At 44.1% G+C, this 69631-nt stretch overlaps 2 protein-coding genes across 4 annotated transcripts; both read left to right on the top strand.

The window, feature by feature from the left end:
• The first annotated feature begins 9175 nt into the window (after nt 1–9175).
• On the top strand, nt 9176–11906 carry LOC120045397 (guanine nucleotide-binding protein G(I)/G(S)/G(O) subunit gamma-2). Its single transcript, XM_038990272.1, has one exon. It carries the CDS (start codon nt 9233–9235, stop codon nt 9449–9451), a length of 219 nt encoding a protein of 72 aa, XP_038846200.1. The 5' UTR covers nt 9176–9232; the 3' UTR covers nt 9452–11906.
• Nucleotides 11907–16489: 4583 nt separating this feature from the next.
• b3galnt2 (beta-1,3-N-acetylgalactosaminyltransferase 2) lies at nt 16490–47421 on the top strand. 3 transcript variants are annotated; one of them, XR_005476767.1, is made up of 13 exons: nt 16490–16724; nt 28381–28516; nt 30547–30647; nt 37143–37342; nt 38480–38575; nt 38659–38769; nt 38978–39056; nt 40137–40320; nt 42104–42229; nt 43063–43222; nt 43318–43374; nt 46353–47065; nt 47116–47421. XR_005476767.1 is itself a non-coding variant. In XM_038990954.1 (12 exons), exons 1-12 carry the CDS (start codon nt 16622–16624, stop codon nt 46491–46493), a joined length of 1485 nt encoding a protein of 494 aa, XP_038846882.1. In that variant the 5' UTR covers nt 16490–16621; the 3' UTR covers nt 46494–47421. The 3 variants fall into 3 exon arrangements, 2 of the variants coding, with proteins under 2 accessions (XP_038846882.1, XP_038846881.1); XM_038990954.1 differs by having other exon boundaries at nt 42104–42220; nt 46353–47421; XM_038990953.1 differs by having other exon boundaries at nt 46353–47421.
• The last annotated feature ends 22210 nt before the right edge of the window (nt 47422–69631 follow it).

Genomic DNA, 69631 nt, shown 5'->3' with positions numbered 1-69631 from the left:
CCTCCTCTACCCTCTGTCCATTGGACTATAACCCTCCTCTATCCCTCCTGTCCAGTGGACTATAACCACTCCCTCTAACCTCCTGTCCAGTGGACTATATATCCCTCCTGTCCAGTGGACTATAACCCTCCTCTAACCTCCTGTCCAGTGGACTATACCTCCTGTCCCTGTGACTATAACCCTCCTGTCCAGTGGACTATAACCCTCCTGTCCAGTGCGTACTATAACCCTCCTGTCCAGTGGACTATGACCCTCCTCTAACCCTCCTGTCCGTGTACTAACCCTCCTTTCCAGTGGACTATAACCCCCTGTCCAGTGGACTATAACCCTCCCCTAACCTCCTGTCCAGTGGACTATAACCCTTCCTGTTCCAGTGGACTATAACCCTCCTCTAACCTTCCTGTCCGTGTGACTATAACCCTCCTGTCCAGTGACTATAACCCTCCGTCCAGTGGACTATAACCCTCCTCTACCCTCTTGTCCAGTGGACTATACCCTCCTCTTAACCCTCCTGTCCAGTGGACTATAACCCTCCTCTAACCTCTTGTCCAGTGGACTAACCCTCCTCTACCCTCCTGTCCAGTGGACTATACCCTCCTCTAACCTCCTGCCAGTGGACTATAACCCTCCTCTATCCTCCTGTCCAGTGGCACTATAACCCCTCCGTCCAAGTGGACTATAACCCTCCGGTCCAGTTGGACTATAACCCTCCTCTAACCTCCTGTCCAGTGGACTATACCCTCCTGTCCAGTGGACTATAACCCCTCCTGTCAACTCCTGTCATGGATACTATAACCCTCTGTCCAGTGGACTATACCCTCCTGTCCAGTGGACTATAACCCTCCTCTAACCTCCTGTCCAGTGGACTATAACCCTCCGTCCGTGGACTATACCCTCCTGTCCCAGTGGACTATAACCCTCCTCTAACCTCCTGTCCAGTGGACTATACACCCTCCTCTAACCTCCTGTCCGTGGACCTAAAACCCTCCTGCTAACCCTCCTTGTCCAGTGGACTAAAACCCTCCTCTAACCCTTACTGTCCAGTGGACTATAACCCTCCTGCTAACCTCCTGTCAGTGGGACTATAACCCTCCTCTAACCTCCTGTCAGTGGACTATAACCCTCCTCTAACCTCCTGTCCAGTGTACTATAACCCTCCTTTCCGGTGACTTTAACCTCCTGTCCAGTGGACTATAACCCTCCTCTAACCTCCTGTCCAGTGACTATAACCCTCCTCCTAACCTCCCTGTCCATTGGACTATAACCCTCTCCTGTCCAGTGGACTATAACCCTCCTCTAACTCCTGTCCGTGGACTATAACCCTCCTGTCGCAGTGGACTATAACCCTCCTGTCCAGTGGACTATACCCCTCCTCTACCCTCTGTCCGGGTGGACTATAACCCCTCTAACCTCCTGTCTGTGGACTATAACCCTCCTCTACACCTCTTGTCCGTGGACTATAACCCTTCTGTCCAGTGGACTATAACCCTCCTCTAACTTCCTGTCCGGTGGACTATAACCCTCTTTCCAGTGGACTATAACCCTCCTGTCCAGTGGACTATAACCTCCTCTACCCTCTTGTCCAGTGGACTATAACCCTCCTCTCTAACCCTCCTGTCGTGGACTATAACCTCCTCTCCCTCTTGTCCAGTGGACTATAACCCTCCTCTAGCCTCTTTCCAGTGGACTATAACCCTCCTCTAACCTCCTGTCCAGTGGACTATAACCTCCTCTATCTCCTGTCCAGTGGACTATAACCCTCTGTCCAGTGGACTATAACCCTCCTGTCCAGTGGACTATAACCCTCCTCTAACCTCCTGTCCAGTGGACTATAACCCTCCTGTCCAGTGGACTATAACCCTCCTGTCCAGTGGACTATGACCCTCCTCTAACCTCCTGTCCAGTGGACTATAACCCTCCTGTCCAGTGGACTATAACCCTCCTGTCCAGTGGACTATGACCCTCCTCTAACCCTCCTGTCCAGTGTACTATAACCCTCCTGTCCAGTGGACTATAACCCTCCTGTCCAGTGGACTATAACCCTCCTGTCCAGTGGACTATAACCCTCCTCTAACCTCCTGTCCAGTGGACTATAACCCTCCCCTAACCTCCTGTCCAGTGGACTATAACCCTTCTGTCCAGTGGACTATAACCCTCCTCTAACTTCCTGTCCGGTGGACTATAACCCTCCTGTCCAGTGGACTATAACCCTCCTGTCCAGTGGACTATAACCCTCCTCTACCCTCTTGTCCAGTGGACTATAACTCTCCTCAAACCCTCCTGTCCAGTGGACTATAACCCTCCTCTAACCTCTTGTCCAGTGGACTATAACCCTCCTCTATCCCTCCTGTCCAGTGGACTATAACCCTCCTCTAACCTCCTGTCCAGTGGACTATAACCCTCCTCTATCCTCCTGTCCAGTGGACTATAACCCTCCTGTCCAGTGGACTATAACCCTCCTGTCCAGTGGACTATAACCCTCCTCTAACCTCCTGTCCAGTGGACTATAACCCTCCTGTCCAGTGGACTATAACCCTCCTGTCCAGTGGACTATGACCCTCCTCTAACCCTCCTGTCCAGTGTACTATAACCCTCCTGTCCAGTGGACTATAACCCTCCCCTAACCTCCTGTCCAGTGGACTATAACCCTCCCCTAACCTCCTGTCCAGTGGACTATAACCCTTCTGTCCAGTGGACTATAACCCTCCTCTAACTTCCTGTCCGGTGGACTATAACCCTCCTGTCCAGTGGACTATAACCCTCCTGTCCAGTGGACTATAACCCTCCTCTACCCTCTTGTCCAGTGGACTAAAACCCTCCTCTAACCCTCCTGTCCAGTGGACTATAACCCTCCTCTAACCTCTTGTCCAGTGGACTATAACCCTCCTCTATCCCTCCTGTCCAGTGGACTATAACCCTCCTCTAACCTCCTGTCCAGTGGACTATAACCCTCCTCTAACCTCTTGTCCAGTGGACTATAACCCTCCTCTATCCCTCCTGTCCAGTGGACTATAACCCTCCTCTAACCTCCTGTCCAGTGGACTATAACCTTCCTGTCCAGTGGACTATAACCCTCCTGTCCAGTGGACTATAACCCTCCTCTAACCTCCTGTCCAGTGGACTATAACCCTCCTGTCCAGTGGACTATAACCCTCCTGTCCAGTGGACTATAACCCTCCTGTCCAGTGGACTATAACCCTCCTGTCCAGTGGACTATGACCCTCCTCTAACCCTCCTGTCCAGTGTACTATAACCCTCCTGTCCAGTGGACTATAACCCTCCTGTCCAGTGGACTATAACCCTCCCCTAACCTCCTGTCCAGTGGACTATAACCCTTCTGTCCAGTGGACTATAACCCTCCTCTAACTTCCTGTCCGGTGGACTATAACCCTCCTGTCCAGTGGACTATAACCCTCCTGTCCAGTGGACTATAACCCTCCTCTACCCTCTTGTCCAGTGGACTATAACCCTCCTCTAACCCTCCTGTCCAGTGGACTATAACCCTCCTCTAACCTCTTGTCCAGTGGACTATAACCCTCCTCTATCCCTCCTGTCCAGTGGACTATAACCCTCCTCTAACCTCCTGTCCAGTGGACTATAACCCTCCTCTATCCTCCTGTCCAGTGGACTATAACCCCCCTGTCCAGTGGACTATAACCCTCCTGTCCAGTGGACTATAACCCTCCTCTAACCTCCTGTCCAGTGGACTATAACCCTCCTGTCCAGTGGACTATAACCCTCCTGTAACCTCCTGTCCAGTGGACTATAACCCTCCTGTCCAGTGGACTATAACCCTCCTGTCCAGTGGACTATAACCCTCCTCTAACCTCCTGTCCAGTGGACTATAACCCTCCTGTCCAGTGGACTATAACCCTCCTGTCCAGTGGACTATAACCCTCCTCTAACCTCCTGTCCAGTGGACTATAACCCTCCTCTAACCTCCTGTCCAGTGGACTAAAACCCTCCTCTAACCCTCCTGTCCAGTGGACTAAAACCCTCCTCTAACCCTCCTGTCCAGTGGACTATAACCCTCCTCTAACCTCCTGTCCAGTGGACTATAACCCTCCTCTAACCTCCTGTCCAGTGGACTATAACCCTCCTCTAACCCTCCTGTCCAGTGGACTATAACCCTCCTCTAACCTCCTGCCCAGTGGACTATAACCCTCCTCTACCCTCCTGTCAAGTGGACTATAACCTTCCTGTCCAGTGGACTATAACCCTCCTGTCCAGTGGACTATAACCTTCCTGTCCAGTGGACTATAACCCTCCTGTCCAGTGGACTATAACCCTCCTCTACCCTCCTGTCCAGTGGACTATAACCCTCCTCTACCCTCCTGTCCAGTGGACTATAACCCTCCTCTACCCTCCTGTCCAGTGGACTACAACCCTCCTGTCCAGTGGATTATAACCCTCCTGTCCAGTGGATTATAACCCTCCTGTCCAGTGGACTATAATCCTCCTGTCCAATGGACTATAACCCTCCTCTAACCTCCTGTCCAGTGGACTATAACCCTCCTCTAACCTCCTGTCCAGTGGACAATAACCCTCCTGTCCAGTGGACTATAACCCTCCTGTCCAGTGGACTATAAACCTCCTCTAACCTCCTGTCCAGTGGACTATAACCCTCCTCCAACCTCCTGTCCAGTGGACTATAACCCTCCTGTCCAGTGGACTATAACCCTCCTGTCCAGTGGACTATGACCCTCCTCTAACCTCCTGTCCAGTGGACTATAACCCTCCTGTCCAGTGGACTATGACCCTCCTCTAACCCTCCTGTCCAGTGTACTATAACCCTCCTGTCCGGTGGACTTTAACCCTCCTGTCCAGTGGACTATAACCCTCCTCTAACCTCCTGTCCAGTGGACTATAACCCTCCCCTAACCTCCTGTCCAGTGGACTATAACCCTTCTGTCCAGTGGACTATAACCCTCCTCTAACTTCCTGTCCGGTGGACTATAACCCTCCTGTCCAGTGGACTATAACCCTCCTGTCCAGTGGACTATACCCCTCCTCTACCCTCTTGTCCAGTGGACTATAACCCTCCTCTAACCCTCCTGTCCAGTGGACTATAACCCTCCTCTAACCTCTTGTCCAGTGGACTATAACCCTCCTCTATCCCTCCTGTCCAGTGGACTATAACCCTCCTCTAACCTCCTGTCCAGTGGACTATAACCCTCCTCTATCCTCCTGTCCAGTGGACTATAACCCTCCTGTCCAGTGGACTATAACCCTCCTGTCCAGTGGACTATAACCCTCCTCTAACCTCCTGTCCAGTGGACTATAACCCTCCTGTCCAGTGGACTATAACCCTCCTGTCCAGTGGACTATGACCCTCCTCTAACCTCCTGTCCAGTGGACTATAACCCTCCTGTCCAGTGGACTATAACCCTCCTGTCCAGTGGACTATGACCCTCTAACCCTCCTGTCCAGTGTACTATAACCCTCCTGTCCAGTGGACTATAACCCTCCTGTCCAGTGGACTATAACCCTCCTGTCCAGTGGACTATAACCCTCCTATAACCTCCTGTCCAGTGGACTATAACCCTCCCCTAACCTCCTGTCCAGTGGACTATAACCCTTCTGTCCAGTGGACTATAACCCTCCTCTAACTTCCTGTCCGGTGGACTATAACCCTCCTGTCCAGTGGACAATAACCCTCCTGTCCAGTGTACTATAACCCTCCTCTACCCTCTTGTCCAGTGGACTATAACCCTCCTCTAACCCTCCTGTCCAGTGGACTATAACCCTCCTCTAACCTCTTGTCCAGTGGACTATAACCCTCCTCTATCCCTCCTATCCAGTGGACTATAACCCTCCTCTAACCTCCTGTCCAGTGGACTATAACCCTCCTCTATCCTCCTGTCCAGTGGACTATAACCCTCCTGTCCAGTGGACTATAACCCTCCTGTCCAGTGGACTATAACCCTCCTCTAACCTCCTGTCCAGTGGACTATAACCCTCCTGTCCAGTGGACTATAACCCTCCTGTCCAGTGGACTATAACCCTCATCTAACCCTGCTGTCCAGTGGACTATAACCCTCCTCCAACCTCCTGTCCAGTGGACTATAACCCTCCTGTCCAGTGGACTATAACCCTCCTGTCCAGTGGACTATAACCCTCCTCTAACCTCCTGTCCAGTGGACTATAACCCTCCTCTAACCTCCTGTCTAGTGGACTATAACCCTCCTGTCCAGTGGACTATAATCCTCCTGTCCAGTGGACTATAACCCTCCTCTAACCCTCCTGTCCAGTGGACTATAACCCTCCTCTAACCTCCTGTCCAGTGGACTATAACCCTCCCCTACCCTCCTGTCCAGTGGACTACAACCCTCCTGTCCAGTGGACTACAACCCTCCTGTCCAGTGGACTATAACCCTCCTCTAACCCTCCTGTCCAGTGGACTATAACCCTCCTCTAACCTCCTGTTCAGTGGACTATAACCCTCCTGTCCAGTGGACTATAACCCTCCTGTCCAGTGGACTATAATCCTCCTGTCCAGTGGACTATAACCCTCCTGTCCAGTGGACTATAACCCTCCTCTACCCTCCTGTCCAGTGGACTACAACCCTCCTGTCCAGTGGACTACAACCCTCCTGTCCAGTGGACTATAACCCTCCTGTCCAGTGGACTATAACCCTCATCTAACCCTGCTGTCCAGTGGACTATAACCCTCCTCCAACCTCCTGTCCAGTGGACTATAACCCTCCTGTCCAGTGGACTATAACCCTCCTGTCCAGTGGACTATAACCCTCCTCTAACCTCCTGTCCAGTGGACTATAACCCTCCTGTCCAGTGGACTATAACCCTCCTGTCCAGTGGACTATAACCCTCCTCTAACCTCCTGTCCAGTGGACTATAACCCTCCTGTCCAGTGGACTATAACCCTCCTGTCCAGTGGACTATAACCCTCATCTAACCTCCTGTCCAGTGGACTATAACCCTCCCCTAACTTCCTGTCCAGTGGACTATAACCCTCCCCTAACTTCCTGTCCAGTGGACTATAACCCTCCCCTAACTTCCTGTCCAGTGGACTATAACCCTCCCCTAACTTCCTGTCCAGTGGACTATAACCCTCCCCTAACTTCCTGTCCAGTGGCAGTGTGAGGTTCCAAGGCTGTGATTCAAAGCAAGTTGATGTTGTTTGTCATGAATCTTTCCCTGGAGGCAGAACTGAGTGAATTCCGCTAGATGGGCCAGCTGCAAAGTCAAAATTGGCTGTATTGTATGTTACTAAAACAAAAATGAGATTTTTGATCTTAATTTAAGGTTATGCATTAGTGTTAGCAGTGTGGTTAGGGTTAGCAGTGTGGTTAGGGTTAGCAGTGTGGTTAAGGTTAGGGTTAGCGGTGTGGTTAGGGTTAGCAGTGTGGTTAAGGTTAGCAGTGTGGTTAAGGTTAGGGTTAGCGGTGTGGTTAGGGTTAGCAGTGTGGTTAATGTTAGGGTTAGCAGTGTGGTTAATGTTAGGGTTAGCAGTGTGGTTAAGGTTAGGGTTAGCAGTGTGGTTAGGGTTAGGGTTAGCAGTGTGGTTAAGGTTAAGGTTAGCAGTGTGGTTAGGGTTAGGGTTAGCAGTGTGGTTAGGGTTAGCAGTGTGGTTAGGGTTAGGGTTAGTAGTGTGGTTAATGGTAGGGTTAGCAGTGTGGTTAGGGTTAGCAGTGTGGTTAAGGTTAGGGTTAGCAGTGTGGTTAGGGTTAGCAGTGTGGTTAGGGTTAGGAGTGTGGTTAGGGTTAGGGTTAGTAGTGTGGTTAATGGTAGGGTTAGCAGTGTGGTTAAGGTTAGGGTTAGCAGTGTGGTTAGGGTTAGCAGTGTGGTTAGGGTTAGCAGTGTGGTTAAGGTTAGCAGTGTGGTTAAGGTTAGGGTTAGCAGTGTGGTTAAGGTTAGGGTTAGCAGTGTGGTTAAGGTTAGCAGTGTGGTTAAGGTTAGGGTTAGCAGTGTGGTTAAGGTTAGGGTTAGCAGTGTGGTTAGGGTTAGGGTTAGCAGTGTGGTTAATGTTAGGCATTAGGGTTAGCAGTGTGGTTAATGTTAGGCATTAGGGTTAGCAGTGTGGTTAGGGTTAGCAGTGTGGTTAGGGTTAGCAGTGTGGTTAATGTTAGGGTTAGCAGTGTGGTTAATGTTAGGGTTAGCAGTGTGGTTAATGTTAGGGTTAGCAGTGTGGTTAGGGTTAGCGGTGTGGCTAGGGTTAGCAGTGTGGTTAATGTTAGGGTTAGCAGTGTGGTTAAGGTTAGGGTTAGCAGTGTGGTTAAGGTTAGGGTTAGCAGTGTGGTTAATGTTAGTGTTAGCAGTATGGTTAAGGTTAGACATTAGGGTTAGCAGTGTGGTTAGGGTTAGCAGTGTGGTTAATGTTAGGGTTAGCAGTGTGGTTAAGGTTAGGGTTAGCAGTGTGGTTAATGTTAGTGTTAGCAGTATGGTTAAGGTTAGACATTAGGGTTAGCAGTGTGGTTAGGGTTAGCAGTGTGGTTAATGTTATGGTTAGCAGTGTGGTTAATGTTATGGTTAGCAGTGTGGTTAAGGTTAGGGTTAGCAGTGTGGTTAAGGTTAGGGTTAGCAGTGTGGTTAAGGTTAGGGTTAGCAGTGTGGTTAAGGTTAGGCATTAGGGTTAGCAGTGTGGTTAAGGTTAGCAGTGTGGTTAAGGTTAGGGTTAAGGTTAGCAGTGTGGTTAAGGTTAGGGTTAAGGTTAGCAGTGTGGTTAATGTTAGGGTTAAGGTTAGCAGTGTGGTTAAGGTTAGAGTTAAGGTTAGCAGTGTGGTTAGGGTTAAGGTTAGCAGTGTGGTTAAGGTTAGAGTTAAGGTTAGCAGTGTGGTTAGGGTTAAGGTTAGCAGTGTGGTTACGGTTAGAGTTAAGGTTAGCAGTGTGGTTAGGGTTAAGGTTAGCAGTGTGGTTAAGGTTAGAGTTAAGGTTAGCAGTGTGGTTAGGGTTAAGGTTAGCAGTGTGGTTAAGGTTAGAGTTAAGGTTAGCAGTGTGGTTAGGGTTAAGGTTAGCAGTGTGGTTAATGTTAGGGTTAAGGTTAGCAGTGTGGTTAAGGTTAGAGTTAAGGTTAGCAGTGTGGTTAGGGTTATCAGTGTGGTTAAGGTTAGGGTTAAGGTTAGCAGTGTGGTTAAGGTCAGGGTTAAGGTTAGCAGTGTGGTTAAGGTTAGAGTTAAGGTTAGCAGTGTGGTTAGAGTTAAGGTTAGCAGTGTGGTTAAGGTTAGCAGTGTGGTTAAGGTTAGGGTTAAGGTTAGCAGTGTGGTTAGGGTTAATGTTAGGGTTATCACACCTGTTCATTGCTATATCTTTAGCTCTTCTTTTACCATGGCAGATTCCTAACCATAATCTTCCCCCTCCCCAGGTGTCCAAAGCGGCAGCGGACCTGATGGCGTATTGCGACGCCCACATACGTGAGGACCCCCTCATCGTGCCCGTGCCCGCCTCGGAGAACCCCTTCCGGGAGAAGAAGTTATTCTGCACTATCCTCTGATGCCCAGTAGGGGGCAGACCAGCCTTAGGCCGGGCCCTGGTTCAGGCGTGGAATAATGCCTGGCGTCTCCTCTTCTGTCTTCACCGTACCTGAAGCTAACAACACGCTGTGAACGTAACCAGGAAGTGACTGCCCTTTCAGCCTTGTAGTTTTTCAACTTTTAGATTTTTTTTTCTTTTTCTAATGGTCTTCAAGTGCAAAAAAAACATATGAAAATGTTCTTCATTAAAAAAAATCTTCATGAAAAGGCATCTGATAGAAGTAAATTCATCCACAAATATAATTAGACATATCACAAATGTTATGATATAATCTTGAAGCCCATTGAAAAGGTGGGGACAGTAAAGTGGAAGAGATCATCCCTTTCACAGTGAACTAACTTTACTACCGCTGGCATAACACCTTACTGGCTACTGTTGAATTGAAGTTGCCAGGTACACACTGTTGTCGTTGGTCAGCTCTGTCCCTAGAGGCTGAAGGGTTGGGTGGGTTAGATACCTTTTTAATCTGGCAACCCAGTGAGCTTGTTTGAGTGTAAAAGTCCCACTCCAGTTATTTGAGAACTTTTCCCTTTGGAAAAATGATATTCCAAGTAATAAATACATTAAAGTACAACAACCAAAATGTTTAAAAGGAAAATGTATTTTTATTTTTTATTTTATTTTTTACACACAATTGCGAAATTCAAGTAGATGGTCTAATGCTCCACTCTGTGATCAGCCTGCCCCCCTTTGCTTGAGGAAACAATAGAGCAGTAATTGAGGACAAAAGAGAGAGGCCCCCCTACTGTCATGAGGATACCTGAAGCACCTTTTGAGATGTACCCTTTGTTAAGTAAATCATGTGATAAATGAGGTTCTAGGGAGGCTGGAGTGGGTCTTTAACGTCTCCTGTATCTTTGATAGGTTGGTTATTAGTGTTTTGGTTTGCAAAATTCTGGTAGCTTTCCTCAAAATGTGCAAGTTTTTCCAGAAATCCTGGTTGGAAGATTCCTGGAATTACGAGGGGCAATACGCAGGAAATCAGTAATCCTCCGACAATGATTTCTAGAAAACCAGCGAATTTGGGGAAAGTTCCCAGAATTTTGCAACCTTATTGTTGCTTATTTGTTGATTGTTAGAGAACAGCCTTGATTAGTGCTTTATGATGAGATTTTTTTATTATCAAATGTTTTCTTTTCTTTTATTATGCTAGATGATTTTATTTACATGCCTCAGGAAACAAACAAACGGTGGTATTTTTTTATTTGATATAGTCGTTCATCTTAAATGTTCTTCGAGTGTATACCCATGATGTGTATAAAGCATGTTAGTTCCCACTCTCCATTTCTCCATACCAACATAGCGCCCCCCCGCCCCCCGCCTACCAATCTAACTACCGTTTACTGTAGTATTAAACATCCTGCCATTTGACAGGTTGATTAAAGTAAGACGGGTTTATAACCTTTGCCATATTATTATCTTTCTCTCAACACTCAATACACTGTTCAATTTTTACAATATACACTTTTCTGAATACATACTCAAAACTCTCAACAATCGTGTGCTTTGACATTTAGGAAGAGTGTGGATGTTGTGAATGTGTCTACGAGAACAGAAGTGCATATTTATTCTGTTTTCGGGCTACAGGAACCCTGTGCTCGAGTCCCATCTGTTGATATAGTGTACCACATATCCCTTTCATATACAGACAAATCCCCCTATTTTAAACATGCCAGCTTTTTTATACCAGCTCTTTTGTATATCTGAAAGGGGTAGTGGGTAAAAAACAAGGAGAAATAAAACCCACCTAAAGACCTAGTTGTGATTCCTGCATTTTCACAGACCCCGTAACCAACATGCAGGTATCAGGTCTCTGTGAATGCTTCTCTGCTTTTTTGGCAGGTAAATTCATAAACACTTCCATTGTTTAACACCTCCCTAACTTGAAATGCAAACAGCCCCCATGGTTTAACCACACTCCCCACCCCTCCGAATTTGCCAGCTACCCACTGATATGTATTAAAGGGGTATACCTGCAGGAAAGTGGTCAATAAGGGGCTGTTTGAAAGGGGCTCATATAAACATGACCTTTTCTTTGTTTTACAGGTAATATACCACGTCTTCTGTCTGAAATGGGTAAAATAGTTGTATCTCTATAGAGTGCACTATGGACAGCTGTCAACTCTGGGCCAACACATCTCGTACACACCTGAGCCCCTGTTCACTATGTATGGTTAGACTCAGGTGTAACATCCAACGAGCAGTGATTCTAACCAGACAACTAAAAATTAAGACACATTTTAAAGGCATTATACAGTTATTATACTACATACATATTTAATCTCACCCTTAATCCTCATCATGTAGGATCTTACTACTGGTGTCCCCCAGGGCTCTGTACTAGGTCCTCTAATATCTCACTACTGGTGTCCCCCAGGGCTCTGTACTAGGTCCTCTAATATCTCACTACTGGTGTCCCCCAGGGCTCTGTACTAGGTCCTCTAATATCTCACTACTGGTGTCCCCCAGGGCTCTGTACTAGGTCCTCTAATATCTCACTACTGGTGTCCCCCAGGGCTCTGTACTAGGTCCTCTAATATCTCACTACTGGTGTCCCCCAGGGCTCTGTACTAGGTCCTCTAATATCTCACTACTGGTGTCCCCCAGGGCTCTGTACTAGGTCCTCTAATATCTCACTACTGGTGTCCCCCAGGGCTCTCTACTAGGTCCTCTTTAGTGTCTCATTACTGGTGTCCCCCAGGGCTCTCTACTAGGTCCTCTTTAGTGTCTCATTACTGGTGTCCCCCAGGGCTCTCTACTAGGTCCTCTTTAGTGTCTCATTACTGGTGTCCCCCAGGGCTCTCTACTAGGTCATCTTTAGTGTCTCATTACTGGTGTCCCCCAGGGCTCTGTACTAGGTCCTCTTTAGTGTCTCATTACTGGTGTCCCCCAGGGCTCTGTACTAGGTCCGCTTTAGTGTCTCATTACTGGTGTCCCCCAGGGCTCTGTACTAGGTCCTCTTTAGTGTCTCATTACTGGTGTCCCCCAGGGCTCTGTACTAGGTCCTCTTTAGTGTCTCATTACTGGTGTCCCCCAGGGCTCTGTACTAGGTCCTCTTTAGTGTCTCATTACTGGTGTCCCCCAGGGCTCTGTACTAGGTCCTCTTTAGTGTCTCATTACTGGTGTCCCCCAGGGCTCTGTACTAGGTCCTCTTTAGTGTCTCATTACTGGTGTCCCCCAGGGCTCTGATGACAAACCAGTCTATCCTGCTTTAACTGCAGAACATAAACATTTTACCCAAAGCGTCTGATATATTGAACTTTAATATTTTGACATCACTTTTCTATGTTGTTTATTCCTTTGTTTTATTATAAACTGCTTCATTTGTTTCCTGAGCCTGTTTCTTTTCCCTATCTATATGTTGCCTGCTCTGTCCTGAGTGAGTGAATGAATGGTTGTGAATGGCAAGTCTTTATACCAAACAGCCAACCAACCCAAGGCCTGCATGTTTCTCTGTGCTCCATCCAGGTCTAGGATTGTTCAATTACGGTAACTTCACCAGGATTCCAGATTTCCTGCTGATTTCGGGAATCTTACAACTGGGATTTCGGGAAAACCTGGGAATTTTGGGAAGGTTACCGGAAATGTCTGACATTCTCTTATTTTGTCGACAGGGTGGAAGTATTTTAGAGGGTGCGTCCGAAATGGCACCCTATTCCCTATATTAGTGCACTACTTTAGACCAGGGCTCTGGTCAAAATAAGTGCACTATATAGGGAATAGAGTGCCATTTGGGACTTAGCCAGAGTGCGCAGTACAGTCAATCAGTGTGTAAGTCATCAGTGGATGTAGGAGGCCTATTCTCTACGCCACTGTCAACCCAAAGGCTTTTATTTTGTTTTCAAAAAGCACAATGTGTCAAAGCATTTCCTGTTCGTGGTGGTAGATACCTATTTAGCACATTTTTACAAAAAAAACAAATTAAAAAATATTCTTGTTATTATTAGTTATTAGTTGTATATTAGTTGTATTTATTATTATTATTATTATTATTGTTGTACTATATCTGTGGCACAGCACTGACAATTACAACATCATGGTGTGTAGTGCTACTGATTTGGAGATTGTATGATACTTAGGTTTAAACCGTTTATAAAATGTTTGATTGATACTCCTGAGTATTTTTTTAACAATAACTAATATAAGGGTCTGTTTACATGTTATATGATCCCTTTTTATGGTTCAGGTTTCATCTGCTTCAACACTTTACATTCTGTAAATAATCAAATTAAAACGTTTTTGTTTAGGCTTGCAAAATTCGAATAACTTTTTCAAAATTCTCACGTTTTCCCAGAAGTCCCGGTTGTAAAATTCACAAAAGTAGGAGGGAATAAGCAGCAAATACAGACTTTGCAAGGATTTCAGGAAAATCTGGGAATTTTTGGAAAGTTACCGGAATTTTGCAACTTTGTTGTTGTTGGTACTTTACAGTAGTAGCCTAGTGTTTCCTCATTAGGTATCATACATCTTTCCTAGCCTGCGTTACCAGTCTGTTTGTGCCATCCTGACACTCTTTGGTACCCAAGCTACACAATTCCTTGAACTGTCCTAGAACTGTCACTGAAACCAGATATTGGACTTAACTCAGACTTTAGTTGTGTTTGTGTGAACTCTTCAGGGTCTCTAATCCAACAGACCTCAGTTAAAAGGGTGGTGCCAAATCTGAACATGAAACATGGGCTACGTCCCAAATGGCACCCTATTCCCTACAATAGTGCACTACTTTAGACCAGAGCCCTATGTAGTGTCCTATGGGCCTTGGCCAAAATAGTGCACTATAAAGGGAGTAGGGTGCCATTTGGGACATAAACATGGATTTCATGTCTCAAACGTGAACTTTGCACGGATTTATTTCTGACTGAGGAATCTTATGATGAGAAATATTGCCTATTTTAATGTCTTTGTTCCAAATGGCACCTTATTCCCTATGGGCCCTGGTCAAAAGCAGAGGACTATAAAGGGAGTAGGGTGCCATTTAGGATCCAACAATGTATAGATTATGGGTGCTTTACTTAATGCACATATTGTTTAGAGGTTTGGTTGCTTTACTTAAGGTTGTGTAGACGCGCAGCTGTACAAATCAATGGAATTACTTATTTAAAAAAATAAAATGTATAAATTAATTGCAGGCTTTGTATTAACCCCCTAGCTGGATCAACATGAATTAAAGGAAATGGCAACCCAAGTGGTCTGTGGTCCCTTTTTCTATAATATATTTTATTATTTAAATTCATGCACAGTACCAGTCAAAAGTCTGGACACACCTACTCATTCAAGGGTTTTTCTTTATTTTTTACTATTTTATATATTGTAGAATAATAGTGAAGACATCAAAACTATGAAATAACACATATGGAATCATGAAATAATCAAAAAAAGTATTAAACAAATCAAAATATATTTTATAGTTGAGATTCTTCAAAGTAGCCACGCTTTGCCTTGATGACAGCTTTGCACACTTGTGGCATTCTCTCAACCAGCTTCATGAGGTAGTCACCTGGAATACATTTCAATTAACAGGTGTGCCTTGTTAAATGTTAATTTGTGGAATGTCTTTCCTTAATGTGTTTGAGCCAATCAGTTGTGTTGTGACAAGGTAGGGGTGGTATACAGAAGACAGCCCCATTTGGTAAAAGACCAAGTCCATATTATGGCAAGAACAGCTCAAATAAGCAAAGAGAAATGACAGTCCATCATTACTTTAAGACATGAAGGTCAGTCAATGCGGAAAACTTCAAGAACTTTGAACGTTACTTCAAGTGCAGTCCAAAAACCATTAAGCGCTATGATGAAACTGGCTCTCATGAGGACCGCCACAGGAAAGGAAGACCCAGAGTTACCTCTGCTGCAGAGGATAAGTTCATTAGAGTTACCAGCCTCAGAAATTGCAGAGTTCAAGTAACAGACGTATGTCAACATCAACTGTTCAGAGGAGACTGTGTGAATCAGGCCTTCATGGTCGAATTGCTGCAAAGAAACCAACACTAAAGGACACCAATAAGAAGAGACTTGCTTGGGCCAAGAAACACGAGCAATGAACATTAGACCTGTGGAAATCTGTCCTTTGGTCTAATGAGTCTAAATTTGAGATATTTGGTTCCAACCGCCGTGTCTTTGTGAGACGCAGAGTAGGTGAACGGATGATCTCCACATGTGTGGTTCGTAACATGAAGCATGGAGGAGGAGGTGTGATGGTGTGGGGGTGCTTTTCTGGTTACACTGTCTGTGATTTATTTAGAATTCAAGGCACACTTAAACAGCATGGCTACCACAGCATTTTGCAGCGATACGCCATCCCATCTGGTTTGGGCTTAGTGGGACTATCATTTGTTTTTCAACAGGACAATGACCCAAAACACACCTCCAGGCTGTGTAAGGGTTATTTGACCAAGGAGAGTGATGGAGTGCTGCATCAGATGACCTGGCCTCCACAATCACTCCTGACCTTAATCCAATTGAGATGGTTTGGGATGAGTTGGACCGCAGAGTGAAGGAAAAGCAGGCAACAAGTGATCAGTATATGTGGGAAGACTGTTGGAAAAGCATTCCAGGTGAAGCAGGTTGAGATAATGCAAAGGGTGGCTGCTTTGAAGAATCTAAAATATATTTTGATTTGTTTAACACTTGTTTTGGTTACTACATGATTCCATATGTGTTATTTCATAGTGTTGGTGTCTTCACTTATTCAACAATGTAGAAAATAGTAAAAATAAAGAAAAACCCTGAATGAGTAGGTGTGTCCAACATTTGACTGGTACTGTATATACATGTAACAATACTAGCATTGCTTAAAGATCAGTAATAGCCTACTACTACTGTATGTTGAAATCTCAATGATAAAATAGGACCGCTCCCAGTTGCACAAATATGTTGTTGTTTTAGCGACCTGTGGCGTAATGACTACAGTACTTCATATCCCAGAAAACATAGCGGTTCGATGTCTGCACTTCCATTGGTTGAATGACCATCGTCATCAGAACAGGAGCGAGGCAGACATGTGACATTTAGCACAGAAATGTACAAGAGGCACATACCGTTTCATGCTACACACAGATAACAACACACCACTACCGGACCCAGTTTATAGCCTACTCGTTAACCGTTGGAATCTCCACCAAGCGATCCGTCCATGCGAAGCCTAGCCTTGCTTCTAGTTCCGTGTGTTGTCGCGGTAGTGGTGCACTTCTGGTTGTGGACTAACAGAGCGACCATCTCGTTGGAGAAAGATTATGGTACAGTAATATTTTCATTCTGTCAACTTTTTGTCTAGCTGTGTTGAAACCGCTCATTGGATTATGCATTGTTTAGTTGGACTAGAAAAGTATACAAATATACTGAAAATGTTTATACTGTATTTTGTCTCTTGGATTTCGGGACCACGTCTTTATAACAATTAATTAGTGATGAGACCAGAATCACACTCACAAAATAAAAGGCTCCTGGAGTATCCTTTAGGGGTTCGTTACATTGAAACTGTGGGGGAACACCGATAAGTTTGGGGTTAACTACCCCCCCCCCCCCCACCCCGCGGGTAAACTCCCAGTAGAGCCTCAAGTCTAATGGGTATATCTTCTGCCGTGTTTGACGTTAATGTTCTCCGTATCCATAGCCAGAATGATTTTTGCAGTGCATGGTAATTGAACAGGTTTCCTGTTTTTATATTCGTCAGAGGTGTAGGGAAGGTGAAGTCTGTCAATTCTAAAAATAGTAATTCTACAGATGTTTAACAAAACATGCACACAACAGTATTCATACCTTGGTTTTTTGTGGTGAATGTGAAACAGTTTTGATCATGGTCTTTATACACATACCTTGACCATAATGTAGAGGCCTTATGGGATTTTAATTGAAGAGGTGAGGATGGTAAATGTGATCTGCAGACCAATAGACATACCTTAGTATGCCTCCTCGTCTGTATACCTACAGACACAAAAGTGAGTCGTTTAGTCATCTGCTCCCAATACAGCTAGCCTTCAACATATTCTTAACTCTTTGTTGATTGATATCCATTGAATTGTGTCCATTTTACTGTTTTTAGAAAGATTTGCACAAATATGAAAAGAGAGATGGTATCATCACAAAACAATATTGATTTAAATCATATAAGGGATACACCTTAAATTGAGGAGATCTTTACATTGCTAAGTGACTGCACCTGCTGTCAATCCAAATGTTTGTTGGGTTCCTGCAAGAACCCCCACCAGCTAAGGAGGTTCCTCGACGAATCTCTCTCCTATGGGGTTCTTGGAGGAACCTTTTTTGGTGGCAATTTTCAGAGCCAGGAACTTTGAGGTTCTTAGAAGGAACTTTGAGGTTCTTAGAAGGAACTTTGAGGTTCTTAGAAGGACCCTTGTTGAACCCTGAATTTTTAGAGTGCAATTCAACCATTTATATAGAATGTGATATCTAGAATGTAATATCTACAACACAGCAATACCCATGATACTCTGCGGCAGAACCCCAATAGTAGGGTGTTAGGGGACAAAATGAACCCGTGGTGCTTTGTATTCCATGTTATAGAGAAGCTTGTCATGAACACACAACGTTCATGTGGATAGAATTTTTCCATTGGTGAGATCTTATTTTCAAGTTGTTGGACAAGGTTGCAGACAGGTCAATGTTAATCCCTAGTCCAGGGGTAGGCAACCCTGTTGAGTGCCACAGATACTTCAGGATTTTGTTCCAACTAGGCACCACGTCAGGGGTGCGTTCAGTTCGCTTGAAAGTTTGCTACATTGCGGAACGGTTTGTACTGAACAACACATTTTCCCCAAACATTCTTGTTGGTTCTTGAACATATTTTGAGATACTGCACGTTTGCTCCGTTCGGTGGTTTGTGCAATGAGTGACGTTTTTAAAGGGCAGCGGTTCGTTTGGAATTCACTATCCAAACCTCTCCCCTGTTTTTATCTGGTCATTGAGTAAAGCACAGTTTCCATTCAATTAAACGTTCTATTACGTTGTGATGTACTGAACGCAGCCCTGACCAACTGAGCTAATTGATCAGTTCAGTGATTGCAGAAATTCAACACACCTGGTTAAATCAAAAACATGAAGTGGCTGCATCACTCCTGGTCCTGGACTGCCGCCGCCGCCAAGTCACTGCCGCCAAGTCACTGCCGCCAAGTCACTGCCGCCAAGTCACTGCCGCCAAGTCACTGCCGCCAAGTCACTGCCGCCAAGTCACTGCTCTTGCTTCTTAAATTCAACACGTTTTGTCCAATATCTCAAGATGGGGTGGTCATATTGTTATGACATTCTCAGGGCTGATGTAGAACACATATTCAAATAAAAGTAACAATGATACATTATGATGCGAATTGGGCACTTAATATGCAAATTAGGAATTATGGAATACAGTAATTTATGGTAGGTTGGTCATATTTTTTTAATTGTCATTTCTTTCCACAAATAAAACATTGTACAGCATAAAAACATTGAGCATGACATCCAGACATAGCACATACACACAGGCAAATATTATCTCACAAGCTACTATACAGAACTAAACGGGTTCACAAGCGACAGTCATCACCTCCCAGTCTTAGACACATGACAACTCAGAGTAGGACCCTTCTAGATTCTAAGGATTACTCTAGCTGCTGTAAAGACACCGACACCAAATTCCTCATTTGTTACATTAGATGACTCTGTTCTATCGGCCAGAGACATATTCTCAGTGAAACTGGAATTGTTAACCTCATCCATTCCTCCAGATATTTCAAAACATCCGTCCAGAAAAGTTGCACTAATGTACATTACCATATTGCGTGGAATAATGTCCCCGTGTGTTTTTGGCATTTCCAACACATCAGATGGTCAGCCCCATCTGATGAAGCGTTGTTGGGGTCCAATAAAACCTATTGAGTACGTTTCCCCCTGTCTTCCCTTATGTTCCTCCTTGAGCTGGATAAGATCTTCAACCAGGTACCATCCTCAATTTCACACGTAAGGTCAATTTGCCATGTTGTTCTGAGGTTTTTGCATTCTTTACCCTGCTGATGACTAAATATTGAGTATAAAATGGCTGCTTTATGTTTGGGTAATTCCAAATGCTCAGCTACTGGGTTATTTCCTGGATGTTGTTGATAGCCGGTTAACAAACATTCTCTCAATTGTACATTTTTTCCAAAATGTGCCTTGTCTCCCACATTTTTTAAAATTGAATCTGAGTATGACATTAAAACATCTTCATTGTACAGATAACCTTTAGAATGAATTCCTTTCATTAGCCAACAGACCTCTCCTCTGTAAGACTGTGACAGAGTATCAACAGACCTCTCCTGTAAGACTGTGACAGAGTATCAACAGACCTCTCTCCTGTAAGACTGTGACAGAATACCAACAGACCTCTCCTGTAAGACTGTGTGACAGAATACCAACAGACCTCTCCTGTAAGACTGTGTGACAGAATACCAACAGACCTCTCCTGTAAGACTGTGTGACAGAATACCAACAGACCTCTCCCCTGTAAGACTGTGACAGAGTACCAACAGACCTCTCCTGTAAGACTGTGACAGAGTACCAACAGACCTCTCTCCTGTAAGACTGTGACAGAGTACCAACAGACCTCTCTCCTGTAAGACTGTGACAGAGTACCAACAGACCTCTCTCCTGTAAGACTGTGACAGAGTATCAACAGACCTCTCCTGTAGACTGTGACAGAGTATCAACAGACCTCTCCTCTGTAGGACTGTGACAGAATACCAACAGACCTCTCTCCTGTAAGACTATGTGACAGAATACCAACAGACCTCTCTCCTGTAAGACTATGTGACAGAATACCAACAGACCTCTCCTCTGTAAGACTGTGTGACAGAGTATCAACAGGGGTGAAAGGATAACTTTGTTCCCGTTCTATTGTTATCCAAACCAGCATCCCTTTTACCCCAATGATTTAGCCATTTCAAATCATAAATGGTACAATGTAACATCTGGTGAAGCCTCCTACATCCCTTGGTGAGCACATCTTCATATTAATCCAGTTTTTTCTTTTTTTCTTTCCCACAAAGTATTTAGTTAATTTGTCATATTGTTTAAAATACCGATCTGGAAAATTCATAGGTAACAACATTGCAGAAATATTATTAAATTGAGGGACCGCAGCCATTTTAATCACGTTGATCTTTCCCCATAAAAGTAAAAAAATATATTTTTCTTTTTCTAAATTGGTCTTAATCTTGACTAGTGGTGGCACAAAAAATATCACCTCCAAATTCGAGCTCAACTTAATTACCAATTATTTCATCCCAGTATAAACCCATTTGAAATGAAATGGGGTAACGGTTCCAGAGTAACATTTGGCATTGCTTCCGAATTATTAAAATTAATTTTGTAGCCTGACAAACTACAATATGATTCAATACAAGTAAGTAATGGTGGTACAGACCTGAAGAGGATCAGAGAGCAGCAGTAGAATATTGTCTGCATACATAAGCAGCTTGTGTTCTGTTCTTCCTCTGGATCTGTGCTCATCATTGTTGCAAGAGGCACTAAAACTGGTAAATAGGAGAGGGAGCAACCCTGCCTTGTGCCTCTAGAAAGACAAAAAAAAGGAGACATATTTCCATTCGTAAGTTCTGTTGCTTTAGGATTGGAATAGAGGACCCCTATCCATTTTCAAAAGTCAGGTCCAAAAGCTCATTTTTCTAGAGTTCTTAAGAGAAGCCCACTCTACCCTATCAAATGCCTTCTCAGCGGCCTCCCGGGTGGCGCAGTTGTCTAAGGCACTGCATCGCAGTGCTAGCTGTGCCACCAGAGATTCTGGGTTCGAGCCCAGGCTCTGCCGCGACCGGGAGGCCCATGGGGCGGCGCACAATTGGCCCAGCATCGTCCGAGTTAGGGGAGGGTTTGGCCGGTAGGGATATCCTTGTCTCATCGCGCACTAGCGACTCCTGTGGCGGGCCGGCCGCAGTGCACGCTGACCAGGTCGCCAGGTGTACGGTGTTTCCTCCGACACATTGGTGCGGCTGGCTTCCGGGTTGGATGTGCATTGTGTCAAGAAGCAGTGGGGCTTGGTTGGGTTGTGTTTCGGAGGACGCATGGCTCTCGACCTTCGCCTTCCATCCGTACGGGAGTTGTAGCGAAGCGACAAGACTGTAACTACTACCAATTGGATACCACGAAATTGGGGAGGAAAGGGGTTAAAAAAAAGAAGCCTTCTCAGCATCTAAGGAGACCGCAGCGGTAGGAACTATATTTGAGTGGTTTAACCACATGAGATGTAAGAGCCTCCTCCATATTATCCTCTTCTTAATAATTCCTACTTGGTCACTATGTATGATATTAGGTAGTGCCTTCTCTAAGCGCATCGTAAGAGTCTTACAATCCACATTAAGGAGGCTGATGGCTCTAAAATCCCCAGGTTCTGGTATCTCCTGTTATGGAATCTGTTAACCTGTTAAGGTATCTCCTGTTTACGAATCAGCGGTATCAAAGCCTCATTAAAGGTGTCCGGAAGGGAGCCAGTTTCACTGTCAATACAGGTACAAGAATGTCAATATATTTTTTATAATATTCTACAGGAAGGCCGTCCAGACCTGGTGATTTTTTTTCCTGCTTTCATAGATAAAATGGCGGCTCTAACCTCCCCTTCTGTTATAGCCAGGTAGAGGACCTGGACTGTACTATCTGATAATCGAGATAATTATATACCAGACACAAAGTATCCATGTCTTTGGGGCTGAACAGGAGGATGTATATACATCTTTATGAAAACGTTGAAACACACTTTATCTCTTTGGATGAGGTCCCCGGAACGTCTTAATTGCTGGAATTATATTTGTTATTCTAAGTGTTCCTCATTCTTAGTTGTCTTGCTAGTAGCCTGCCTGTCTTCTCACCTCTCTCATAAAAACTGGTTCTAAGCCTAAACAGTGCATTTTCTGCCTTTTTTATGTTTTTTTGTTTTTTTTGTATTTAACCTTTATTTTACCAGGCAAGTCGGTTAAGAACAAACTCTTATTTACAATGACGGCCAAACCCGGACGAAGCTGGGCCAATTGTGCACCGACCTATGGGACTCACAATCACGGCCATATGTGATACAGCCTGAATTCGAACCAGGGACTGTGGTGACGCCTCTTGCTTTAAAGATGCAGTGCCTTAGACCGCTGCGCCACTCAGGAGCCAAAGTTAGACATTTCGTGCAACTGAACTTTTCATTTGCAGGCATTTTGAAATGTGCTCTCTGTGAAATGTCAATTCCCTTTCCAAGATGCGCTTCTAATCGGTTTAGTCTTTCAGCCCCTGATCTCTTCTTTTTGGACGCATGTGCAATTATTTTCCCTCTATTACATGTTTTAGAGGTTTCCCATACTGTGGAAATATTTTCAGTTGAGCCCATGTTGATCTCAAAAAAGGATCTAAGATCCTCTGCTAGTGACTGGCTAAATATCTAATATTGTAATAGTGTGGTGTTGAGTCTAAATCTACCCTTCCTCTGTTAGTGACTGGCTAAATATCTCCTTGTAATAGCATGGTGTTGAGTCTAAATCTACCCTTCCTCTGTTAGTGACTGGCTAAATATCTCATCTTGTAATAGCGTGGTGTTGAGTCTAAATCTACCCTTCCTCTGTTAGTGACTGGCTAAATATCTCATCTTGTAATAGCGTGGTGTTGAGTCTAAATCTACCCTTCCTCTGTTAGTGACTGGCTAAATATCTCATCTTGTAATAGCGTGGTGTTGAGTCTAAATCTACCCTTCCTCTGTTAGTGACCGGCTAAATATCTCATCTTGTAATAGCATGGTGTTGAGTCTAAATCTACCCTTCCTCTGTTAGTGACCGGCTAAATATCTCATCTTGTAATAGCGTGGTGTTGAGTCTAAATCTACCCTTCCTCTGCTAGTGACTGGCTAAATATCTCCTTGTAATAGCGTGGTGTAGAGTCTAAATCTACCTTTCCTCACATTTTCAGAGTTTATATCAACATAGAGTTACATGTTGAGGGCAATGGGCCCAGTCTGGCAATCAATCACATTATTAACCATGAAATTAGATATCGAGAAATCTATTCTGGAGTTTTTTATGACCGTGGGAGAGAATATACTTTTGTTCTATCATTAGGATGGACTAATGTCTTTAAGGCCCATATCTTTACATTTACTTCTATCAATCATATTGTCCATCACTTGGTTAAAGTCTCCATTTTTAAGGACGTTCTGCCCCTTCATATTTACCTGTATAACGTTGACCTCGTGACAAAAAAATCAGGGTCCTTATATGTTGCGTAACACTACCTTAATCCCATGTATAAGAGCTTCAATGCAGATTAGCCTGCCAGACTCGTCAGTGTAACTTCAACAAGACTTAATTTAGTAATGTTGATCAGAATAATCACCCCCATTTTGTTTTGGAATTAAATCAGCTATGATACACTTCTGCAACCTCCTCTTTAAATGTCAGTGCCTCTGTATCTGTAAAAGGTTTATTTTTATTTAACATTTTATTTCATCTTTATTTAACCAGGTAGGCTAGTTGAGAACAAGTTCTCATTTACAACTGCGACCTGGCCAAGATAAAGCAAAGCAGTTCGACACAAACAACAACACAGAGTTACACATTAACAAACGTACAGTCAATAACACAATAGAAACATCTATGTACAGTTTGTGCAAATGTAGAAGAGTAGGGAGGTAAGGCAATTAATAGGCCATAAAGGCAAAATAATTACAATTTAGCAATGTGATTCCTGTATGAACACAATATCCGCCTGTTTCGATTTTAAATGTGTCAATCTTTTCCCTCTTCACTTGGTTACCACAACCCTTTATATTTACAAGAGATTATGTTTACATAACCATTATCCATATTTGCTCTGAGTAGTTAGTTACAGCCTGTGATCATGAAGTATCCCATTTAACAGGTGACAACTCTAATGAACATCATTATATAACCATGAGTAGTTACAGCCTGTGAGCGTGAAGTATCCCATTTAACAGGTGACAACTCTAATGAACATCATATATAATGTCCCAGTATATGCTCCAGCTGTACAATAAAATAGTGAAGTAAATGTAGAAGAACAAAAGCAACTAGGAACGTAATGTTGCTTCTCGACGAGTCAATCATCACAGAACGGTCTTTTTGATGCTGCGGAAGGTAACCTGCAGTGTCGACTCAAAATTCCTTCTGGTTCGTGAGGTGCTTGAAAGGTTACATTAGCAAGACTCCCCAGAGTCCCACAAACACACGGGCTACCTTCATGTTGTATAGTAAACGGCATACAATTCGACTTGTATTTTACCATGTCTCATCTTCGTTATCTAGGCTTAATCGCCTTGCTCTAGCAAGAATCTCTTATCCTTGAACATACTTTTCTTTCCCAAGTAAAGAGCAGGGTGGGAATGCCAGCGTCGCCTGACGTTCTTCTCGTGTCGTTGTTTCTTCTTCTTCCTCTTCATTGCCAGTTCCTTGGACAGGTCCGGGGGGAAAAAGGTGGCCGGCGGCCTTCCCACTGAACGCCACCCTTTTCTTCCGCTGCTTTATGTACCTCGACCCGGGCTGTAGATCGTAGGAATTGAATGACAACCGTTCTCGTGTCCATTCTCATTCAGGCATGGGTAAGCTGTGATGGGTTCGTTCAATTTCGAATTCGTGCCTGTCGCCAAATCCTTCTGTGATGATTTTCTGCTCACACAAGATTAGTCATAAATCATCAATGTTCCAAACTGAGAATTCCTTTGTCTTCAAAAATGCAATGGAACGCAAGCTAACTATCTCACGTGAAGGCGCGTGGTCAGCTCATGCCACTCTGCCAGACCACTGACTCATTCCCCCCTCCTTTATAGTAGAAGCATCAAACAAGGTTCTAAATACTGTTGACATCTAATGGAAGCCTTAGGAAGTGCAACATGATCCCATTTCCACTATCTTGGATAGGCAAAGAGTTGAAACACTACAAACCTCAGATTTCCCACTTCCTGGTTGGATTTTTGTCTCAGGTTTTTGCCTGCCATATGAGTTCTGTTATACTCACAGACATCATTCAAACAGTTTTAGAAACTTCAGAGTCTTTTCCATCCAAATCTACTAATTATATGCATATTCTAGCTTTTAGGACTGAGTAGCAGGCAGTTTACTCTGGGCACCTTTTTATCCAAGCTACTCTACTGCCCCCCCTGTCCCAAAGAAGTTAAGGACTGGCAGATGGGTGTGGCCCACTCACTCACCTTGACCGGCTCCAGTACTTTGTTCTTAACTAGTGTCCAAGTCAGCCTCGACTTTTGGTCTTATAGCATAAGGTACTTTCAGAAACGTTGGTTTGCTGTGAGGCTTAATGCCAAGCTTCACTGTTAAATATTTCCTGCTCTCCATGAAATACTCCTCCATGTTTCTTTAAGATGGCGGGTAGGCCTGTGTTTCCATGTGTCTTTGTACTCCCTGATGACCAGTCATGTTATTTGATCCACCCACAAACGTCCCTGTAGTGATGGATAGTCTCCTTTCACAACGTACTGGCGGCTTTTCACTTTGTCTATTGAACTGAACTGTGACCTCAGTGATGCCTCTCACACCAGCAGATTAACCTGTGTCAAGTCTTTAACACAATGTGTGCTGGCTGAAGTGGAAGGTGTTCCCGTGTCATTTTGTAGACTGTGTCTAACGCGATACAGCTGCCCCTGTGTCAGTCTCCATACACACTGGTTGCCACTTTAACAAGGGAGGGAAATAGTAGCCATACAGACCCCAGCAACATTTTTAGTATATTCAGTGTGACTTCCTCGTCACCTTAACATGTCTTACTTTTGTTGGAATGTTTCTTGTTTTTCTCTGAGCGCTTTTTGTTTCTGCTCGTTCATTGTGGCCTTTTTTTTAACCACAGGCTGGACAATCCGCGTCCTTACACTAGCGCGTCCTTACACTAGCGCGTCCTTACACTAGCGCGTCCTTACACTAGCGCGTCCTTACACTAGCGCGTCCTTACACTAGCGCGTCCTTACACTAGCGCGTCCTTACACTAGCGCGTCCTTACACTAGCGCGTCCTTACACTAGCGCGTCCTTACACTAGCGCGTCCTTACACCAGCGCGTCCTTACACCAGCGCGTCCTTACACCAGCGCGTCCTTACACCAGCGCGTCCTTACACCAGCGCGTCCTTACACCAGCGCGTCCTTACATTACACCAGCGCGTCCTTACACCAGCGCGTCCTTACACCAGCGCGTCCTTACACCAGCGCGTCCTTACACCAGCGCGTCCTTACACCAGCGCGTCCTTACACCAGCGCGTCCTTACACCAGCGCGTCCTTACACCAGCGCGTCCTTACACCAGCGCGTCCTTACACCAGCGCGTCCTTACACCAGCGCGTCCTTACACCAGCGCGTCCTTACACCAGCGCGTCCTTACACCAGCGCGTCCTTACACCAGCGCGTCCTTACACCAGCGCGTCCTTACACCAGCGCGTCCTTACACCAGCGCGTCCTTACACCAGCGCGTCCTTACACTAGCGCGTCCTTACACCAGCATGTCCTTACACCAGCATGTCAGCCTGATGTCCCGCTTGGCCATGTCCCTTGATTTCCCAGATTTTCTGTTGCAACTCTGAAGTTTTTCCCTCATGAACTCAACTGAGTCTCTTTTATCATCTAGTTCCGTAGACGTATTGATTTTCAATGGCCCTTGTCAAGGTCAGATTTACTTTCAGTCAATAGTCTCTCTTTTTTTTTGTGTAGCTTCATTCCGTAGCCCACACATACTAGTCTGTCTCCTAATGGTGTCATTTTAGAACAGCGTTAAACTCCGTGCTCTGGTAGTTAACGCAGCTGCAAATATTGTCACTGATTCTCCCTCTTTCCGATGTTCTTCTGTGGAACCTTTCAACGATAACCAGTGGTTTCGGTGAACAGTGGTCCTCTTCAGTATTTCCACAATATCTCCATATGTCTTATTACCAGGCCTGTGTGGCTGTAGCAGGCTGCGTAGTAAATTAATTGTCTGTAGCCCCATAACACTCAAATGTAGGCACCATTTTTGTCCTCCATCTATGTCATTTGCAAGAACAAAAATATTCAAACCATTCTGTATATGAACTCTACTACTCAACGCTTTTCATCATACTGTCCAATGTTTACAACAATCCCGGACATTTTTCGTTTCTCAAATGGTTCCTGATTTGTCATTTCACTTCAATATTGTCCTCAAACACGGCAAGATTTTCCTCCGTCCATGTGATCTTCATTCACTTCACTGACATTTCATCAAGTTCGCTCATTTAACAGTTTTTAATTCCCAAGTTTGTTTAATTGTTGTTTTCCTGCTTTGATGTCCGTCTCGATTAATTTTCTTCCACCCGTGACGATGCTAACTCTCTCTTAACTAGCTTGATGATGTATTTACCTCTGTTAGCAATACACTGCTAACGTTAGCCTAGAGACTATACCACAGAAAACCAACTTCTTCCGGACAGAATAGTTCCAGTAGGTTCAGACTTACTCGTCGCCAATCTTTTGTTACGTCTCATGGGTTTCATAACCACGTCTTTATAACAATTAAATCATGTTGAGACTTGAGGCAGGAATCAGTTCAACCATTTCCCAGTTAGCAACGAGCAATCTGCATGCAGGCGGCCCTCCAAAGTGATAATGGTTCCCCGTCAAGACTTGCTCGGTGGCCTTGCTGGCGGGGAGCCAGCTTTTAAGTCCAATTTGCCCCATTTTTAGAGTTCCAAATCGACCCATTAGAGATGCAAATCTCGTCATAAGCGGCGAACTCTCCTCTCCCGCTGGTGGAGGACTTCATAGCCACCCGCTTTAGGAATTTATTTTCCAGATTTTTGAATATAATGTAGACTAGGTGAAGTTATTAAAATGGACTGTCTATACATGGTTCACATTTTACATCACCCCCCCTTTCCCATGCATTTACCTGTATGGTGGTGATTTTAACAGATGAGGACTCGGCAGCATCTCCCTGTGGTGAGGTGCTGGTGGGGGTGTTGTCTGCCAGACATCACTATGATCTGAGACAGGCTATAAGACAGACGTGGTTGGGATACCTCCTGGACCAGACACACTACCGACACAGGTATGGATCAGAGACATACACTCCATGTGTGTTATTGGTCTGAGTGGGGATATTTGGTCAAAGTAGTCCACTAATATAAGTGATAGGGTCCCATTTGGGACACAGACATAATTATTTATATATATATGTGTGTGTGTGTATGTATGATACAGAGGGAGTGATATGTCCTTTCAACAGCCCATAGTAACCATGGTAACTGAAGAGAAGTGCCTTGGGAAATGACTGACTGCGTCTGAAATGGCACCCTATTCCCTATATAGTGCACTACTATAGACCAGAGCCCTATTCCCAATATAGTGCACTACTTTAGGCACCATATTCCCTACATGGTGTACTATTAGGGTCTCTGGCCAAAAGTAGTGCATTCAGAAAGTATTCAGACCCCTTGATTTTTTTTCCCACATTTTGTTACGTTACAGCCTTATTCTAAAATGGTTTAAATAAAATGTTATCAATCGACACACAATACCCCATAATGACAAAGCAAAAACACGTTTTTAGACATTTTGGCAAATGTATTAAAAATAAAAACCGATACCTTAAGTATTCAGACACTTTGCTATGAGACTTGAAATTGAGCTCAGGTGCATCCTGTTTCCATTGATCATCCTTGAGATGTTTCTACAACATGATTGGAGTCCACCTGGTGGTAAATTCAATTGATTGGACATGATTTAGAAAGGCACACACTTGTCTATATAAGGTCCCACAGTTGACAGTGCATGTCAGAGCAAAAACCAAGCCATGATGTCGAAGGAATTGTCCGTAGAGCTCCGAGACAGGATTGTGTCGAGGCACAGATCTGGGGAAGGGTACCAAAAAAAAGCATTCAATGTCCCCAAGAACACAGTGGCCTCCATCATTCTTAAATGGAAGACGTTTGGAACCACCAAGACTCTTCCTAGAGCTGGCCGCCCGGCCAAACTGAGCAATCGGGGGGGGGACATTGGTCAGGGAGGTGACCAAGAACCCGATGGTCACTCTGACAGCGCTCCAGAGTTCCTCTGTGGAGATGGGAGAAACTTCCAGAAGGACAACCATCTCTGCAGCACTCCACCAATTAGGTATTTATGGTAGAGTAGCCAGACGGGAGCCACTCCTCAGTAAAAGGCACATGACAGCCTGCTTGGAATTTGCCAAAAGGCACCTAAAGGATTCTCAGACCATGAGAAACAAGATTCTCTGGTCTGATGAAACCAAGATTGAACTCTTTGGCCTGAATGCCAAGCATCACGTCTGGAGGAAACCTGGCACAATCCCTACGGTGAAGCATGGTGGTGGCAGCATCATGCTGTTGGGATGTTTTTCAGTTGCAGGGACTGGGAGACTAGTCAGGATCAAGGGAAAGATGAATGGAGCAAAATACAGAGATCCTTGATGAAAACCTTAACTAGAGCTTTCAGGACCTCAAACTGGGGTGAAGGTTCACCTTTCAAAAGGACAATGACCCTAAGCACTCAGCCAAGACAACGCAGGAGTGCCTTCAGGACAAGTCTCAATGTCCTTGAGTGGCCCAGCCAGAGCCCGGACTTGAACCCGATCGAACATCTCTGGAGAGACCTAAAAATAGCTGTGCAGAGACGCTCCCCATCCAACCTGACAGAGCTTGAGAGGACCTGCAGAGAAGAATGGGAGGAGCTCCCCAAATACAGGTGTACCAAGCTTATAGCGTCACACCCAAGAAGACTCGAGGCTGTAATCTCGGCCAAAAGTGCTTCAACAAAGTACTGAGTAAAGGGTCTGAATACTTATGTAAATGTGATATTTCGTTATTTATTTGATACGTTTCCCAAAATGTCATTTATGGGCTGTTGTGTGTAGATTGCGGTTTGTATTGCCTTGATCAAGTTTAGAATAAGGCTGTAACATAAAGTGTGTCAAAGGTCAAGTGGTCTGAGTACTTCCTGAATGCACTGTACCATTTGTAACCCTGTAACTCATCAGAGGTGTTAGAATAAGTGGAGAGATGTCTGTTTTATATGATGGTATTTTGTTGTGGCGGTGTAGTGTTTTATTGTGTTGTGTTTCAGGGTGCAGGTGAAGTTTATCATTGGGAAACATGGCTGTCCCATTCCAGAAGAGGACAGAGAGGATCCCTACTCATGCTCCCTCATGAACCTCACAGACCCAGGTAGGCCCTCACAACCCTCCCCAGGTAGCACTTACACCCGTACAGCACAGCTTTTAGCTACACCAGTACAGTAGATGACAAAACAGCTTGGAGTAATGTGTTATAGAAACAGAGCAAAGGATGTCAGTCTGTCTAACCAGGTTTCCATCCACAGTATGTTAGTAAAGAATCTTACCGTATAAAAGAATCACTACAGCTGATGAAAACAAGGAGTTTCGTTACCATTACGTAAATGCTGACGGATAACTTGTTCCTTTGACATGGTGGGATCTTTTTGTGCAAGAAATAGCGTTGGAAATGTATTTTATGCGCAAACATTGATGTAATACCCATCGTATGGAAGTAAACTTGGAGTCATGTGATGATCTGTTGTGTGGGCGTCCCACTAGGACTCAGGAAACCATGCAGTTTATTAAACTACTGATGAAATCAGTTGTGATGAACTTCACAGGGGGGGTGAAAGGTCACGGTGATGATCTGTTGTGTGGTCGTCCCACTAGGACTCAGGAAACCATGCAGTTTATTAAACTACTGATGAAATCGGTTGTGATGAACTTCACAGTGGGGTGAAAGGTCACGGTGATGATCTGTTGTGTGGTCGTCCCACTAGGACTCAGGAAACCATGCAGTTTATTAAACTACTGATGAACTTCACAGGGGGGTGAAAGGTCACGGTGATGATCTGTTGTGTGGGCGTCCCACTAGGACTCAGGAAACCATGCAGTTTATTAAACTACTGATGAAATCAGTTGTGATGAACTTCACAGTGGGGTGAAAGGTCACGGTGATGATCTGTTGTGTGGTCGTCCCACTAGGACTCAGGAAACCATGCAGTTTATTAAACTACTGATGAAATCAGTTGTGATGAACTTCACAGGGGGGTGAAAGAGCCTGGTGATGATCTTGATGCTCCTTTATCATAATATCTGGGTCTTATTCTGGTGACATGATGCTCGACTGCCGTTGGACAAATATTCTCTCTCGTCTATAATAATGTCATAATGTAGACTAGCCTACCCACACTGTATCCGAGAGCTGTCAAGCCCAAAGTAGGCAAAAATAAAGGGTTGAAAATGCAATGGAAAAACTTTTTATTTGGTACATGAAAACGAAAGTGAAAAAAGATAATTGCGCATATTGTCTTTATCCTGCTTTTTTAAAAAATATATATTCGCATAAAAAAATGTCACCAATTGGATGGAAACTTATCTTGTGTTCTAGAAACCGACACAGATGTCATTAACTGTGCTAGAATTGGGATATGAAGGAAAGCAGTGTGATTCACTCTGAGCCACAGCTCAAGGACACTGGGATGCTCTCTGCTTTTCACACCTCAGGAACCAACCAAGGCCATCAATCATCATCATCAAATGGTAACCTGTTTCCTAGGTAGTGCACTACTTTTGACCGGGGGCCCATAGGGAATAGTGTGCCGTTTTGAGAAACACCCTCCGTCTTTACTCTCCAGCAACATAATCAAACTAAATGGTTTGTTTTGTTTATACTAAATATGGGAATTAAAAAGTGTCAAGGGTTGAGTCTTCATGTTAAAAAGGTAGTTATTTCCAGACAGCAGTTTCCCACCCGTTTAACGAGGCAAGTCGGTTCAGAACAAAATCTTATTTACAATCACGGACCGACTCCGGCCAAACACGGACCGACTCCGGCCAAACACGGACCGACTCCGGCCAAACACGGACCGACTCCGGCCAAACACGGACCGACTCCGGGCCAATGACGGACCGACTCCGGGCCAATGACGGACCGACTCCGGCCAAACACGGACCGACTCCGGGCCAATTGTGCGCCACCCTATGGGACTTCCAATCACAGCCGGATGTGATACAGCCTGGATTCGAACCAGGGGCTGTAGTGACACCTCTTACACTGAGATGAGGGCGAGTGGGGAATGCTAGGAAAGAGAGGGAAAACGAAGAGAAGGCTAGCGAGAGAAAGGAGGGAGAGCAGACTGCTTATCTGTGCTTGATTGAGCTTGCCTGTCTTAATGGACTAATAGAATATTGGAAAAACTGAACCCCACCCAGCTGGCTTAGACAGGCTAGAACAAACGGCAAAAATATTTTGAAAGATTTCAAATGGCATTTACAACCCAGATCAGAGACGCCCCAAAAAGAAGTATAGGCTCTTCTCATCAATCAATCAAATGTATTTATAAAGCCCTTCTTACATCAGCTGATGTCTCAAAGTGCTGTACAGAAACCCAGCCTAAAACCCCAAACGACAAGCAATGCAGGTGTAGAAGCACGGTGGCTAGGAAAAACTCCCTAGAAAGGACAGAACCTAGGAAGAAACCTGGAGCGGAACCAGGCTACGAGGGGTGACCAGTCCTCTCCCCTAACTCCTAAACCAAACCCCTAACCCTAATTCTAAACCTAACCTTAAAGCCTAAAATGGCCTTCTTACAAGTGAGGACTGGCTAAATGTCCCCCGCTTCTCTGAATTTAGTTTGCTGTTCTAGTTGGGACTTCTGGTACAGACAGTTGTCTGTGAGCTGATTTGTGAACTGTTGTATTGCTTATGTTTTTGCAGTTATTTTTATTAAACTTATTGGAAGGAGTTACACAGGGATACATGTTTAATATCACAGAAACATCATTTCTGCCCACTGTGTGAACCCTTTGGAATTACCTGGATTTCTGCATAAAATGGAAATAAAATGTGATCTGATCTTCATCTAGGTCACAACAATATATACAATCAGTCTGTTTACACTAATAACACAAACAAGTATACGTTTTCATGTCTTTATTGAACACACCGTGTAAACATTCACAGTGCAGGGTGGGGAAAGTATGTGAACCCTTGGATTTAATAACTGGTTGACCCTCCTTTGGCAGCAATAAACTCAACCAAATGTTTTCTGTAGTTGCGGATCAGACCTGCACAACGGTCAGGAGGAATTTCCCTCTTTACATATCTTTACAAAACTGTTTCAGTTCAGCAATATTCTTGGGATGTCTGGTGTGAACTGCTCACTTGAGGTCACGCCACAGCATCTCAATCGGGTTGAGGTCAGGACACTGACTGGGCCACTCCAGAAGGTCGAGGCCAGGACTCTGACTGGGTCACTCCAGAAGGTCGAGGCCAGGACTCTGACTGGGTCACTCCAGAAGGTTGAGGTCAGGACACTGACTGGGCCACTCCAGAAGGTTGAGGTCAGGACACTGACTGGGCCACTCCAGAAGGTTGAGGTCAGGACACTGACTGGGCCACTCCAGAAGGCGTATTTTCTTCTGTCGAAGCCATTCTGTTGATTTACTTCTGTTTTGGGTCGTTGTCCTGTTGCATCACCCAACTTCTGTTGAGATTTAATTGTCGGACAGTTAGCCTAACATTCTCCTGCAAAATGTTTTGATAAACTTGGGAATTCATTTATCCGTCGGACATAGCAAGTTGTCCAGGCCCTGAGGCAGCAAAGCAGCCCCAACCCATGACGCTCCCTCCACCATACTTTACAGTTGGGATGAGGTTTTGAGGTTGGTGTGCTGTGCCTTTTTTCTTCACATAGTGTTGTGTGTTCCTTCCAAACAACTCAACTGTAGTTTCATCTGTCCACAGAATATTTTGCCAGTAGCGCTGTGGAACATCCAGGTGCACTTTTACGAACTTCAGACATGCAGCAATGTTTTTTTTGGACAGCAGTTACTTCTTCCATGGTGTCCTCCCATGAACACCATTCTTGTTTAGTGTTTTACGTATCGTAGACTCGTCAACAGAGATGTTAGCGTGTTCCAGAGATTTCTGTCAGTCTTCAGCTGACACTCTAGGATTCTTCTGAACCTCATTGAGCATTCTGCGCTGTGCTCTTGCAGTCATCTTTGCAGGACGGCCACTCCTAGGGAGAGTAGCAACAGTGCTGAACTTTCTCCATTTATAGACAATTTGTCTTACTTTGGACAGATGAACATCAAGACTTTTAGAGATACTTTTGTAACCCTTTCCAGCTTTATGCAAGTCAACAATTCTTAATCTTAGATGTTCTGAGATATACACTGCTCAAAAAAATAAAGGGAACACTTAAACAACACAATGTAACTCCAAGTCAATCACACTTCTGTGAAATCAAACTGTCCACTTAGGAAGCAACACTGATTGACAATAAATTTCACATGCTGTTGTGCAAATGGAATAGACAAAAGGTGGAAATTATAGGCAATTAGCAAGACACCCCCAAAAAAGGACTGGTTCTGCAGGTGGTGACCACAGACCACTTCTCAGTTCCTATGCTTCCTGGCTGATGTTTTGGTCACTTTTGAATGCTGGCAGTGCTTTCACTCTAGTGGTAGCATGAGACGGAGTCTACAACCCACACAAGTGGCTCAGGTAGTGCAGTTCATCCAGGATGGCACATCAATGCGAGCTGTGGCAAAAAGGTTTGCTGTGTCTGTCAGCGTAGTGTCCAGAGCATGGAGGCGCTACCAGGAGACAGGCCAGTACATCAGGAGACGTGGAGGAGGCCGTAGGAGGGCAACAACCCAGCAGCAGGACCGCTACCTCCGCCTTTGTGGAAGGAGCCCTGCAAAATGCCAGAGCCCTGCAAAATGACCTCCAGCAGGCCAGAACTGGATACCTTATTTACATAAGTATTCAGACCCTTTGTTATGAGACTTGAAAATGGGCTCCAGTGCAACCTGTATCTATTAATCATCCTTGAGATGTTTCTACAACTTGATTGGAATCCACCTGTGGTAAATTCAATTGATTGGACATGATTTGGAAAGGCACAAACCTGTCTATATAAAGTCCAAGCCACGATGTCGAAGGGATTGCTCAGTAGAGCTCAGAGACAGGATTGTGTTGCTTGTGTTTGCATAAAACAATATCCCATAATGACAAAGCAAAAACTGGTTTTTAGAAATGTAAACTGAAATATTCCATTTACATAAATATTCAGACTCTTTACTAAGTACTTTGTTGAAGCACCTTTGACAGTGATTACAACCTTAAGTCTTCTTGGGTATGACGCTACAAGCTTGGCACACCTGTATTTGGGGAGTTTCTCCCATTTCTTCTCTGCAGATCCTCTCAAGCTCTGTCAGGTTGGATGGGGAGCGTCGCTGCAGATATTTTCAGGTCTCTCCAGAGATGTTCGACCGGGTTCAAGTCCAGGCTCTGGCTGGGCCACTCAAGGACATTCACTCCTGCATTGTCTTGGCTGTGTGCTTAGGGTCGTTTTCCTGTTGGAAGGTGCACCTTCGTCCCAGTTTGAGGTCCTGAGCGCTCTGGAGCAGGTTTTCATCAAGGATCTCTCTGTACTTTGCTTTGTTCATCTTTCCCTCGATCCTGACTAGTCTCCCAGTCCCTGCTGCTGAAAAACATCCCCACAGCATGATGCTGCCACCACCACCATGTTTCACCAGAGATGGTGCCAGGTTTCTTCCAGATGTGACGCTTGGCATTCAGGCCAAAGAGTTAAATCTTGTTTCTGTTTCTTGAGAGTCTTTAGGTGCCTTTTTGCAAACTCCAAGCAGGCTGTCATGTGCCTTTTTACTGAGGAGTGGCTTCCATCTGGCCACTCTACCATAAAGGCCTGATTGGTGGAGTGCTGCAGAGATGGTTGTTATTCTGGAAGGTTCTCCCATCTCCACAGAGGAACTCTGGAGCTGTCAGTGACCATCGGGTTCTTGGTCACCTCCCTGACCAATGTACCCCCCGATTGCTCAGTTTGGCCGGGCGGCCAGCTCTAGGAAGAGTCTTGGTGGTTCCAAACTTCTTCCATTTAAGAATGATGGAGGCCACTGTGTTCTTGGGGACATTCGATGCTGCAGACATTTTCCCCTGATCTGTGCCTCGACACAGTCCTGTCTCGGAGCTCTACGGTTAATTTCTTCAACCTCATGGCTTGGTTTTTGCTCTGACATGCACTATCAACTGTGGGACCTTATATAGACAGGTGTGTGCCTTTCCAAATCATGTCCAATTAATTGAATTTACCACAGGTGGACTCCAATCAAGTTGTAGAAACATCTCAAGGATGATCAATGGAAACAGGATGCACCTGAGCTCCATTTCGAGTCTCATATCAAAAGGTCTGAATACTTATGTAAATAAGGTATCCGTTATATTTTTAATACATTTGCCAAAATGTTTAAATGTGTTTTTACTTTTGTGTGTAGATTGAGGAACATTATTGATTTAATCTATTTTAGAATAAGGCTTTAACGTAACAAAGTCAAGGGGTCTGAATACTTTCCGAATGCCCTGTACAATAACCTTGCTCCCCTTCAGTGTTTTTGGGTGTAGGGTGGCGATGGGCCGTTCCTCATCTTCTCTGGGGGGAGTAGAGGAATTACTTAAGATTCACTCTGTCTCTCTCCCTCCGCTCTCTCTTTCTCTCCCTCTGCTCTCTCTCTCTGTCTCACGTCTTTCCTCGCCTCCTTGGATCGTCACATCACTTCCCTCTGACGGCGAGGAGAGAAGTCAAGAAGCTGAATTAAGCCTTTAAGAGTGTCTCTCTCTCTGTCTCTCTCTCAGCTCCAGGGCAGGATAAGGAGATGGCGCTGGTGGAGGTGTCTGACCCGTCTGCCCTTGTCCCTGGGGAGGTCTCCTCTGTGGCCCTGGACTTCAAGGTCCTCCACCCCCTAGTCATCACCAGGTTTGGGGTGTTCCCTACTGGACCTCACATGGAGATAGAGGGGAATGTCACTGTCAGGCTGCTGCAGCTGGAACAACAGGTAATGTGGAGCCTAGCAGGACAACCCAACAGTAGAACCCAGCAGTAGAAGAGTAGAACCCAGCAGTAGAAGAGTAGAACCCAGCAGTAGAACCCAGCAGTAGAAGAGTAGAACCCAGATCAAGGAGAATGTCACCATCAGGCTGTGAGTGAAGTCGTACTGTATAAATCATAATCACGTCAGTTGTGATGGAAACAGGTAGTTTCGGTACAATTCTATAAATGCCGACAGACAATTTGCTCGTTCGACATGGTGTCTTTTTGTGTCGTAGTAATGAATTATATATTAGTTGCTAGCATTTCACCGTACTCTTTTTATTTCAACATTAAAATACTTTTCTGATTCATGTTTGATACAGGTTACATTTTAATTTTCCTTTTCTTACCTTCAGTGGGTTAAATGTTTATAGTGCACATGAACGTTCGCAACACTCACGACGTAGAAGTTCAGATTTTTTTATTTAGGACTATTTGTGTGCTGAGAACTTCTCCGTCTTGTCACCGAACGCAGGCGCGTAGATGTACCTGGCCTGCGCGCCAGAATAGAAACATTTGGCCACACCTAAGTGCACATTTTGGGAAGTTCTGGTCAGTTCACGTTTTGTAAGGCTGTGTTTGAGCCTCAGAGACCCCACCTTTATGGTGAGGACAGGTTTTCCACCAATAAGAGGCCTTTTCTTTTGATTGCTGACATTTTTAAAGTCAGAAGTTAATAGACTTTTATCACCAACGCTGTGGAATGTTAGCACCTGTTGAACCGGCCTCCTTCTCGTTGTCCTTGGGACTTCTAGAAGGCCCCTGTTTTACAATTGGAAAGAATGTTTTGTATTTCCTATTTGTGGGCGTGGTGGAGAATAATTTCTTACGACGTGAATATCGACTCGGGAGTGTAGCTGTCCTCTGAGTTGAGGCTATCCGCCAGATAACTTATTGAACGGCAAATTCCTGCTGGTGGTAGGAATTTGTAGAGATTAGGGAAAGCAAAAATGATCAAGCAGAGGAATATTTTTGTGTTCTGAATAGTAGAACTGTAGACCAGCAGCAGTAAGGCTCTAGAAAATAGAGTGTACTGGATACAGAAAGTGAATCTCCAATGTATTTTTTTTGATTCCTCAACCACCTCCTCTGTGTGTGGCAGGAGGCAGTGGTGACAGCCTGCTTCAGCCCGGTCAGTCCTGGAACAAGTCAGAACGGTGTGTGGTACAAACCAGTGGAGTGGTTCATTCTGCCCAAGGTGAGGTCTATGTCATGGTAAAGTCTCTAAAAGTAATAGTGAATTGTCTGACTGTCATGTCCATCTCTCTCTCTCCTGTCCAGGGCTTTGAGGGGACTCTGGTCTGGGAGAGTCCTGACGTAGCTGGTCTGACTACGGTCAACACATCCCGGGTGACTCTGAACAACGGCGGAGGAGTCCTCAAGTTTTCCTCTGTACCTAATAGCTTCCCCTTCTTTTTCACAGATATGCTACACTTTGTGTTAGTTCAATAGTCTTAAAATATGACAAACTAAATCTTAGCAATATTCCACAGTTAAATCTCCTGCAAATGTTCGTGACAGAAATGTATTGTCTCCAATCTTTCTTCTGTGTGTCGTCTCTGTCTCTCTCTCTCTCTCTCTCCTGTGTGTGATGTTACAGATTGAGGAGGGGACGTTGCCTCACAGGAGTGCTCTGAGCTTCCCAGGATTGGCTGGAGGGTTCACCTTCAAAATCCATGGTGAGTCCGGTCCAATGGCATGTGACTTCAGAACCAAACAATATACCCGTTCATGGTCTTTGTGTTTTAGACCAATCAATATATGAGACATGGTGAGAAGGAGAAGAGTTCATGCAGAAAATAAACAAACATTGAGTGCTATGGGCCTTTGTCAAAAGTAGTGCACTATATATAGGGAATAGGGTGCTATAGGGCTCTGGTGTAAAGTAGTGAACTATATAGGGTGCCATTGGGCTCTGGTCTAAAGCAGTGCACTATATAGGGTGCCATTGGGCTCTGGTCTAAAGTAGTGCACTATATAGGGAATAGGGCTCTGGTCTAAAGTAGTGCACTATATAGGGCTCTGGTCTAAAGTAGTGTACTATATAGGGCTCTGGTCTAAAGTAGTGCACTATATAGGGCTCTGGTCTAAAGTAGTGCACTATATAGGGAACCATAGGGCTCTGGTCAAAAGTAGTGCACTATATAGGGAGCCATAGGGCTCTGGTCTAAAGTAGTGCACTATATATAGGGAATAGGGTTCCATTTGGGACGTATCCCTTCTCTCTTATCACCCAGGCTGCACCAGAACTCAATGTAGGATCTGCTTCTTCTATACTGGATCTATTTATTTTCTTTCTCTGTCAGTATGTTTTCTATCCTCATTGGTTCTCCTCCTAGACATGGCCTGCCTGTCAGTATGTTTTCTATCCTCTCATTGGTTCTCCCCCTAGACATGGCCTGTCTGTCAGTATGTGTTCTATCCTCTCATTGGTTCTCCCCCTAGACATGGCCTGTCTGTCAGTATGTGTTCTATCCTCTCATTGGTTCTCCCCCTAGACATGGCCTGTCTGTCAGTATGTGTTCTATCCTCTCATTGGTTCTCCCCCTAGACATGGCCTGTCTGTCAGTATGTGTTCTATCCTCTCATTGGTTCTCCCCCTAGACATGGCCTGTCTGTCAGTATGTGTTCTATCCTCTCATTGGTTCTCCCCCTAGACATGGCCTGTCAGTATGTGTTCTATCCTCTCATTGGTTCTCTCCCTAGACATGGCCTGTCTGTCAGTATGTGTTCTATCCTCTCATTGGTTCTCCCCCTAGACATGGCCTCCCTGTGGGAGGTGCTGCATGGCCGCCAGGGGCGGCTCCAGAGCCATGGCACCAGACTGCAGACGGAGGACAGGTCTCTGGAGCAGGAGGCTCTGCGATATGGAGACATAGTGTTTGTGGATGTAGTAGATACATACAGGAACGTGCCTTCTAAACTACTGCAGTTCTACAAGTGGTACGTACCCAGTATGACTGGTCTAACCTCGCAACTACACTGAGTCACGGTTTCTTTTTTTGTTAGCGTTGTTTTTGGTCTGCTACACCAGTAACATGGAAATGGACTCTTATAGTTTGGCTCTGCTGCTCGGGGCTTCTCGGGGCGGCTCGGGGCTTCTCGGGGCTGGGGTTAGCCTAATGCTACAGCTGAAAACTGTTGTTCTGATTTAAAGAAGCAATAAAACTGGCTGAGTATTTGGAGCGTCAGCATTTGTGGGTTCGATTACAGGCTCAAAATGGCCAGATAGAAATAACTTTCTTCTGAAACTCGTCAGTCTATTGTTGTTCTGAGGAATGAAGGCTATTCCATGCGAGAAATTGGCAAGAAACTGAGGATCTCGTATAACGCTGTGTACTACTCCCTTCACAGAACAGCGCAAACTGGCTCTAACCAGAATAGAAAGAGGAGTGGGAGGCCCCGGTGCACAACTGAGCAAGAGGACAAGTACATTAGAGTGTCTAGTTTGAGAAACAGACGCCTCACAAGTCCTCAACTGGCAGATTCATTAAATAGTACCCGCAAAACACCAGTCTCAACGTCAACAGTGATGAGGCGACTCCGGGATGCTGACCTTCTAGGCAGAGTTGCAAAGAAAAAGCCATATCTCAGACTGGCCAATAAAATATTAAGATGGGCAAAAGAACACAGACACTTGACAGAGGAAGATTGGAAAAAAGTGTTATGGACAGACAAATCTAAGTTTGAGGTGTTCGGATCACAAAGAGGAACATTCGTGAGACGCAGAAAAAATGAAAAGATGTTGGAGGAGTGCTTGACACCATCTGTCATCATGGTGGAGGCAATGTGATGGTCTGGGGGAGCTTTGGTGGTGGTGAAGTGGGAGATTTGTACAGGGTAAAAGGGGTCTTGAAGAAGGAAGGCTATCACTCCATTTTGCAACACCATACCCTGTGGACGGCGCTTAATTGGAGCCAATTTCCTCCTACAACAGGACAATGACCCAAAGCACAGCTCCAAACTATGCAATAACTATTTAGGGAAGAAGCAGTCAGCTGGTATTCTGTCTATAATGGAGTGGTCAGCACAGTCACCGGATCTCAACCCTATTGAGATGTTGTGGGAGCAGCTTGACCGTATGGTACGTAAGAAGTGCCCATCAAGCCAATCCAACTTGTGGGAGGTGCTTCAGGAAGCATGGGGGTGAAATCTCAGATTATCTCAACAAATTGACACCTAGAACGCCAAAGGTCTGCAAGGCTGTAATTGCTGCAAATGCAGGATTCTTTGACGAAAGCTAAGTTTGAAGGACACAATAATTATTTAATGTATTATTATTTATAACCTTGTCAACTTCTTGACTATATTTCCTATTCATTTTACAACTCATTTCATGTCTGTTTTCATGGAAAACAAGGACATTTCTAAGTGACCCCAAACTTTTGAACGGTAGTATAACTCTGTTGTCTGATAGGTGGGTTAATTCAGTATCTGTTGTCTGATAGGTGGGTTAATTCAGTATCTGTTGTCTGATAGGTGGGTTAATTCAGTATCTGTTGTCTGATAGGTGGGTTAATTCAGTATCTGTTGTCTGATAGGTGGGTTAATTCAGTATCTGTTGTCTGATAGGTGGGTTAATTCAGTATCTGTTGTCTGATAGGTGGGTTAATTCAGTATCTGTTGTCTGATAGGTGGGTTAATTCAGTATCTGTTGTCTGATAGGTGGGTTAATTCAGTATCTGTTGTCTGATAGGTGGGTTGATAACTCCCTGCTGTTTTATAGGTCGGTGGGAAACGCTGCATTTGATCTGCTCCTGAAGACGGATGATGATTGTTATATTGACGTGGACAAGGTTTTAATGAAGATCGACCACAAGGGCCTGAAGCGACGCAACTTCTGGTGGGGGAAGTGAGTACTGTACAGATACAGTGTCTGGATACAGATACAGTGTCTGGATACAGATACAGTGTCTGGATACAGATACAGTGTCTGGATACAGACACAGTGTCTGGATACAGACACAGTGTCTGGATACAGACACAGTGTCTGGATACAGACACAGTGTCTGGATACAGACACAGTGTCTGGATACAGACACAGTGTGGTAGACGGGGTGTCTGTTCCTAGATCAGCACTCCCCTGGTCCGTCCTGTAGTAGCTGAGTGTATATATTGGGGAGGCAGGTAGCCTGGTGGTTAGAGTGTAGGGGAGGCGGGTAGCCTGGTGGTTAGAGTGTAGGGGAGGCGGGTAGCCTGGTGGTTAGAGTGTAGGGGAGGCGGGTAGCCTGGTGGTTAGAGTGTAGGGGAGGCGGGTAGCCTGGTGGTTAGAGTGTAGGGGAGGCGGGTAGCCTGGTGGTTAGAGTGTAGGGGAGGCGGGTAGCCTGGTGGTTAGAGGGTTGGGCCAGTAACTGAAAGGTTGCTGGAATGAATCCCTGAGCTGACAAGGTAAATATCTGTCGTTCTGCCTCTGAACAAGGCAGTTAACCCACTGTTCCCCGGTAGGCCGTCACTGTAAATAAGAATGTGTTCTTAACTGACTTGCCTAGTTAAATGAAGGTTTAAACCAGGGGAATACTGCCTACAGCCTAGACAGTTCTCCAGACTCATTTCGCTCAGAGCAGCTCCTAGTTAGATACGTTCATATTCCAGTCTTATCATATGGAGGTAGTTTTGCTGAGTAAGATCTGATGCAGATGTTGGACTGCATTGGGAAGTGTCTGTCTGATGTTCTTCCTTTCCCAGTTTCCGTCAGAGTTGGGCGGTGGACCGCATTGGGAAGTGGCAGGAGCTAGAATACGCCAGTCCAGCCTACCCGGCCTTCGCCTGCGGCTCGGGGTATGTGGCCTCCAGGGACCTCGTCCAATGGCTGGCCAGCAATGCAGAGCAACTCAAGGCCTACCAGGTACCGGACCACACGGCACCAAACACCAGATGAGCAATGCTGACGAAACCAACCGGCACCATTGTAGACGCATAATGTGTTACGTGTTGTTTCAGGGGGAAGATGTGAGCATGGGGATCTGGATGGCTGCTGTTGGACCACAGAAATACCAGGTAAGGAACCAGATGACACTAGTATAGTAGAAATACCAGGTAAACAACCAGATGACACTAGTATAGTAGAAATACCAGGTAAAGAACCAGATGACACTAGTATAGTAGAAATACCAGGTAAGGAACCAGATGACACTAGTATAGTAGAAATACCAGGTAAAGAACCAGATGACACTAGTATAGTAGAAATACCAGGTAAAGAACCAGATGACACTAGTATAGTAGAAATACCAGGTAAGGAACCAGATGACACTAGTATAGTAGAAATACCAGGTAAAGAACCAGATGACACTAGTATAGTAGAAATACCAGGTAAGGAACCAGATGACACTAGTATAGTAGAAATACCAGGTAAAGAACACTATAGTAGAAATACCAGGTAAAGAACCAGATGACACTAGTATAGTAGAAATACCAGGTAAAGAACACTATAGTAGAAATACCAGGTAAAGAACCAGATGACACTAGTATAGTAGAAATACCAGGTAAGGAACCAGATGTTACGACTATAGTAGAAATACCAGGTAAAGAACCAGATGACACTAGTATAGTAGAAATACCAGGTAAGGAACCAGATGACACTAGTATAGTAGAAATACCAGGTAAAGAACCAGATGACACTAGTATAGTAGAAATACCAGGTAAAGAACCAGATGACACTAGTATAGTAGAAATACCAGGTAAGGAACCAGATGACACTAGTATAGTAGAAATACCAGGTAAAGAACCAGATGACACTAGTATAGTAGAAATACCAGGTAAGGAACCAGATGACACTAGTATAGTAGAAATACCAGGTAAAGAACACTATAGTAGAAATACCAGGTAAAGAACCAGATGACACTAGTATAGTAGAAATACCAGGTAAAGAACACTATAGTAGAAATACCAGGTAAAGAACCAGATGACACTAGTATAGTAGAAATACCAGGTAAGGAACCAGATGTTACGACTATAGTAGAAATACCAGGTAAAGAACCAGATGACACTAGTATAGTAGAAATACCAGGTAAGGAACCAGATGACACTAGTATAGTAGAAATACCAGGTAAAGAACCAGATGACACTAGTATAGTAGAAATACCAGGTAAAGAACCAGATGACACTAGTATAGTAGAAATACCAGGTAAGGAACCAGATGTTACGACTATAGTAGAAATACCAGGTAGAGAACCAGATGACACTAGTATAGTAGAAATACCAGGTAAAGAACCAGATGATACTAGTATAGTAGAAATACCAGGTAAAGAACCAGGTGACACTAGTATAGTAGAAATACCAGGTAAAGAACACTATAGTAGAAATACCAGGTAAAGAACCAGGTGACACTAGTATAGTAGACATACCAGGTAAAGAACCAGATGACACTGGTATAGTAGAAATACCAGGTAAAGAACCAGGTGACACTAGTATAGTAGAAATACCAGGTAAAGAACACTATAGTAGAAATACCAGGTAAAGAACCAGGTGACACTAGTATAGTAGACATACCAGGTAAAGAACCAGATGACACTGGTATAGTAGAAATACCAGGTAAAGAACCAGATGACACTGGTATAGTAGAAATACCAGGTAAAGAACCAGGTGACACTAGTATAGTAGAAATACCAGGTAAAGAACCAGATGATACTAGTATATTAGAAATACCAGGTAAAGAACCAGATGACACTAGTATAGTAGAAATACCAGGTAAGGAACCAGATGACACTGGTATAGTAGAAATACCAGGTAAAGAACACTATAGTAGAAATACCAGGTAAAGAACCAGGTGACACTAGTATAGTAGAAATACCAGGTAAAGAACACTATAGTAGAAATACCAGGTAAAGAACCAGGTGACACTAGTATAGTAGACATACCAGGTAAAGAACCAGATGACACTGGTATAGTAGAAATACCAGGTAAAGAACCAGGTGACACTAGTATAGTAGAAATACCAGGTAAAGAACACTATAGTAGAAATACCAGGTAAAGAACCAGGTGACACTAGTATAGTAGACATACCAGGTAAAGAACCAGATGACACTGGTATAGTAGAAATACCAGGTAAAGAACACTATAGTAGAAATACCAGGTAAAGAACCAGGTGACACTAGTATAGTAGACATACCAGGTAAAGAACCAGATGACACTGGTATAGTAGAAATACCAGGTAAAGAACCAGATGACACTGGTATAGTAGAAATACCAGGTAAAGAACCAGGTGACACTAGTATAGTAGAAATACCAGGTAAAGAACCAGATGATACTAGTATATTAGAAATACCAGGTAAAGAACCAGATGACACTAGTATAGTAGAAATACCAGGTAAGGAACCAGATGACACTGGTATAGTAGAAATACCAGGTAAAGAACACTATAGTAGAAATACCAGGTAAAGAACCAGGTGACACTAGTATAGTAGAAATACCAGGTAAAGAACACTATAGTAGAAATACCAGGTAAAGAACCAGGTGACACTAGTATAGTAGACATACCAGGTAAAGAACCAGATGACACTGGTATAGTAGAAATACCAGGTAAAGAACCAGGTGACACTAGTATAGTAGAAATACCAGGTAAAGAACACTATAGTAGAAATACCAGGTAAAGAACCAGGTGACACTAGTATAGTAGACATACCAGGTAAAGAACCAGATGACACTGGTATAGTAGAAATACCAGGTAAAGAACACTATAGTAGAAATACCAGGTAAAGAACCAGGTGACACTAGTATAGTAGACATACCAGGTAAAGAACCAGATGACACTGGTATAGTAGAAATACCAGGTAGAGAACACTATAGTAGAAATACCAGGTAAAGAACCAGGTGACACTAGTACAGTATAAATACCAGGTAGAGAACATAGTATGGTAGCCTACCTGAAAACAGTCACCCTAACCAACCAGCTCATGTTATTCATGTCATTCACCTTGGTTGTTAACACCGATAGACCTTCATAACGCCTAGTTGTGTGTCTGTTGTCCTCTTCCCAGGATGCAGGCTGGCTGTGTGAAAAGGAGTGTTACCAGGACATGCTGTCGTCACCCCAACACTCCCCCGAGGAGCTCCGCTCGCTCTGGGCTAGGAAGAGGGCCTGCGGGGACCCCTGTGGATGTCCCTGGGGACACAGCTAACGTTAGCTAACAGTCTGGGAAAGGTTGTTGGCTAACAGTCTGGGAAAGGTTGTTGGCTAACAGTCTGGGAAAGGTTGTTGGCTAACAGTCTGGGAAAGGTTGTTGGCTAACAGTCTGGGAAGGTTGTTGGCTAACAGTCTGGGAAAGGTTGTTGGCTAACAGTCTGGGAAAGGTTGCTGGCTAACAGTCTGGGAAAGGTTGCTGGCTAACAGTCTGGGAAAGGTTGCTGGCTAACAGTCTGGGAAAGGTTGCTGGCTAACAGTCTGGGAAAGGTTGCTGGCTAACAGTCTGGGAAAGGTTGCTGGCTAACAGTCTGGGAAAGGTTGCTGGCTAACAGTCTGGGAAAGGTTGCTGGCTAACAGTCTGGGAAAGGTTGCTGGCTAACAGTCTGGGAAAGGTTGCTGGCTAACAGTCTGGGAAAGGTTGCTGGCTAACAGTCTGGGAAAGGTTGTTGGCTAACAGTCTGGGAAAGGTTGTTGGCTAACAGTCTGGGAAAGGTTGTTGGCTAACAGTCTGGGAAAGGTTGTTGGCTAACAGTCTGGGAAAGGTTGTTGGCTAACAGTCTGGGAAAGGTTGTTGGCTAACAGTCTGGGAAAGGTTGTTGGCTAACAGTCTGGGAAAGGTTGTTGGCTAACAGTCTGGGACGGTAGTAACCTGTTCACTGCAAACGAGCCTTGTTGAAACACAACTCTAGGTATCATCGTCTCAGTAGGATTGCTGATCTAGGAACAGGTCCCTCCTGTCCATGTTAACTTAGTAATTATGATCTAAAAGGCTTAACTGATCCTAGACCAGCACTCTTGAGACGCTTGACACATACAGCCCTGGGTCTCTACAGTGTACAAAACATTAGGAACACCTTCCTAATATTGAGTTGCACCCGTTCAAAGGCACTTAAATATGTTGTCTTGCCCCCTTCACCCTCTGAATGGCACACATACACAATCCATGTCTCAAGGCTTAAAAATCCTTCTTTAACCTGTCTCCTCTCCTTCATCTACACTGATTGAAGTGGATTTAACAAGTGACATCATAGCTTTCACCTGGATTCACCTGGCTAGTCTGTCGTGGAAAGAGCAGCTGTTCCTAATGTTTTGTACACTGTGTACACCTAATGGTTTGTACAATATTTCAACGCTGAGGACTACAGTGATTTGACAGGGACAATGGATACTGGTTTCTGAACAGTGACATTTCCTGTCAAAGGGCGAGATGGCGGCGTAACCAAATGTAAAGTGCTGAATCATGTGGGAGAGACGTGGATGACCATGTTACGGTTTATTCTACTGGTGTTATTTAGTAAATTATTCTTCTCCCAAGCTACTCATCGTCAAGCCTCATCAGTATTTGTAGATTTCAAACCAACACAGAGTTTGTCCCACATGACCCCCTATGTTACCATCTAGTGCACTAGTTTAGACGTATTTGGGACGCGGTCAGAGGTTGTGAAACGAAGTACAGTACAATACCAACCCATTGTATTGTCAGGCACCACATAAATCTTTCTTTGGATTACAGTTGTTGGTATCTACACCTTTTTATTCACCTGAGAATGATATCAATGAATTTGTTCAACACATTTTTTTTGTAGATATGTATTGTATTGAACAGTCCCAAATGGCACACCATTACCTAGCTAGTGCACTACTTTTGACCAGAGCCTTACTTAATAGAGGGAATATGGTTTGGGACAGCGATACAGGAAGCACGTGATCAATTGAGCACATTCCAGATTGGTCAATAAAAAAAACATCACCTCTCTGAAACAACGTTTTTCTTTGTTAATTCATTTCATGGATGGATATTTTTTTTTAATTGATGGTACGACAGGGCCAGTAATCAAGTAGCACTGGTAATTTGTGATTTAGGGGCTGGAGCCAAATAGCACCCTATTTCCTATATAGTGTACTACTTTTTTAACCAGAGTTGTATGGGGCCTAGTAGTGTACAATATAGGGAATAGGGTACCATTTGACTTCAGTGCCTTGCTGATGGACCGGATTTTTTATTTTTTTCACCTAGTCGGCTCGGGGATTTGAACCAGCGGCCCTTGGGTTACACCGTGTGTATTAGCCTCTTCTCTCCGCCAGCCAACAGTCAACCCCATGCCGAGAGTCTCTCAGATGATTGTGGTAGCCCGTACTCTCTGGCTGCCTGGTACGGCAACTCCACCGGGACACCATTGGGGTCACACTGCCTGCCCTCCAGGACACCTACAACACCAGGTGTCTCAGGAAAAGAAGATGATCAAGGACCTGAGCCAACGCCGGTTCTCCCCGCTTCCATCACTCTGACGCCGGCAGTACAGGAACATCATGGCTAAAACTAAGACTGGTCAATAGCTTCTACCCCCCCAGACCACTAGGCTGCTGAATATACAGTGGGGAGAACAAGTATTAGATACACTGCAGGTTTTCCTACTTACAAAGCATGTAGAGGTCTGTAATTTTTTATCATAGGTACACTTCAACTGTGAGATGGAATCTAAAACAAAAATCCAGAAAATCACATTTGTATGATTAAGTAATTAATTTGCATTTTATTTCATGACATAAGTATTTGATACATCAGAAAAGCAGAACTTAATATTTGGTACAGAAACCTTTGTTTGCAATTACAGAGAGAATACGTTTCCTGTAGTTCTTGACCAGGTTTGCACACGCTGCAGCAGGGATTTTGGCCCACTCCTCCATACAGACCTTCTCCAGATCCTTCAGGTTTCGGGGCTGTCGCTGGGCAATACGGACTTTCAGCTCCCTCCAGAGATTTTCTATTGGGTTCAGGTCTGGAGACTGGCTAGGCCACTCCAGGACCTTGAGATGCTTCTTACGGAGCCACTCCTTAGTTGCCCTGGCTGTGTGTTTCAGGTCGTTGTCATGCTGGAAGACCCAGCCACGACCCATCTTCAATGTTCTTACTGAGGGAAGGAGGTTGTTGGCCAAGATCTCGCGATACATGGCCCCATCCATCCTCCCCTCAATACGGTGCAGTCGTCCTGTCCCCTTTGCAGAAAAGCATCCCCAAAGAATGATGTTTCCACCTCCATGCTTCACGGTTGGGATGGTGTTCTTGGGGTTGTACTCATCCTTCTTCTTCCTCCAAACACGGCGAGTGGAGTTTAGACAAAAAGCTCTATTTTTGTATTATCAGACCACATGACCTTCTCCCATTCCTCCTCTTGATCATCCAGATGGTCATTGGCAAACTTCAGACGGGCCTGGACATGCGCTGGCTTGAGCTGGGGGACCTTGCGTGCGCTGCAGGATTTTAATCCATGACGGCGTAGTATGTTACTAATGGTTTTCTTTGAGACTGTGGTCCCAGCTCTCTTCAGGTCATTGACCAGGTCCTGCCGTGTAGTTCTGGGCTGATCCCTCACCTTCCTCATGATTATTGATGCCCCACGAGGTGAGATCTTGCATGGAGCCCCAGACCGAGAGTGATTGACCGTCATCTTGAACTTCTTCCATTTTCTAATAATTGCGCCAACAGTTGTTGCCTTCTCACCAAGCTGCTTGCCTATTGTCCTGTAGCCCATCCCAGCCTTGTGCAGGTCTACAATTTTATCCCTGATGTCCTTACACAGCTCTCTGGTCTTGGCCATTGTGGAGAGGTTGGAGTCTGTTTGAGTGTGTGGACAGGTGTCTTTTATACAGGTAACGAGTTCAAACAGGTGCAGTTAATACAGGTAATGAGTGGAGAACAGGAGGGCTTCTTAAAGAAAAACTAACAGGTCTGTGAGAGCCGGAATTCTTACTGGTTGGTAGGTGATCAAATACTTATGTCATGCAAATTAATTACTTAAAAATCATACAATGTGATTTTCACGATTTTTGTTTTAGATTCCGTCTCTCACAGTTGAAGTGTACCTATGATAAAAATTACAGACCTCTACATGCTTTGTAAGTAGGAAAACCTGCAGTGTATCAAATACTTGTTCTCCCCACTATGTATGTATATATTACTACTAGCTTCTACCTGCCCTCTCCCCTTCACCCACCTCAGACATATTACCCTGCCCCCACCGCAATGGACATTATCACGCTGAATAGCTCAAGAATTTCACTGAACCCTGTAATTCCACCTGCAACCCTGTACATGTGACTACTAAACTGATCTAACATGCTATACATGATGTCAGAGCTCAGGTTCTGTGCTTCAGTCTGTTTGGGTTTTGACTCACAACGGGTCTGATCTTGAGTACTGCAAGCGACAAGAAGTTGCCCTCAACCCTCCTGCTGATTGGTCAACATTTGCAAATGTTTTGTCAGTGAAATGCTGTAAATTAAAATGACTGAATGTATTTTGAAAGATGAGACGTTGAGGATTATAATAAATACCGTACAAGCCAAACACCGGAGTCCAAAATGTGCAATTCACATTTCCAAATCCTAATGTAATAAACCGTGTCAGCATTTAGGCTTATACCCTGGGTTGTTGTGAACACAACGAGCCTGTGTGTCTATTGTGAAGAAGAGTTGACACGGAACACACACCTGAATGCACTCCTTTCTATGCGTACCAAAATTACACCATCTGTTTCTCTGAATTTCCTTGGAAAAGCCTACCACTGTTGTTTATAACTTAGTCATGTTGGTAATAGATCAAGCTTTCAAATGACACAGATTCATAATGGACCGTTCCTGGATTAAACTACAAGTGTTTCAAGTTCCCCAGCGGCCCAGCAAGGAGAGCGATGGGCGCCCAGCAAGGAGAGCGACGGGCGGCCCAGCAAGGAGAGCGACGGGCGGCCCAGCAAGGAGAGCGACGGGCGGCCCAGCAAGGAGAGCGACGGGCGGCCCAGCAAGGAGAGCGACGGGCGGCCCAGCAAGGAGAGCGACGGGCGGCCCAGCAAGGAGAGCGACGGGCGGCCCAGCAAGGAGAGCGACGGGCGGCCCAGCAAGGAGAGCGACGGGCGGCCCAGCAAGGAGAGCGACGGGCGGCCCAGCAAGGAGAGCGACGGGCATACACCACTGGTTACCAACATTATTAGAACAGTAAACAAGTTCTATTATCCTATATTATTAGTCATTCTTCCAATAGGGCTTCACCAAGTACCATGTTTCACACAGAACACACAGTCACCCTGGCCCCTCACCCCCACAGACCGCACCAATCCCCACTGTGATCAATTCAGTGTCGGGACGGCTCTAGTCGCCCGCAGCCGAACAATAGCAGAGTATTCTTTGAGTCCGCAAACTTTCAGATTACTCTCCTCTGACTCGGCCCTGTTTACGCCTCCAAGGTACTCTCTCTTTCAAAGGAATACACTCAGAGCCCACGTAACAGAGGCTTATCTAAAAACTTGACTTCAAGTGTGTGTGGTTCTCTCACCTCTTTCTTTAAAAAAAAACTCAGTTCGAGATGTGGTATCCACTCGGCTCGCTGCCTCTCAGATCAAAGGTTGGTCCATCTGCTTCGTTCCCGAAGTGTGGTTTCCCTGAGATCCCAAGTTTGAGGGATCCCTCGTGCACGATTTATTTACCTAGATCGTCAGGAACGGTCACCGAGTGAAGATTCACATCCCACCGCTGTCACCAATTGTCGTGGTAATTTCCTGTATTACTGATGAGAGAGCCAACCACACACAAGTCAGAGTTATATTATAAAGTCCATCTTTAACCTGTCTGGCACCGGGGTTCCGCTAGCGGAACTCCTCCCACATTCCACTGAAAAGGCAGAGCGTGAAATTCAAAAGATCTTTTTTAGAAATATTTAACTTTCACACATTAACAAGTCCAATACAGCAAATGAAAGATACACATCTTGTGAATCCAGTCAACATGTCCGATTTTTTAAATGTTTTACAGCGAAAACACCACATATTTATGTTAGCTCACCACCAAATACAAAAAAGGACAGACATTTTTCACAGCACAGGTAGCATGCACAAAGCCAACCTAACTAACCAAGAACCAACCAAACTAACCAAGAAACAACTTCATCAGATGACAGTCTTATAACATGTTATACAATAAATCTATGTTTTGTTCGAAAAATGTGCATATTTGAGGTATAAATCAGTTTTACATTGCAGCTACCATCACAGCTACCGTCAGAAATAGCACTGAAGCAGCCAGAGTAATTACAGACACCAACGTCAAATACCTAAATACTCATCATAAAACATTTCTGAAAAATCGATGGTGTACAGAAAATTAAAGAAACATCTTGTGAATCCAGCCAATATTTCCGATTTTTTAAGTGTTTTACAGCGAAACACAATATAGCATTATATTAGCTTACTACAATAGCCTACCACACTACCGCATTCATTCATCAAGGCACGTTAGCGATAGCAATAGGCACGTTAGCGATAGCGAATAAACCAGCAAAAGATATTAATTTTCACTAACCTTCATAAACCTTCATCAGACGACAGTCCTATAACATCAGGTTATACATACACTTATGTTTTGTTCGAAAATGTGCATATTTAGAGCTGAAATCAGTGGTTATACATTGTGCTAACGTAGCATCTTTTTCCCAGAATGTGCGGATATTTTTATGACACTCAGCTATTCTGACCAAATAACTATTCATAAACGTTACTAGAAAATACATGTTGTATAGGAAATGATAGATACACTAGTTCTTAATGCAATCGCCGTGTTAGAATTCTAAAAATAACTTCATTACGACATCCAGCTTAGTTATAGCGAGAGAGTGCCCAAACTCTGGGCGCAAACGACTATTTCACATGTTCGACAGATATATGAAATAGCATCATAAAATGGGTCCTACTTTTGATGATCTTTCATCAGAATGTTGTACAAGGGGTCCTTTGTCCAGAACAATCGTTGTTTGGTTTTAGAATGTCCTCTTCTCCAGTCAATTAGCACGGAAAGCTAGCAAAGTAGCGCGAAGCTCTCCTTCCTGAACAAAGGCACACAACGCAACACGCCTAACGTCCCGAATAAATTTTAATAATCTAATAAAACTATATTGAAAAAACATACTTTACGATGATATTGTCACATGTATCAAATAAAATCAAAGCCGGAGATATTAGTTGTCTATAACGGCAGCTTTTCAGAAGGCAAAACCAGGTCCCTTCACGCGCTCTCCAGAAAACAGAAAACTGGTGACACGTCATGCCGAGAGCTTTTATTCGACCCCAGATCAAGTTATACACTCCATTTCTTCTCTCACTGCCTGTCGACATCTAGTGGAAGGTGTATGAAGTGCATGTATACTGATATATATGAAGGCCATTTATAGGCAGGCCCTAGAACAGAGCATCGATTTCAGATTTTCCACTTCCTGTCAGGAAGTTTGCTGCAAAAGGAGTTCTGTTTTACTCACAGATATAATTCAAACGGTTTTAGAAACTAGAGAGTGTTTTCTATCCAATAGTAATAATAATATGCATATTGTACGAGCAAGAATTGAGTACGAGGCCGTTTAAATTGGTCACGATTTTCCCCCAAAGTGAAAACAGCGCACTCTGTCCTCAACAGATTAATATACACTGCTCAAAAAAATAAAGGGAACACTTAAACAACACAATGTAACTCCAAGTCAATCACACTTCTGTGAAATCAAACTGTCCACTTAGGAAGCAACACTGATTGACAATAAATTTCTCATGCTGTTGTGCAAATGGAATAGACAAAAGGTGGAAATTATAGGCAATTAGCAAGACACCCCCAAAAACGGAATGGTTCTGCAGGTGGTGACCACAGACCACTTCTCAGTTCCTATGCTTCCTGGCTGATGTTTTGGTCACTTTTGAATGCTGGCAGTGCTTTCACTCTAGTGGTAGCATGAGACGGAGTCTACAACCCACACAAGTGGCTCAGGTAGTGCAGTTCATCCAAGATGGCACATCAATGCGAGCTGTGGCAAAAAGGTTTGCTGTGTCTGTCAGCGTAGTGTCCAGAGCATGGAGGCGCTACCAGGAGACAGGCCAGTACATCAGGAGACGTGGAGGAGGCCGTAGGAGGGCAACAAACCAGCAGCAGGACCGCTACCTCCGCCTTAGTGCAAGGAGGTGCACTGCCAGAGCCCTGCAAAATGACCTCCAGCAGGCCACAAATGTGCATGTGTCAGCATATGGTCTCACAAGGGGTCTGAGGATCTCATCTTGGTACCTAATGGCAGTCAGGCTACCTCTGGCGAGCACATGGAGGGCTGTGCGGCCCCACAAAGAAATGCCACCCCACACCATGACTGACCCACCGCCAAACCGGTCATACTGGAGGATGTTGCAGGCAGCAGAACGTTCTCCACGGCGTCTCCAGACTCTGTCACGTCTGTCACATGTGCTCATGTACTCAGTGTGAACCTGCTTTCATCTGTGAAGAGCACAGGGCGCCAGTGGCGAATTTGCCAATCTTGGTGTTCTCTGGCAAATGCCAAACGTCCTGCACGGTGTTGGGCTGTAAGCACAACCCCCACCTGTGGACGTCGGGCCCTCATACCACCCTCATGGAGTCTGTTTCTGACCGTTTGAGCAGACACATGCACATTTGTGGCCTGCTGGAGGTCATTTTGCAGGGCTCTGGCAGTGCACCTCCTTGCACTAAGGCGGAGGTAGCGGTCCTGCTGCTGGTTTGTTGCCCTCCTACGGCCTCCTCCACGTCTCCTGATGTACTGGCCTGTCTCCTGGTAGCGCCTCCATGCTCTGGACACTACGCTGACAGACACAGCAAACCTTTTTGCCACAGCTCGCATTGATGTGCCATCTTGGATGAACTGCACTACCTGAGCCACTTGTGTGGGTTGTAGACTCCGTCTCATGCTACCACTAGAGTGAAAGCACTGCCAGCATTCAAAAGTGACCAAAACATCAGCCAGGAAGCATAGGAACTGAGAAGTGGTCTGTGGTCACCACCTGCAGAACCATTCCGTTTTTGGGGGTGTCTTGCTAATTGCTTATAATTTCCACCTTTTGTCTATTCCATTTGCACAACAGCATGTGAAATTTATTGTCAATCAGTGTTGCTTCCTAAGTGGACAGTTTGATTTCACAGAAGTGTGATTGACTTGGAGTTACATTGTGTTGTTTAAGTGTTCCCTTTATTTTTTTGAGCAGTGTATATGAGCTTCACCAAAGCCCTTTTTGACTCTCAGATCAATTCAATTCACTCTGAGAGTGTCTACAAAACAATTCTTAGTTTCATTTATAGCCAAGATACACCCCTCTCAACTTACAAATAACCTTTTACTTGAAAGAGGAGTATCCCATAGCTAGATAGCATTAGCTATAAATTATCGTTCAGTTTGGTGTCCTAAAACGATCAGTTTGGTGTCCTAAAAGATTTTAATCTCGTTCTTGGTACCACTTAGTACGAAAACATTACCTCATCCAATGGCATATATCAATTGTCAATTCTAGATACCACCATCTCAAATACACCCCCTCCTGGATGAGCTCAGAAAAGACAGTGAGCCTCTTAGGTAATATACTAGGTCAAGATAAGGGCAACCTCAGAGGGGACATACAATGGTTCCAGACACAGCCATACTCTTTCCCCCAATGAGAAAAGTAGGGAGTGACTGGCGAACAGACATTGTATGAGATAACTAACTGGTTCCCCATTAATAACGCCATCCTTTCACATGGTTTAGGAATAGTTACAGACACATTCCCATAAGAAGACAATGTTCCATTTTGTCCTCCTCCCCTTCTGATATTCTACATAGCACCACATGGTTTAACAGATACATTGACATATGAAGACAAGCCTGACCTCTCCCCTCTCTGGGCACCAAGTGACTAAGCCCTAGCTGAGAAGGGAAAATGCACTGCCAACCATATAGTGCCCTATAGGGAACCATTGTAATGACAAGTATCTCACAAACATATGATGAAAATAACATCTTATCTATCTATGTTACCTAACTAATTCTGATTCAGCCACGACAGCCTCTCAAACATAATCCAGGTAGAATCAGGAATTCCGCAGGGTAGCTGTTTAGGCCCCTTGCTTTTTTCAATCTTTACTAACGACATGCTACTGACTTTGAGTACAGCCAGCGTGTCTATGTATGCGGATGACTCAACACTATACATGTCAGCTACTACAGCGACTGAAATGACTGCAACACTTAACAAAGAGCTGCCGTTAGTTTCAGAATGGGTGGCAAGGAATAAGTCCTAAATATTTCTAAAACTAAAAGCATTGTATTTGGGACAAATCATTCACTAAACCTCAACTAAATCTTGTAATAAATAATGTGGAAATTGAGCAGGTTGAGGAGACTAAACTGCTTGGAGTAACCCTGGATTATAAACTGTCATGGTCAAAACATATTGATGCAGTAGTAGTTAATGCAACCGCTATGTCAGATTTCAAATTAGCTTTACGGCAAAAGCACAATATTCAATAATCTGAGTACAGCGTTCAGCCACCAAATTGTGGAGTCAACAAAATAAATATAAATAGCATTATAAATCTTCACTTACCTGATCTGATCTTCGTCGGAATGCACTCCCGGGACTCCCACAAGAAATGTTTGTTTTGTTCGATTACGTCCATATTTATGTCCAAATATCTCAGTTTGGTTCGCGCGAAGTTCACTATTTAGTTCACTATTCCAAAGGCACAATGCGCGAGCGCAAAATCCAGACGAAAAGTCAAAAGAGTTCCATTACAGTTTGTAGAAACCTGTCAAACGATGTTTACGTTCAATCCTTTTTATAATAAATCTTCAATAATATTCCAACCGGACAATAACGTATTCATTGGCCTCAGCCTAGTCCACTTGTTGAAACAGCTCTTATTCGACCCCCTTCCACAATAGAAGCCTCAAACAACTTTCTAAAGACTGTTGACATCTGCTTGAAGCCTTGGGAAGTGCAATCTGGCCCCATAGACACAGCATATTGGATAGGCAATCACTTAAATGAAACTACAAACCTCAGGTTTCCCACTTCCACTTTTGTCTCAGGTTTTTGCCTGCCATATGAGTTCTGTTATACTCACAGACAATGTTTTGGAAACTTTAGAGTGTTTTCTATCCAGATCTACTTATATGCATATCATAGCTTTTGGGCCTGGGTAACAAGCAGTTTACTCTGGGCTCCTTATTCATCTAAATACTGCCCCCCTTTCCCAAAGAAGTTAAGATTGGGAGAAGTATGTCCATAATAAAGCTCTGCTCTGCCTTCGTAACAACACTATCAACAAGGCAGGTCCTACAGGCCCTAGTTTCTACCTTCGTAACAACACTATCAACAAGGCAGGTCCTACAGGCCCTAGTTTCTACCTTCGTAACAACACTATCAACAAGGCAGGTCCTACAGGCCCTAGTTTCTACCTTCGTAACAACACTATCAACAAGGCAGGTCCTACAGGCCCTAGTTTCTACCTTCGTAACAACACTATCAACAAGGCAGGTCCTACAGGCCCTAGTTTCTACCTTCTTAACAACACTATCAACAAGGCAGGTCCTACTGGCCCTAGTTTCTACCTTCTTAACAACACCGTCAACAAGGCAGGTCCTACAGGCCCTAGTTTCTACCTTCTTAACAACACTGTCAACAAGGCAGGTCCTACAGGCCCTAGTTTTGTCGCACCTGGACTACTGTTCAGTAGTGTGGTCAGGTGCCACAAATAAGGAAAATTACAATTGGCTCAGAACAGGGCAGCACAGCTGGCCCTTGGATGTACACAGAGAGCTAATATTAATAATATGCATGTCAATCTCTCCTGGCTCAAAGTGGAGGAGAGATTGGCTTCATCACTACTTGTATTTATCAGAGGTGTTGGCATGTTGAATGCACTGAGCTGTCTGTCTAAACTAGTGGCACACAGATCAGACACCCATTCATACCCCACAAGACATGCCACCAGAGGTCTCTTCACAGTACCCAAGTCATGAACAGACTATGGGAGGTGCACAGTACTACATAGAGCCATGACTACATGGAACTCTATTCCACATCAGGTAACTGATGCAGCAGTAGAATCAGATTGAAAAAAACAGATAAAAATACAGCTTATGGAACAGCGGGGACCTTGAAGAGACACAAATATGCACACACACACACAAGGGGCTGAATCTGTGAATGTATTGTAATGTTTTTAAAAACGTATACTCTGCCTTAATTTTGCTGAATCCCAGGGAGAGTACCTGCTGCCTTGGCAGAAACTAATGGGGATCCATAATAAACCCCAGGAAGAGTAGCTGCTGTCTTGGCAGGAACTAATGAGATCCATAATAAACCCCAGGAACAGTAGCTGCTGCCTTGGCAGGAACTCACGGGGATCCATAATAAACCCCAGGGAGAGTACCTGTTGCCTTGGCAGGAACTCACGGGGATCCATAATAAACCCCAGGAAGAGTAGCTGCTGTCTTGGCAGGAACTAACGGGGATCCATAATAAACCCCAGGAAGAGTAGCTGCTGCCTTGACAGGAACAAACGGGGATCCATAATAAACCCCAGGAAGAGTAGCTGTTGCCTTGGCAGGAACAAACGGGGGTCCATAATAAACCCCAGGAAGAGTAGCTGCTGCCTTGGCAGGAACAAACGGGGATCCATAATAAACCCCAGGAAGAGTAGCTGCTGCCTTGGCAGGAACTAATGGGGATCCATAATAAACCCCAGGAAGAGTAGCTGCTGTCTTGGCAGGAACTAATGGGGATCCATAATAAACCCCAGGAAGAGTAGCTGCTGCCATGGCAGGAACAAACGGGGGTCCATAATAAACCCCAGGAAGAGTAGCTGCTGCCTTGCTAGGAACTAATGAGATCCATAATAAACCCCAGGAAGAGTAGCTGCTGTCTTGGCAGGAACTAATGGGGATCCATAATAAACCCCAGGAAGAGTAGCTGCTGCCTTGGCAGGAACTAATGGGGATCCATAATAAACCACAGGAAGAGTAGCTGCTGCCTTGACAGGAACTAAAGGGGATCCATAATAAACCCCAGGAAGAGTAGCTGCTGCCTTGGCAGGAACTAACGGGGATCCATAATAAACCCCAGGAAGAGTAGCTGCTGCCTTGGCAGGAACTCACGGGGATCTATTATAAACACCAGGAAGAGTAGCTGCTGCCTTGGCAGGAACTCACGGGGATCCATAATAAACCCCAGGAAGAGTATCTGCTGCCTTGGCAGGAACTAACGGGGATCCATAATAAACCCCAGGAAGAGTAGCTGCTGCCTTGGCAGGAACTAATGGGGATCCATAATAAACCCCAGGAAGAGTATCTGCTGCCTTGGCAGGAACTAATGGGGATCCATAATAAACCCCAGGAAGAGTAGCTGCTGCCTTGGCAGGAACTAATGGGGATCCATAATAAACCCCAGGAAGAGTAGCTGCTGCCTTGGCAGGAACTCACGGGGATCCATTATAAACACCAGGAAGGGTAGCTGCTGCCTTGACAGGAACTAACGGGGATCCATAATAAACCCCAGGAAGAGTAGCTGCTGCCTTGGCAGGAACAAACGGGGATCCATAATAAACCCCAGGAAGAGTAGCTGCTGCCTTGACAGGAACAAACGGGGATCCATAATAAACCCCAGGAAGAGTAGTTGCTGTCTTGGCAAGAACTAATGGGGATCCATAATAAACCCCAGGAAGAGTATCTGCTGCCTTGGCAGGAACTAACGGGGATCCATAATAAACCCCAGGAAGAGTAGCTGCTGCCTTGGCAGGAACTAATGAGATCCATAATAAACCCCAGGAAGAGTAGCTGCTGCCTTGGCAGGAACTAATGGGGATCCATAATAAACCCCGGGAAGAATAGCTGCTCTCTTGGCAGGAACTAACGGGGATCCATAATAAACCCCAGGAAGAGTAGCTGCTGCCTTGGCAGGAACTCATGGGGATCCATAATAAACCCCAGGAAGAGTAGCTGCTGCCTTGGCAGGAACTCATGGGGATCTATTATAAACACCAGGAAGAGTAGCTGCTGCCTTGGCAGGAACTCACGGGGATCCATAATAAACCCCAGGAAGAGTATCTGCTGCCTTGGCAGGAACTAACGGGGATCCATAATAAACCCCAGGAAGAGTAGCTGCTGCCTTGGCAGGAACTAATGGGGATCCATAATAAACCCCAGGAAGAGTATCTGCTGCCTTGGCAGGAACTAATGGGGATCCATAATAAACCCCAGGAAGAGTAGCTGCTGCCTTGGCAGGAACTAATGGGGATCCATAATAAACCCCAGGAAGAGTAGCTGCTGCCTTGGCAGGAACTCACGGGGATCCATTATAAACACCAGGAAGGGTAACTGCTGCCTTGATAGGAACTAACGGGGATCCATAATAAACCCCAGGAAGAGTAGCTGCTGCCTTGGCAGGAACAAACGGGGATCCATAATAAACCCCAGGAAGAGTAGCTGCTGCCTTGACAGGAACAAACGGGGATCCATAATAAACCCCAGGAAGAGTAGTTGCTGTCTTGGCAAGAACTAATGGGGATCCATAATAAACCCCAGGAAGAGTATCTGCTGCCTTGGCAGGAACTAACGGGGATCCATAATAAACCCCAGGAAGAGTAGCTGCTGCCTTGGCAGGAACTAATGAGATCCATAATAAACCCCAGGAAGAGTAGCTGCTGCCTTGGCAGGAACTAATGGGGATCCATAATAAACCCCAGGAAGAGTAGCTGCTGCCTTGGCAGGAACTAACGGGGATCCATAATAAACCCCAGGAAGAGTAGCTGCTGCCTTGGCAGGAACTCATGGGGATCCATTATAAACCCCAGGAAGAGTAGCTGCTGCCTTGGCAGGAACTCACGGGGATCCATAATAAACCCCAGGAAGAGTAGCTGCTGTCTTGGCAGGAACTCACGGGGATCCATAATAAACCCCAGGAAGAGTAGCTGCTGTCTTGGCAAGAACTAATGGGGATCCATAATAAACCCCAGGAAGAGTATCTGCTGCCTTGGCAGGAACTAACGGGGATCCATAATAAACCCCAGGAAGAGTAGCTGCTGCCTTGGCAGGAACTAATGAGATCCATAATAAACCCCAGGAAGAGTAGCTGCTGCCTTGGCAGGAACTCACGGGGATCCATAATAAACCCCAGGAAGAGTAGCTGCTGTCTTGGCAGGAACTAACGGGGATCCATAATAAACCCCAGGAAGAGTAGCTGCTGCCTTGGCAGGAACTAATGGGGATCCATTATAAACCCCAGGAAGAGTAGCTGCTGCCTTGGCAGGAACTCACGGGGATCCATAATAAACCCCAGGAAGAGTAGCTGCTTCCTTGGCAGGAACTAATGGGGATCCATAATTAACCCCAGGAAGAGTTGCTGCTGCCTTGGCAGGAACTAATGGGGATCCATAATAAAGGTCTGAAAATGTTTTGTTTTTTCTTCCCAGTATGAGGGGAGTTGCGGGATTTATTGAATAAACCGTTTTCCATAAATTAGAGCGAATTAAAATGGAATCTCGCCGTCATTTATAATGTCGTACAAAGCCTAAGGTTTCCATCAAACTAATTATCATTGCGTGATTAATGTGATGTAGTAAAGTAACGTTGCCTGAGTAAACATAATCTACTTTTATATTAAAATGCGCAAGATCTGTTTCCTAGTCTATAAGTGTCGATTTTATTCTTTGACTGCTAATCTATTAATTTGGCATGGGAGAATCATAGCTGGAATAACGCTTGGACCTTTAAATTGGGGCTATTTGTCTGGGAATTGTCTCGATAGTGACGAATACAGACAATTGTAAAGTGAGTTTATATTTGCTGAGAGTCTTAGTCATTCAAATAGCATTGGTTGTTCAGTGGTTAAAATAGCTGCCTACTAAGCTTGAGACCCGCGTTCGGTTCCCGGCAAATGCTCTGACTAAAATCAGAGTTTTTGATTGTAATTCAACTATTTGTATGTTTTGCATGGAAAGATACGGTTGCTAGTGTTTGTATAATATATAAACTGAACGTTTTAATAGCTTGTTTGGTTCAAATTGGAAGAAGGGATAAATTGAAAGTTTTTAATAGATTGTTAAGGTTAAATTGATAGACTAATTAATTAAAATAATAGCGAAGGAAATTTCGATGCAAGACGGTGTCTGTTGCCTAAATTATCTGCTGGAATAATGTATTGAGTTGTATTTAAATTACTGTATCATAGAGACAGTTACCTAAATTAAAGAAATTCTAAATAATAGCGGAGAGATAATGGCGATAGAGAAATGCCCACCGAAATGTTTTTCATTCTTATGAATTGACTGACATATGTTATAAATTTAGCGGTATGTGTTATTGTTAAAGTCTTGGATATTTCATAAGTGGAAGGAGAAGAGAAAGTGGAAAAGTTTGGTTTTAATCTTACGATAAGAGGTAAGACAACGTTGTTGGCAGAGGGGTATATTTTTGCCCAACAGAAAGAAAAAAAAATAGGATATGTTATTAAGCTGAAAGTGATTTAGGTGTGAGTATTGAAACATTGTGATAATGTATTCTGATGGTTATTGATTATTGGTTTGATTGTTTAGTTAACACCAGTGAAACAGCAGGAAAGTTCATGTATTCTAACATTATAATCTGTTTCCATTACGTGGAACCAGGTTAAATCGGTAAAGGCGATTGCAGGTTAAGTAGTTTTTATTTTAAAGGCACAGTGCATCATTAATCACAGTTGTGTGTGTCTAATGGCAGGGTAATCCAGACATGGGAAGCTCTCACACTGAAAGCAGATTGACTAAAAAGGTACTTTTCCTTAAGGGAACTAATACAGTCATTTCTCATGGCGGATCTTGTGGATCTGTTGCAATAAGGTTTGGGTTTTCTGTTTAATAAAATACTGAGAGAGAGGAAGCCTGGACATTTAGAATCATAGGAGTCAGTGTCAGTGTATTGCATAAGATTTTTTTCCAACACAGGAGCTTATTCTTTCTATAGCTATTGGGTTTTCTATCAAGTTTGAGATGTAAACACAGAAGACTGAATGGGTATTAATGTTGAAAAAGCAAGCTTGGGCCATACTAGTAAGGTAGTATGTTAAATGGGGGAGTATCATAGATTTTAATTATAGTTTTGTTACCTCTATAGTCAAAACAATTGCATATTTTTTGGGAAATTAGCTAGGTTGAATTTGGTTATTCGAGTTATAAAAAAAAAAAAAAAAGAGAGGTTGGAATCAAGTATGATGCCTTGGTACTTAAAAACTTCTTGTCAATAGGGGGTGCTATTTGCACTTTGTAATAATTTTGTTCCCAAATTAAACTGCCTCGTACTCAATTCTTGCTCGTACAATATGCATATTATTATTACTATTGGATAGAAAACACTCTCTAGTTTCTAAAACCGTTTGAATTATATCTGTGAGTGAAACAGAACAGGAGTTGGAGCACTTTTCCTATGAGGATGTGAGAATGCTGAAATCTGCAAGCTGTTTCCAGGTCAGTTTATTAATTTGCCTGTCTTCTATTGGTTGAGATGCACTGCATACGTCTTCCCCTGGGTGTCAGCGAATAGTGAGAGTTGAAATGGGGTTGCTAGGCAGAACTGAGAGGTTATAAATGGCCTGGGAAAAAAGTGTCCGGCCTTTGTTCACTTCGCTCTGACGCAGGAAGGACATCTGGCTGTGGCTCTAGAACGCTCCGGTTATAGGCCTTAGATATATCCGGTCATGTTTTTATTCGTTATAGGTGTTAAAGACATCATAAGGTAGTTAATTTAAACCGACTTATAGCAGTTTATATCAGTTTATTGCGATTTTCTGGAATTTCTTTGTCACGCGCTATCACGAGTTGGACACCTCTCCGGCACATAGCTAGCTTTAGCTGCTAATTCTACAGGAGAAGAGGACATCTTTCAACCAAAAGACGATTGTTCTGGAGAAAGGACACCTTGCCCAAGATTCTGATGGAAGCTCGTCAAATAGTAAGAAGTCTTTATGCTGTTAATTCGTATTTATGTTGAAAAATGTTAAACAATAATTCCGCCATGAATTTCGGTGCGGTCTCGCTTTAGCGCACGCTGTATGTAGTAGTAACGTTAATTTTAAAAATCTAACACAGCGGTTGCATTAAGAACTAATGTATCTTTCATTTGCTGTCCAACCTGTATTTTTTAGTCAAGTTTATGATTAGTTATCGATTAGATTAGGTGCCTCTCCAAGATGGTGCCGGACAGATTGCTTGAAGTTTGCCTACTAATCACATTGTATAACCACGATTTGTGCCGCTACATATGCACATTTTCGAACAAACCCTATATGCATTGTGTAATATGATGTTACAGGACTGTCATCTGAAGAAGTTTATGAAGCTTAGTCAAAAATTATATATATTTTGCTTGTTTGTTACGATCGCTAACCTTTGCTGCTGGTAAATTGCTTGTGTTTCTGGCTATTGTGGTAAGCTAATATAATGCTATATTGTGTTTTCGCTGTAAAACACTTTAAAAATCTGAAATATTGGCTGGATTCACAAGATCTTGATCTTTCATTTGCTGTACGCTGTGTATTTTTCAGAAATGTTTTATGATGAGTATTTAGGTAATTCACGTTGCTCTCTGTAGTTATTCTAGTCGCTTTGGTGAGAGTTGTGATGGTGGCTGCAATGGTAAACTATGATTTATACCTGAAATATGCACATTTTTCTAACAAAACATATGCTATACAATAAATATGTTATCAGATTGTCATCTGATGAAGTTGTTTCTTGGTTAGTGGCTATTTATATCTTTATTTGGTCGAATTTGTGATAGCTACCTATGCAGGAAAAAAATGGTGGAGTAAAAAAAGTGGTGTCTTTTGCTAACGTGGTTAGCTAATAGATTTACATATTGTGTCTTCCCTGTAAAACATTTTAAAAATCAGAAATGATGGCTGGATTCACAAGATGTGTATCTTTCATCTGGTGTCTTACACTTGTGATTTAATGATATTTAGAGTATTTACTTGTGACGCTATGCTAGGCTATGCTAGTCAGCTTTTTTACTGATGGGGGTGCTCCCGGATCCGGGATTGGGAGGAATTAGAGGTTAAAATCAGATCCCAGCTGGAGCTTCTCCCCTGATACATAGACATCTGTCTCAGGGGCATCAGATACCACCGGGAGCTTCTCCCCTGATACATAGACATCTGTCTCAGGGCATCAGATACCACCTGGAGCTTTTCCCCTGATACATAGACATCTGTCTCAGGGGCATCAGATACCACCTGGAGCTTCTCCCCTGATACATAGACATCTGGCTCAGTAGCATCAGATACCACCGGGAGCTTTTCCCCTGATACATAGACATCTGGCTCAGTAGCATCAGATACCAGCTGGAGCTTCTCCCCTGACACACAGACATCTGGCTCAGTAGCATCAGATACCACCTGGAGCTTCTCCCCTGATACATAGACATCTGGCTCAGTAGCATCAGTTACCACCTGGAGCTACTCCCCTGACACACAGACATCTGGCTCAGTAGCATCAGATACCACCTGGAGCTTTTCCCCTGATACATAGACATCTGGCTCAGTAGCATCAGATACCAGCTGGAGCTTCTCCCCTGACACACAGACATCTGTCTCAGGGCATCAGATACCACCTGAAGCTTTTCCCCTGATACATAGACATCTGTCTCAGGGGCATCAGATACCACCTGGAGCTTGTCCCCTGATACATAGACATCTGTCTCAGGGGCATCAGATACCACCTGGAGCTTCTCCCCTGATACATAGACATCTGTCTCAGTAACATCAGATACCACCTGGAGCTTTTCCCCTGATACATAGACATCTGTCTAAGGGCATCAGATACCACCTGGAGCTTCTCCCCTGACACATAGACATCTGTCTCAGGGCATCAGATACCACCTGGATCTTTTCCCCTGATACATAGACATCTGGCTCAGTAGCATCAGATACCAGCTGGAGCTTCTCCCCTGATACATAGACATCTGTCTCAGGGCATCAGATACCACCTGGATCTTTTCCCCTGATACATAGACATCTGGCTCAGTAGCATCAGATACCAGCTGGAGCTTTTCCCCTGATACATAGACATCTGGCTCAGTAGCATCAGATACCACCTGGAGCTTTTCCCCTGATACATAGACATCTGTCTCAGGGCATCAGATACCACCTGGAGCTTTCCCCCTGATACATAGACATCTGTCTCAGGGGCATCAGATACCACCTGGAGCTTTTCCCCTGATACATAGACATCTGGCTCAGTAGCATCAGATACCACCTGGAGCTTCTCCCCTGATACATAGACATCTGTCTCAGGGGCATCAGATACCACCTGGAGCTTCTCCCCTGATACATAGACATCTGTCTCAGGGGCATCAGATACCACCTGGAGCTTTTCCCCTGACACACAGACATCTGGCTCAGTAGCATCAGATACCACCTGGAGCTTTTCCCCTGATACATAGACATCTGTCTCAGGGCATCAGATACCACCTGGAGCTTCTCCCCTGATACATAGACATCTGTCTCAGGGGCATCAGATACCACCTGGAGCTTCTCCCCTGATACATAGACATCTGTCTCAGGGGCATCAGATACCACCTGGAGCTTTTCCCCTGACACATAGACATCTGGCTCAGTAACATCAGATACATAGACATCTGTCTCAGGGGCATCAGATACCACCTGGAGCTTTTCCCCTGATACATAGACATCTGTCTCAGGGCATCAGATACCACCTGGAGCTTCTCCCCTGATACATAGACATCTGTCTCAGGGGCATCAGATACCACCTGGAGCTTCTCCCCTGATACATAGACATCTGTCTCAGGGCATCAGATACCACCTGGAGCTTCTCCCCTGATACACAGACATCTGGCTCAGGGGCATCAGATCCCACCGGGAGCTTTCCCCCTGACACACAGACATCTGTCTCAGGGCATCAGATACCACCTGGAGCTTCTCCCCTGATACATAGACATCTGGCTCAGTAGCATCAGATACCACCTGGAGCTTTTCCCCTGATACATAGACATCTGTCTCAGGGCATCAGATACCACCTGGAGCTTTTCCCCTGACACATAGACATCTGGCTCAGTAGCATCAGATACCACCTGGAGCTTCTCCCCTGATACATAGACATCTGGCTCAGTAGCATCAGATACCACCTGGAGCTTCTCCCCTGATACATAGACATCTGTCTCAGGGAAATCAGATGTTGTTTTTTGAGGAACAAGCAGACTGTGTTTTTTAATTGTTTTATTGAGATGTAAACATGAGTCTCTGGAAAAGTTTGTCATCTGAACCATAATAGTAGTGAGTTCTTGTGTAGCTTGTTGTTTGTTATTTGCATGAATTTATCACTGTATTATCTGCATACATTTGAACTTCAGACCCTGTACAGACAGAAGAAATATCATTGATGTAGGAGCTGAACAGTATTGACCTTTGGGGAATGAAAACCTTGTGGATATGAGTGGGAAAAAGTTTGTTTTGATTTTTACGCTGATAAGACAACGCCAACTTTGAAAAGATTTTAGATTAGTAAAAACTATCGTGTTCTTTTTAACAAAACACATTGCTGATTAAAGGGGTTATGGGTTTGTTTATTTGTTTACTGTTTATTGTTGATTTTAGGTGTTGATTTTACTTAATTAAACATTGTATTATCTGATGTGTTTGGGTAGGATTCTTTCTTCTGGGACGGATGGAAACTATCTAAAGTCTGTAAGTTAAAGGAAAAATGGGAGAACACGTCTACATTTTTATTAAATGCCTGGGATCAAATATCACTGATTCCTTACGCTGAGAAATGTACTACATTTGCGACAGAGGAAAAATTATTGCATTTAGATAGTAATGATATCAGGATAATTGTATCTAAGGATAGCATGTTTACTTAAGCATACATATACATTGGTGTAGATTAAAATGTATGATTAATGTTATTGGAGGAAGTACAATGGAATTATCATTAGGTGTTGTTTATAGTTAACTTAAGTTGTTGTGTGTTTTTACATTAAGGTCTGCAAATACACACACACAAAACATTTGTTAGGACTATTTGTTGGTGTTTAAAAAAAATACTATGTTTGATTTGTTTTAAAACATTTCCTTTGGGTTTGGTGGTTAATTTGTGTTAGTGCTAAAGTATCTTAAAGGGGCACGCACGCACATGGAATTTTTATGAGTTTTTTTATTTTGAGTTTTAATTAAACAAGTTATTTCTTTTGATAAAGGAATGTTCTGAGAACCCGGGAAAACCACATGTTGTGAAATGTTTGACTATTTTTTCATTTGTCTAATATAGTAAAAAAAAAAACTTACTTGAAGGTATGACCTATGACCTTTATCATTACTTTCCATTGTGGCTTGATCACCCTCATTGGAAAGCCATTTGAATAATGAATTTATGGTCATTTTGTAATACGGATTTCAAGGTAATTTGTGTAATTAAAAAATATAGTTCTTAGCCATATTAACTAAGGCTGGTTTTAATTCTATTTTCCTATGACCATATGGGTTAAAATAATTTTTCTTTGTGGAGTTTTTCAGAGTAGTGATTTTCATTTGATTAGATTATTTTAAATTGTGTTTTATCTTTTGTACCAGTAGAAGTTTTGTTTTATACATTACTCTCATACTGAGAGATATGTGTTTAAAAATGGGGAGGATTCAGTTCTTTGAGGTTTTGGATTGAAGTTTATATACACCTTGAGTGATATGTGAAGGAGTGTATTGTATTGTTGTGTTTGTTCTGTTCTATTCCCGAGGGGATATAGGTCTAACTTCCTGATCCGTTGGCTCTACGATGGAGTTGACAGTGTGATGGGGAGTATAAGCTAATTAGAAATAATAGTTTCAATAGAATGTGTGGATATTCTCTTTGAAATATGTTTAGAATGTGTATTAAGAGTAATTGGTAAAAGTAATAATTTATCATGTAGTTGATGAACTGAACTAAACTGTTGTTCTGATCTGGTCTTTCGAGGTTATCATGAAAAGTGACATCAGACGGTATCTTAATGCATGGAAGAGATAATTGGACCCGAACAGTGTGTGTACCTCAAAACCCCCTCTAACTGGCTGAAGAAGAGTGACAAAGGCGTTGAATAAGGCCCTGTCTGAACCACTTCTACCGGGAGAAAGGAAGCAAGCCAGAAATCGGTGTACAGTATCCGATCTAAGCTATCAACTGCTTTTCTCTCATGTTTCTCTCATGAGTGTGAGAGGAGTCACAGTGAGCATGGAGGGAGATCTGTTCTAAACTTTTCTTATGTTGCTGGTATATTGGTTGACGAATGGACAAGACATAATGAGTGGT

The sequence above is a fragment of the Salvelinus namaycush genome, chromosome 4 (assembly GCF_016432855.1).
Source record: "Salvelinus namaycush isolate Seneca chromosome 4, SaNama_1.0, whole genome shotgun sequence".
Classification (NCBI taxonomy): domain Eukaryota; kingdom Metazoa; phylum Chordata; class Actinopteri; order Salmoniformes; family Salmonidae; genus Salvelinus; species Salvelinus namaycush.
The sequence above is the reverse complement of the archived record's forward strand: the minus strand, read 5'-3'. Positions and strand labels throughout refer to the sequence as shown.

Excerpts from the sequence above, each read along its gene's own strand:
- LOC120045397 (XM_038990272.1), top strand. The coding sequence starts at position 9,233 with ATGTTAGGGTTATCACACCTGTTCATTGCTATATCTTTAGCTCTTCTT.
- b3galnt2 (XM_038990953.1), top strand. The coding sequence starts at position 16,622 with ATGCGAAGCCTAGCCTTGCTTCTAGTTCCGTGTGTTGTCGCGGTAGTG. Across the intron at positions 37,343-38,479 it reads TGCTGCAGCTGGAACAACAG|GAGGCAGTGGTGACAGCCTG; the intron begins GTAATGTGGAGC and ends TGTGTGTGGCAG. Across the intron at positions 39,057-40,136 it reads GTTCACCTTCAAAATCCATG|ACATGGCCTCCCTGTGGGAG; the intron begins GTGAGTCCGGTC and ends TTCTCCCCCTAG.